General features: G+C 40.9%; 1 protein-coding gene across 5 annotated transcripts; it reads left to right on the top strand.

Annotated features, from left to right (window-relative positions):
• Nucleotides 1–29166: 29166 nt before the first annotated feature.
• LOC147445075 (vacuolar ATP synthase subunit D (VATD) / V-ATPase D subunit / vacuolar proton pump D subunit (VATPD)) lies at nt 29167–48366 on the top strand. 5 transcript variants are annotated; one of them, XR_015190080.1, is made up of 4 exons: nt 29167–30198; nt 30301–30354; nt 30867–31040; nt 48020–48366. XR_015190080.1 is itself a non-coding variant. In XM_086527565.1 (2 exons), exon 1 carries the CDS (start codon nt 29407–29409, stop codon nt 30193–30195), a length of 789 nt encoding a protein of 262 aa, XP_086383691.1. In that variant the 5' UTR covers nt 29170–29406; the 3' UTR covers nt 30196–30198; nt 48020–48366. The 5 variants fall into 5 exon arrangements, 1 of the variants encoding a protein (XP_086383691.1); XR_015190079.1 differs by lacking the exon at nt 30867–31040 and having other exon boundaries at nt 30301–30395; XR_015190078.1 differs by lacking the exon at nt 30867–31040.
• The last annotated feature ends 23723 nt before the right edge of the window (nt 48367–72089 follow it).

Below are 72089 nucleotides of genomic sequence, written 5' to 3' on the forward strand. Positions count from 1 at the left end.
CTTGCTGGAAATTGATGCGCAAAGCAACCATAGTGTGGTGGATTACTTCGGTGATAGAACCAGGCCATTGGGAGTTGACGTACTCGTCCATCTTTTCAGGTAATCCCGCACAGAATTGTTGCTTTTGCTCGATGAAGTCTATCTTTTGAAAGACAGTAGCCTTGAGATGTAAATCCCAAAAATTGTCCACATCTTTGTGAATAGACTCATGGGAGAGAAGCTTCAAACTCCACCATTCGGTAAGCACTTTGTCCTTTGCATCGCTTGCAAGGAATTGCTTCATGATGGAAACCCGTAAAGTTTTCCATGTATTTGGGGCTTTGTGGTTGCCATGAAGGCTAGCCCACCATTAACAAGCCAATTTCTGAAAGTGCATAGCTACATGGCGTATCTTAGAGGACTTCGTGAACCCGTAAAGTTTTTCATGTCTTTGGGGCTTTGTGGTTGCCACGAAGGCTAGCCCACCATTGACAAGCCGATTTTTGAAAGTGCATAGCTACATGGCGTATCTTAGAGGACTCCGCGAAGCCGTTGTCTCCAAAGGCCGCATCAAATTGCTTGATGAAGGCCAATACTTTGTCGGTAGAACCAAAAGTGCCATCATAGGTAAGAAAAGAGATACTCTTTCCTCCCTCTTTGAACTTCTTGAGCTTTTGTGACCTTTGCCATGCAGGGTATGATTTGCGATTTCCTCCCCTCTTGTATTCTCTGGGAGAATAGCCATAGATTTTGTCAAAAGAAGAGGAAGGTGAAGAAGAAGGAGAAGAGTGTGACCTCTTTCTTGCCCTTTTCTTCCTTTGTTTCCTCTCTTCCCTTTCAGAGTGACAAGGAGAAGAACTGTGGGTTGACAGTTTCATCTTGGGAGGAGTTGGCGATCGTCTAGACCGCCATCTTCTTTGAGCCACATCTTAAGAGGAACTTAGGGATTCATTACTTTCTTGCTCTTTGGATTCCTCCTCTCGTATGGGAGAGAGTCTTCTTTTGGGGTTCTCATCAAGAGGCCTCCTAAGCTCTCTTTCCGCTTGGAGAGGAAGGGAAATCCCATTAGCACGAAGTTTTTGAGTAACTGCGGCTTGCAAAGCAAGGTTGCCCATAGCTTGCTCCAACCTAGTAACAAGATAATTGACAAACATGGGGGCATCATCATTAGCACCTTCATGTGAAAAATCAAAGTTATCAATGTTCATTCTACTCTCTTGGTTATTGTCAGCCATGCTAATTAAACTTATGTATAGGATTACTTTGTGCTTTGGTACCCTCAAAAACCTTAGTCGCTTTACTCTTCTTTACCTTTGAAAATCGATTCTCAAGCATCCACACCCGTGGTTTAGACACTATTGATTGCAAAGACTAGTGGAGAGGGTCTAACATTGCTCGGTTCATTATGGTTCTTGTTGAGCTTGCTCATAGCTCAATAATGGTAAAGCCAAAGGCAAGCCCCAAGAGGCTCCATTAGTAAGACTATAGTTCCCAACGGTGTACCTCAAACTAAGTCCTTCTTAACCAAGATAATAGATCCCTGTCCCACTTACCCTATTGCAATTAACAGGCCCAACCTTTTCATGGACAACTTAAGGATCTGTCTTCTTAAGCAAGAAAAGAGAAACCAATAGCTCTAATACCAATGAAATGAAAATGGCCAATGAACTTTGAGAATAGCGGAATTTCGAGAATTAAAGAAAGCATTTTTGTGAGACTACTTTGAGATCATAGAGGGTGAACTTAATTGATGGTAGCAACGTAATCATAGTACATAATTGACTTGGCATGAACGATACTTTTGCAAGAGAGAGAGTTTAGAGAACTTGACAACAGTTGAGGACCGGATTTATGTGGAGCCAGTCCCCCCTCCAATAGGCATTTGTATTATAGATTCTCCCATCAAGAGAGACTTGGTACAATATAATCTTTGTGTTCCTTGTGACCTAAGTGATGCGATGAAGATGAAAAGATTCATGCATCACGAGCATAACACAGACTTTGTAAAAGGCATTAACTATCCCCAGCCTTAGTACCAAGGCCTCAAAACACCTTCAAAGGTGGAGAGAGCTCGCGAGGAATGAGGGTAGGGAAGAGGAAGAAGAAACCTTCATAGGAGAAAGAAATAGTTTCTCACTTATCATCACTCTTCTTGCTAGCATACATAATAGCATAGTAAGGAAGATGGAGAAGATGGCAAGTTTAAGCATTGAAGCATGGCTCTTGATTGGATTTGCATTCCATAGCCAAGAGTGTTGGTGTAGGCTCTGAACTTCTCTACTAGCTTGGAGAAGGAGATGGAGCTCTTCTCTAAGGCTTATTTTAGAAAGCCAAAATTTTTCAAAAGGATGATGATGATTTTTATTTTTATTTTACGAAAAAATCATGAGGTGAATTATATTAAGAAAGCAAAGAAGATTACAAAAGACCCAAGGTAAGAGTTAGTGTAAGGTTACATATAGTCCATTGTATAAAATGTTAGTTCTTTACAAAAATTGCAGCCTTGGGGGATTGCACCAGGTATATTCCCACTCATGGAGAGCACAAGTGGGGCATCCAATAGAGGGGCATCTAGTAAGGGGACATCCAATCACTTGGGGAGGATATCAATCTCCACCTAGATGGATTTAAGCAGCTCCTTGGCCCTGGTCAGGTCCTCTTCAACTTCTTCTAGATCAAAGGCAGTCTCATTGATCCAATCCCTCCCGATTTCATCAAGTTCAAGGTTCCATTTTCTAGAGCTTGCATGAATTGGTACCCATTAATTGTAATGTCGAGAGATGCCTTCCAATGTTTTGTCCCTCAATTGATAGATCCTGCATTACTTTTTTGAGATCTTCTTGCCTTGAATATGAACATCATCAAAAAATATTCTAAGAGATTAACTCTAGTAAGCCCCTTCAAACAAATAGCCATTACAGTGCCTCCATATATCAGCCACATAAACTCAGCTCTAACATGATTTCAAGCTAAGGTCTGGAGTTTATTCCTATTGCCTAAAAGGACCCATTTCCAGATTAGGGGGGCTCTTAGGCCTTGAAATCGATGTCCAAATGATGATTTCTATAAGGACTGCTTGTATCCCCTTAATGGTGAAAATCACATTCAAATTTGACTAAAACACGGTTCCCATTGGAATTCACTTTTTCCATCAACTTTGGCTGCTCTACAAAATGCTACTCCAAGGATCATACCTTATGACATTTTCTTCAAGATGTTACTTTTTCCTATCTCCCTCAAAATGGATTGAAGAAGGAGGCTTCTCATATGGTGACATCTTGAGTCTTCAAAATTGAGAGCGGGTGCGGGGGGGCGGGGGGGGGAGAGACGTTGTCAAAATTTCATGAAGGGGTAACCGCATGGCATGGATGACATGGTGCATGCTCCATCAATCACACTTCTCTTTGCCTTTGTGAATCATCTACCTATCTCTCTCCACACCTAAAGAAAAATATTTCCATCATTTCCTTGACAATTTGTCTTTCTAATGGATGCCCCATTGACTTCCAAAACCAATCACCAATTTCCTAAAGTTGAAAACTAAAAAATAACATTGGCTAAGGAAAAAACCCAACGCAATGCCAAAAAGAAATGTCTTTACTCATAACAATGTCGCAGTCACAAGTTGTGCAGAAAGAGTGTGAGAGAGATAAGAGAGGACAGAGACATGCTATGTAGTTGGAGCTCCAAGGTGATCAAAGAGGGAAATTTGTCAAAAACCAAGTGAAGCATGGGTTTAAGTTTCATGTGACTATGGCCATGGGTCTCACTAGACACTAGGAACACATAGATCTAACTTTGTTGTATTCACTAAAGTTTATGAGCCATGCTCCATTGTCCATTCCCTCATGTGCTGCCAAGGAATGAAAGAAAAACAAAGCCTAGAATGATGCATAGTTGCTTGCAATGCACACTTGTTCGGTTGCACTTTCAATCATTAAATTAGGTTGGATTAGGGATTAGAGTTAATCACATTGTGGGAGGCTCTCAAATCCTCCACAAACCATCACTATTGGGATTTTCCCTAGTTGATTATGATTAGGTTAAGGAGGTTTAGTAAAATTTTGATAGTAGATAAGGTTTGGATTAGTTAAGTGCTTAGAAAAGAGTGTACAAAAAGCTATATTTTTACCTTTTGCACAAAGTTTTTGAAGAAGTTGACAAAAAAACTAACTATTGCTTGCCTTTTGTTCCAAATCCAAAAACATGTGGTTACTTATCTTCCTTAGCACTAGGCTCAACCCTAGAGAGGAATTTTTTACGCCAAAACGTAAGATAACAACAACAAAATCAACTTTGTTGCTCATATCATTTGAGTTGTTTTTGAGCCCTCAAATGTTTTGGGACAATAAGTAAACTTTGGGCCTAAAGTGGGCTAGTGTGGAATTTGAACTACTAGGGACACATGGGTATGCTTAACGCCTCTTGGGTTGTTGTTGCTCATATCATTTGGATTGTTTTTTAGCCCTCAAATGTTCTGGACAATGAATGAATTTTGGGCCTAAAGTGGGCTAGTGTGGTTTTAAAAATATGTGCAACCCAAAATGATCCGAGTCGTAACAAGGATACTTGATGTTTGTCCCAGGGACGGGTATTGAAAGAGCTTCTGTAGGAAGATTTTGAGGGAGCTTTTTTCTGTTCCTCTACTTGGGCAATCTTTTATAGCCAAAATCTCTCCACAATGTGGCTGGAGAGAGCTTGTTGGAGGGATCTTTTTTCGTTATTTATCAATCCCTTAGAATATTGAAATTACCATTTTCTTTGATAAAAATTATGTTTGAAACATATTTGAAGGACAATAAGATAGAATCCACACTTTTAGGACATGTGAGTCCCAGCACAAACCACATATTTAACTCAGCACATAACATCCACTAACAAAGATATATGTTATGCAAAAAGTAGATGAACTGTAAAACAATTTCAACCCAGCACATAGCATCTACAAACAAAGAAATACGATATGCTCAAAATAGACACTGCAAAACAATTTTTACTCAGCATATAGCATCCATTAACAAAGAAATATGTTATGCACATAGTCAACGATTTTCAAAACAAAAGACATTACATTATCCCGAAGTATGAATTCTCATTAAAAGAGTTTCAATACCAAATCAGCCCGCAATTAAATACAAAGTCTGAAGCGCTCAAGGGCAATTATGTTGCACATTGACAATTGAACACATGTAGCAGATCTTCAATTGTCAGCTTTCTCTAATGGACAAACATATTGTGGTTCAAATCCAAGCCAGAATAGAGGAGGAATATGTAGTAAATATGCTTGCAGGCCATATATGGTTTACTTTGCGCCACTCGTTCTGAAAAGTCTCCACAGATACACATCGGACTGGCAACATGAAGTTCATACCTCTCCTCAAACTTGAGAAGAAGATGTCTCCACCATGAATTTTTCATGCATGCCTGCCTTTACAACAGTGTGTTGAACAACATGTGCCTCCATGGTTACGACCGATTCAATTCTCTTAGAGGCCTGAATCGATACTCCTGGCCAATAATGCATATTTTTGGTCTCCCTTGCTGCGATCTTATCTACAGTGAAGCCCCCTGTCTCCAAATCCAACAGCTCCAAGGCATTTATGTTTGTTCCCTTCTCCACAGGCCAAGTTCTGGGTACTCTTGCGGGTAATTGAGTGATTGTGTTACATATTTTCGATGTGTGATCCACACTATTATTGCAGAACCACATAAATTGTGCCTTCAAATCTCTACCTTGACCAGTGTTATCCCCTCTTTCCCATGTATGAATTTCCCAGAAGGATGGTGCAACCACACCTGTACTTGTGTTCTTTATGTTTTTCTCACATTTACCAAATCTAGATCCCAACCACCCTTGACATTGAACCCTACTACCCTTTGGTATGCGACGGATTGCCCACATTGTCTTATAAATATCCGTCTCCTCTACCATCATGCCACCCTCGTGTTCTTCGACCTCATGACCTTCCCTTGTAAATGTTGTTTGTGGTCCTTGAAGATTGTGAGGAACGTTCTGTCTAATATATTCAGGTCGATGCAATGCATTCTCTTCATCACAATCTACTGTCCCAACATTTTTGCACCTTCTGGCTACTGTAATATTATCTCCCTCCATTGTCGTTCTTTGATAGAGGGGTGTACCTCCCATCCCATCTTCAATGTCTTTAGCAATAGCTGCTAGACCCGGTGCTCTTCCTTAATGTGTACGTCGACCAAGTTTTTTGGCCGAAGGACCTGCTCCATGATATCTACCCTCGACAAAAGCAAGCATCTTCACACTTTGCAACAATGTGTTTGATAGATCGGAAACGCATGCATCGTACAAGCTCAACATTTCTTTTTCCTTCACCAGTAAGCCAACTTGTGTGCTTTGTTTCTGCAAGGTTTGTAGTTGGAATGTATGACAAATCATCTACTTCTTGCAACATAAAGAAACCTTGTAAATGCATTGAAGCAAATAATTATTCATGCCACTAAGATAGCATCCCACATAGTTTTACCCCAACAAAGTGCCTTCTCTAACGAGGGTAACGCATGTGCCACCAACTGAGCCAACAATCCATATGCGACAAGTTACTATCGGATACTTTTCCAGTTGCCCACCAAGCTCGAATAGTCATGTACAAGCTTGTTGTGAGCTTGTTGCCTCATCCTCGCTCCTTGCACATCGCCAAAGTTCACACAGACACTTGTGCTCATCCTGGAAATGTTTATGCAGGTATTGCATGGTGTGAATGTGAAAGCTTTGCTCCCAATGAAACAAGCAAGAATGTTCTCTTTCCTCCATAACAAAGATGGTGCATAACACATCCTCTACCGCAATGCCCTGGTATCCTTCCAAAGCCATGTTTTCTCGGGCCCTTCATTGAATACAGTCTGAACAGCTCTCCAATTTGCCCTAGCCTCATCTGCCATGAATACTCTAAAATCTGTTGGAAGGTGCCCACTTTCCAAAAGCACAGAATTCCCAAAACATGGTTTGTGCATGTGTGTCCTCTTCCTTCATCTTGCAAATGGCTATTGTCTGCATTTCTTGGATGCTGCAAAGTGCATTGATTATCCATTGACATGAACAAAAGCGAAAGAAGAGAGATGATATGTCAATAGGTCTTACGCAGGGTTGTAGACATGGCTTGCCAGCGTTGTCCATCCTGCTACTCTACAAACGTGATCAAAGAAAACCTAGCTTTTTCAGAGGTCTCCACTACCGTCTTGTCGCATTCTGTTTACAAGCTCGGCACCAGATCCTGAGCCATTGGCTTGCATTTTGAACACATGACGTCTTTTGCTATGATTTTGGATTGTCCCGAATAAAGCAAACCGTGGAAATACTTGCAGCCGCAATTGTTTTTCAACCAAATCAATTGGGACTCTGCACCAACACCAATCCATGGAGTCGTAGCTTCTTGCATCCAATGTTTGAATCTGAGTTACAAACAACAAAGATGCAGGTAAGAACTCATAGAGGGAGCAAAATTGATACATATATTAAACAACAATTCAATGCTTCTGTGTATGAGTCAATGGCTGCATCTCCTCTAGTATAGAGAGGAGGTCATTGTTATTTAGTTGCTTCCCATTTTCTCGTGCCACCGCCCCCATAACCATCTGATTTGCAAGATTTAATTGCAAATGCCTAGGGCCAGTCTACTGGCTTTCAGACAGCATACGTGACACAGGCTCTCTAGTTTGTCTGATTTTGATTGCAAAACTCCCTTCTCCATGGGATGATTATGCCTTTTGAGGTGGATAAACAACCGAGTCCGGTTGTAATTAGCTAGTAAGTAATAGACAGTGCATGGACACTCCTAAAGAAGAATTGGATAACTACCACTATGAAAGCAACGTAGTGTTCCATTTTCTGAGCTAAACATACCAATCAAAGCAATTGATATTAGCAATTTCCCCATCCAAGAAGTCTCGTTTGGCAAATCATTCATTTCATTTATCGAGCACAAGCTATTATTATAAATGAGGTGCCCACCACATTTACTTCTCTTTATCAAAGTTGGATACCTCATTCTAGAATGGATAGGCTTAACCCAACAATGGCCATCATACTTTTGATCCACCCCGAACATTTTGGAATGCCATCCGGGACAACTTGGAGCTCATAAACGCAGTCCCCATTGTATATTTGAGGAACCTCATCAACACGCTTCTTAATTGAACATCTAGAGATCATTCGACTTAACTTGGGGTACTTGTGCTAGTTAATGCAATAAACTCTAATGTACTCTGGGGTTTTTCCACATGGTCAAAACCTGACCATTTTTTTTGTTTTCTGTTTTGTCCTCCCTAATTTTGCATGTCGCTCCTTCATTACAGGCATAAAAGGAATCTTTAGTCTTACTAGAGGAAATTTTGGAAGACCTTTCTCCTTGTTCTTCAAGGGAGCTGTCAGACAACTCTACTATTGCCACCTTCGGTGTTGAAGACATTTTCATATTGTCGTGCGTGACCAACAAAAACTTTGAAGACAAGGTTGAATCTAAGACAAACTGAAAGTGTTGACCTACTTGCACACCATCTTTCACCTCTGTCTGAATGTCATCATCGGGAGTTGAAGTTATGGCAAACATCTTATTGTCATTACAACCCCTGTAGTCCCCAGGATTCACCATCAAATATCTTGTTGGGTGTCCGAATGGGTAGTAACGTTTCTCGGAGTCTAGTGGTGTGATTGGCCTAAGCTTTTTGCACTTCAAATGGTCAAAACGCACTCATATCATTTTGTGCACCGATAACCTCTCTGACAAGTTTTTTGTCCAAGATGGCTTGCTTTGATCTTTAGCATATTGTCGATCTTTTCATATCTCAATTTGAACTTGTATAGCTCAAGTTATGCTATGATCCACATCCTAGCCGCCTTTTTGCTCCAATGGTCTTTTTCTCCATTACCCTAGCTTGTTGATTTTCAATTCCTTCCTCTACTCTTTTTCTCTTGATTTCCATCCATTTGTTGCTCCATTTGATAGCTTTATGTTCCATTTGCTAGCTTTGTCCCCTTGCTTGGAGTAGGCACAGTCTCAACTTTGTTCGTAGATGTATGCAAGTGTTATTGAGAGGCAATGAGAAGGGTCATTGTGCTTTGACAGTGAGAAAACCAACCTACTACCATCTGCTACTTCATTTTTTAGAGTCTTATGCTCACCTTTCACATGAGCAACCATAGTAGCATTTGCTCATGCAACCAAATGGTTAAATCACCACAAAGGAAAAAAATAGATCAATTAGCACACATGCCTACCATTGACGAGTAGTAGATATGCAAATACCATTGGGAATTTAAGCCTTGCCCACATTTGGAGTAAGTTACCCAAGTTTTGACTCTTATGTTGCTCCATGTTTTGGAGAGCTGCTTGACTATGTTGCTTGGTAGTATGAGTTCCAAATAATAAGATTTGTAAATAAATTTCCCTTCACAAGGCTATAGATGATGATATCAATCGCCAGCCCCTTCGCTATCTACACGATGATATGCCATTTGTATCAAATCAATCTCAATTTTTGTTGCCGGAATCTCTGTAATCATTCCAATCGCTTGGTATGCAATTCTTGTCATCATTGATCCGGTATTGAAGTATTCTTGGTACTTGTCCAATTACTTGAGGTTGTCGTTGATGAGTTGCTCTAGCACAAATTTCCCCTGCAAAATCACATTTGACAATTCCTTCTCAAGGAATGGCCATGGTCATCACCATCAATCACCAAATACCTTAGGATTTTTGGATATCATGTTGTTGGCTTGGCCACCAGGAAGTATTGGGATAGAGGCAAATCAATCTACTAGTAGACTAGGTCCTTGAATGTGAAAATTTGGGTTGCTACCTTCAAGAAAGCTTTTCATTATCCCCATGCATCGTTCAAATATACAAGTCATATTAGCATTTTGGCTTTTTGAGAGCTTTCATAAATAGCTCTTTGATTATATTCACTTAAAATGGCTTCCCATCCTTGTTGGTATTTGTGGACGCACCATCATACTATATACTAGACGTAAGCTCATGAACCTGCATGTAGTCGATGCCCCATGGTAGTAGCCAAAAATTCCACTCTAGGTGTTGTAGGTGCTTCATCACTTCCTTTAATTGAAGCTACAATCTCCATAGCTCTTGTGGAAAGATTGGTATCTTCACTATTCTACCATCTAATGCCATGACATCAAAGATGTTGCGTGGTACTCCTCTTCAATGAGGAAGTAATATTCATTTGAACTACATTCTATCACTTCATATGGAAGTGACTACCACTCTGTATTTGGATTTTGCTTCCCTAGAGCCTCGTTGGAGCTATAATCTCTGTCATAATAACTAATATCTAATTCTCCTAAATGATTTTCTCTTGTTAAACTGATCATTTAATATGGGGAAGTACCAGGGGAGAAAAAGCTAGAATATTGGTTAAGCTGACAGACCGGTCATAGCAGGGATCCAAAGGGGGGTCCATCTGCAAAAGAGAAATGTGCACCAATGGGCTTCAAAGACCCTAAGGTTCAGCCCATTAAGACTTCCAAAATGCTAAGGTTCCAAAATTCAAAGGTTATGTTCAATGGTCAAACTCTTGGTAAATTGGATGCTTGTGGGAAGACTCAAAAGTCTTCCCAGATCCCTATCCTTGAGGGGACAAGCCCTTTTAGTAGGGGATGTGAGAGAAACACACACACACACTCTTGCAAGCTCTCGTTACACAAAGGGCATAATGGACACATGTCAGCTCCCTAGGCCAGTTGCCCCCTAGAGGTGCATTCAAATCCTATTGGATGGCCATAGAGGTGGACCAATGAGAATTAGGTTAGAGTACATTTAGTTTAATTCATTTTAAAAAACTTGATAAAAGAACCAATAGAAATTAAGCTCTCTAGAAGACTATTGGATAGTCTCCCAAGGGGTCCAATGAGCATTCAGCAGCCCAATGTCTTGCTTGATTCCTATTGGCCAGAAGACTAAGGGGTCCAATAAGAGATTAATTGAATTATTTGAATACCTAAATCTCTCACAAAAGGGGAAAGGGGAACACATGTCACAAGGCTATCACTTATGCTTCTTAATTATCATTGGCTAAGATTTGCAGGGTCCAATAGGATGCCAGCAGGTGCAATTAGCAAGAGGGTTCAACCAAGAGAGAGAGGGGGCTGATTTTTGCAAGGCATTATCACTTACACACTCACATAGGCTCATGTGTGGAGTAAAGGAGACTATCTCTCCTTCTCAAGCTTTAATGGAAATCTCATCATCTACTCCAAGCCTATGAGAAGGGAGGCCTACACCAACAACTCTTGGCTTTGTGATGCAAATCCAACCAATGAACCAAGCTCCAATGCATGCTCATCTCCTCTACCATGCTAATTACTAAGCTATGCTAAGCTATTATGACTGATTATGTGAGGAGACATACTTCTTTCTTGTAAGAATACTCCTTCTTCCTCTCTATCTACTCTCATATCCTCCTAGCTCTCACAATGTTCAAAGGTGTGTGAGGTCTTGGGTCTGAGATCATGAGGGAATTGATGTTGTGTTTTACAAGTGTAAGCTTGGTGCTTGAAGCTTCCATCTTCATTGCACCAGCAAGTTATTGAAGGAACACAAAGTATTGTATTGTAAAATGTCTCCCTTGAGGAGGGAAACCTATAATACAAAGCCTTTTGGAGGGGGAACCTCGGCTCCATGTAAATCCGGTCCTCAATTGTTGTCAATAGCTTAATTTCTCTCTCTTTTTGAAGTATTGTTCATGCTTATCTAAGTAGGTGTTATGCTTTTGTTGCTCTCTCCATCCAAGCACTCTTGCTATGCTCTTTAGGAATCTATTCTAATAAAATGCTCACTATGTCTATGCTATTCCCACTACACACAAGTTACTAGACCATTAAATGTTACATTGGTATCAAAGCACAAGGTTTCTTTTTTCTTGCTCAAGAAGAGAGGTCCTCAAGCTAACTATAAATGGTTGGTGTTATTAATAGTGGAGTCCTACAGGGCTTGGCTATGGCTTAACCACTATTGAGCTATTAGAAGCTTGACAAGAGCCGGTATTGTTTTGGTGGTGAAATACTCTCTCTTCTATTCCTTGTAATTAATAATATTCGAGCCACGGGTACAGGAGCTCTAAAGGGGTTAAGAGGAGTAGCAACTGGGGCTTGAAGTGCCAAAGTACACCTAAAAAATTTTACACCTAAAAGTTGTTAGAATGGCTGACAATAGTTTAGAGAGTGAAATTAATGTTGATAGCTTTGATTTTGCTAATGAGCAGGCTACTAATGATGCCCCTATGCTTGTTAACTACCTTGCTTCTAGGCTTCATCGAGCCATGGGCAATCCATCCCTCCAAAGTGAAGTGCAACGGCAGCTACATGCTCATGAGATTCTCCAAACTCCCCACCAAGAAGAGAGAGTACCTAGGAAGCCTCCTTGTGAGACTTCCAAAAGATGCCTCTCTCCGATAAGGGACAAAGGAAGAGGATCCGTATGAAGGGCTCAAAAATCTATTACTTGACGACACATCTCCTTCCCAAATGAGAACTCAAGTTTCAATGGTAGAGCCCCCATTGAAAGAACGATGAGTCTCCTGCCACCTCGGCGAAGATAGCTCCATGAAGACTACGGGCAAAACGCTCTCCAACACCCCCCTAAACGGAGAAGACCATTGCACACTTCTCCACACAATAATTCAAAGAGGAATGATAGAAAACAAGAGAATAAAAAGGCGAGAAAGAGGTCACCCTCTTCTCGATCTTCTTCATCCTCTTCCTTATGAAGAAAGTGATGGTGCGGACAAGGAGGAACAAGGGAAGAAAATCTTTGATGATATAATCATCTACTCTAATTCATTAGACTAACACAAGCAACATCTCCAGGTAATATTTCAAGTCTTACGAGAGAATAAACTTTATATTAATCGAAAGAGAAGTGAGTTTTTCTTACAAGAGATTCAGTATTTAGGTCACATTATTTCTCAAGATGGCATCCAAATGGATCCATCAAAGCTGGAGGTATAAAAGGATGGCCTAATCCAAGGAATCTACATGAACTAAGAAGCTTTATAGGTATGTGTGCATACTATAGACACTTCATAGAAAAGTTCTCACAAATCGCGGGACCATTACATGACCTAAAAAAGAAAAACGTTCGGTATACATGGTCTGCCAAGGAGAACAATGCTTTTGAAAATCTGAAAGAAAAGCTTAACTCTCAACCTGTGCTTACACTATCGGATCTCTCAAAGCCATTTGAGGTCCAATGTGACACTTGTGGTGATTGCCTTGGAGCTGTTTTGCACCAAGAAGGGTACACCATAGCCTATGAAAGTCAAAGGCTTGACCCTGTTGAGCAAGCTCTAGGCATATATGAAAAGGAACTCCTCACAGTTCTACATGCCTTAGACTCGTGGAATCACTATTTATTGGGGACTCCTTTCATTCTATGGACGGATCACCAAAGCCTTAAGTACTTCATGACGTAGACCAAGCTCTCCGACAAACAAATGAGGTGGGAAAATTTCCTATCGCAATTTCATTTTAATATTGCTCACGTTGCTGGCAAGCATAATCAAGTAGTCGATGCACTCTCAAGATGGCCGAGAGTGAATGCGGTTTCCATAGCAACTCACAATTATCTATGTTCTATGATAGACGAGTACGCTATTGATCCCGATTTTAGAGACGTGATTTCAGCCCTTGCACTAGGGAAGAAAGAGGAACCATTTACTTTACAAGATGGGTATCTTCTCTATGGCAATAGACTATGCGTTACTAACTCACAACGTGAGAAAGTAATCTATGAATCTCATGCTCCTCCTTATGCGGGACATAGAGGAATTTAGTCTACCCTAAAAGGGATTGAAACATATTTCTATTGGCTGGCCATGAAATAAAACATACAAGAGTATGTTTCTAAATGTGTGGTATGCCAAAAGAGGAAGTTTGATAGAGGGAAGCAACCTGGATTGCTTCAACCTTTGCCAATCCCTAATTCACCATGGGAGAGCATATCCATGGATTTTATCTTTGGATTGCCTAAGTTTATCCATGGGAATACGATAATATGGACGATAGTAGACAGGTTCAACAAACAAGATTATTTTATACCTGTCAAAAAGACTATCAAAGCCCATCAAATGGCAACCTCTTCATATCACAAATCTTCAAGTACCATGGCTTGCCAATGTCCATAGTGTCGGATAGAGATCCTAGAATGATTCGATTAATGCACACGACGGGCAAGAATCCTACGGGACACCAAAAGTACAATGCTAAGTTAGCAAAAAGGTACTATGGTCCCTTCCAGATTCTTAGACCAATCAATGAGATGGCCTATCAACTCAAGTTGTCTAGTCATTGGCTCATACACAATGCTTTTCATGTGAGCCTACTAAAGCCTTACAAAGGAGAGCCAAGTCAAGAACCAACTATTGAAGACCCACCGGAGTCCATTTTCTGACATGAAGACAAGGTATTGAGAGGCGATAAGATTATCCAACGGTATCTTATTAAGTTTAAGAACTATCCTTTTGAAGATGCTATATGGATGCAAGGCATACAATTAAAGGATAACCTAAACCTTGTCAATGCTTACAATGCTTCCCTAGAGCAAGCAAATGTTAAAATGTTTAAAATGAACAAATTTTTTGTCTTATAGGACTCTCTTTCTTTATTGTGCACAAATGTTAAGAAGTATGCATGCTTAGGATCAAGTTTGCGGAGACGACGTCTTCCAAACACCAAGTAGAGCTTGTCACTCTACTATGGAAGATTGATAGGACTAATGCACAGACATGCTTGCGGCAGCTTAGGCTCTCAGGCACCAAATGGATTAGTCATCCATTTTGGAACGATGTCGTAGGGTAAAATAGGGATCCTCTACCCGCTAGGAAAAGGACTAATGACTAGGCTTTATCTTCTCTACCCCATAGTCGAGGACGACTATGATTTCAAGAGAGAGGTAATGTCATAATAACTAATATCTAATTCTCCTAAATGATTTTCTCATGTTAAACTGATCATTTAATATGGGGAAGTACCAGGGGAGAAAAGCTAGAATATTGGTTAAGCTGGCAGACCGGTCACAATAGGGATCCAAAGGAGGGAAAATACGGATCCAAAGGGGGGTCCATCTGCAAAAGAGCAATGTGCACCAATGGGCTTTAAAGAACCTAAGGTTCAGCCCATTAAGCCTTCCAAAATGCTAAGGTTCCAAAATTCAAAGGTTATGTTCAATGGTCAAACTCTAGGTAAATTGGATGCTTGTGGGAAGACCCAAAAGTCTTCCCACATCCCTATCCTTGAGGGGGAAAGCCCTTTTAGTAGGGGATGAGAGAGAAACACACACACACTCTTGCAAGCTCCCTTTACACAAATGGCATAGTGGACATATGTCACCTCCCTAGGCCAGTTGCCCCCAAGGTGCATTCAAATCCTATTGGATGGCCATAGAGTGGACCAATGAAAATTAGGCTAGAGTACATTTAGTTTGATTCATTTAAAAACACTTGATAAAAGAACCAATAGAAATTAAGCTCTCTAGAAGACTATTAGATAGTCTCCCAAGGGGTCCAATGAGCATTCAACAGCCCAATGGCTTGCCGGATTCCTATTGGCCAGAAGACTAAGGGGTCCAATGAGAGATAAATTAAATTATTTAAATACCTAAAGCCTCACAAAAGGAGAAAGGGAGTCACATGTCACAAGGCGATCACTTATGCTTCTTAATTGTCATTGGCTAAGCTTTGCAGGGTCCAATAGGATGCCAGCAGGTGCAATTAGCAAGAGGGATCGACCAAGAGAGAGAGGGGGCTGATTTTTTCAAGGCATTATCACTTACACCCTCACATAGGCTCATGTGTAAAGTAAAGGACTATCTCTCCTTCTCAAGCTTTAATGGAAAGCTCATCATCTACTCCAAGCTTGTGAGAAGGGAGGTCTACACCAACAACTCTTGGCTTTGTGATGCAAATCCAACCAAGAGCCAAGCTCCAACGCATGCTCATCTCCTCTACCATGCTAATTACTAAGCTATGCTAAGCTATTATGAGTGATTATGTGAGGAGACATACTTCTTTCTTGTAAGAATACTCCTTCTTTCTCTCGATCTACTCTCATACCCCGCTAGCTCTCACCATCTTCAAAGGTGTGTGAGGTCTTGGGTCTGAGACCGTGAGGGAATTGATGTTGTGTTTTACAAGTGTGAGCTTGGTTGTTGAAGCTTCCATCTTCATTGCACCAGCAAGTTATTGAAGGAACACAAAGTATTGTATTGTAAAATGTCTCCCTTGATGGGGGAAACCTATAATACACTGGCTCCATGTAAATCAGGTCCTCAAATGTTATCAATAGCTTAATTTCTCTCTCTTTTTGAAGTATTGCTCATGCCTATCTAACTAGGTGTTATGCTTTTGTTGTTGCTCTCTCCAGCCAAGCACTCTTGCTATGCTCATTAGGAATCTATTCTAATGAAATGCTCACTATGTCTATGTTATTTTCCACTACACACAAGTTACTAGACCATTAAATGTTACAATCTCCAACACCCATCTTCAAAAACATGTGTCTCTCTCATGTTTGGGTTGTTGTCACCTCCTCTCATCTCTCATCTCTCATCTCTTCTTACGCACTCTGTTTCACATCGACTACTCAAGATAGCATTGAACTTGGGAAGGTGGATATCATTTCATCAAATTTCCCCTCCTTTAAAGAGAATAATGAATGAGGATTTACATCTTAAAGAGACTGTACCTATTGAACCAACTGTGGAGCAAGTTGGGAGGGGAGAAAGAATTTGACGACTTTCCCTAGAGAATCCCCACCTAAGACTATAGGTCTATAATGATCAAGTGTCCAATCATATGCCAACAAAACAAGTTCCTAATGCCGCTTACATCTAGCTCCAGAATGGTTTCAAATATTAAATGTCATGCTTGTAGAATAATAGTTATCGAGGCCCATAGATGTAGTGATAAGGATGTTTTCTTGTACTGAGATGGGAAGGGGAGGTAGTTTAAGCTTCTTGCTAGATCCAAAGAGGATGAAGCACCAAAATGCACCATTGTGTTCAAGTATTTATAAATGATCAGGTTCACGTACAAATATAAGGATGCATATGGCAACATATGAACCTTACCATCACTTAAAAATACAAGGATGCACATGGAAACACATATGAACCTAGCCATCACTTACAAACACAAGGATGCACATGGCAGCATATATGAACCTTATAATCCACCTAGTGCTTATAATGTGGAGTTTGGTTGAACTAGTAAAAGAGGGTGGAATCATTTCTTTCTTGGCACAGATCCAATACAAGCACATGTCTCAAAAGACTAACAGTAACTTTGAACAAGTCGACTTAGGGCCAATCAATGAGAAAATGCTAAAGCATAATACCTCTCCTAGGTCATCTCCTAAGTCACCACCCAAGGGAAAGTCTTTCCTCAAAAGACTATCAATCTATTAAGATTTTAGGTCAAGTAGCACAAGGATCCTAATGCAAACTTGGATCAATATTATAGGGTGGATACACCTACTATCATTATTTCTGAAGTTTCATTTAAATCTAAACGTAAAACCAAAACAATGGAGCACAATGATTGGTCTCTAAACTCTCAACCTACATCTATTGAAGAACATGCTAAACCTTTTGTGAAAAGCGAATAAGTGTTGATGATGTAAAGGGAGGGAATTTGGATGGTTAAATAGTGGATTACAACGGTCCAATAGGAAGAGGCTAAAGACATGTGGCACCAATGAAAACAAACTTGATTATATGAGGAAGTCTACTTAAAGAGGCTAGTCTAATGCAAAATAATGTTTTTTGTGTTCATGGTACGTACTTGAGTTCTCTTGTTATTTCATCTCGTGTAATGATTTCTAGCACTTAGTATTTAAAAAGGGTATTAAAGATAGGTTTCTAGAGACCTTAGATTAGCAAGTTAGATTAAGAGAGCTAGTCATGTATAACTCCGATGGCACATTATCATAACAAATAGGGATCCTTAACCTTTATCTTAGTCTTCAAAAAAAGATTTTATGAGAAGAGCTAAGTCATAATTAGAGAGAATATTTTTCTAGTATCAACTTTATTGAATACAATGTCCTTTGGATGAGTGGAAAGGAGAGAGAGTTGGATAGTTTTTAGCTTTTTGGATGTATTTAGTCTCACAATCTATCTATTGAATAAGCCTCTTTATTGTTTCAGTGAATTCCCTAGCTCAAAAATGATGCCTATTTGTGCATATTGTCTTTAATTCTTGAGCACATAGCAGCATACACACTCCCTTTGTCAACATGTTTCTTAAAACGCACTTGCTTGCACCATCATCGTCACCTTGTTAGTGCAATCACTTGCATAATGGTAATTGCACCTTTCAATGTCAAGCTCTCAAACATGTAATGAAATCTTCCATTGTGCAACTCTTGACAATAGCACTAGGTGCCACCATTGGGGTGCTGTCAATGTCATTGCTGAGCCTATCAACACTGAAGCCACTCCCCATGTGGTGCCCTCATGGTGCCACACCTGGCAGATTTTGTTGTTTGCAATCCCTTGCAAATAAACCATTGTTTTTTTATTTTTATAAAAAAGGTATTCCCACACATTGGCTAAGTAATGGAAATGGCCTCGTCAAGTGAAGGCTCTCAATCCATCGAACACTCACTCATGACCAATACATCCTCTGGGTCTTGACATTGTAGGTATTAGCAATATCATAAGGGGAATCTAGTGGTGTGATGTCCTCCAAGACACCAAATGAGACTATGGAATCCACCATTTTGAAGGGTCGCTTCAAGATTCCAAATTTGAATGGAGAGAACCATCTCTAAAAAAATCAAAGATCTACCACTAGGGTTTGAGCCAATTGAGGCTAGTGGGGAAAATGATCTGGTAGAGGCTATATTGACTTAAAAATGCAAGATGCTTGATTGGAAGCAAATTCTTGAACTACTTCAAGAAGGTTCTCCAAGAGATGACCAAGTGTCATCCTAGATGTTTTTTCAAAATTTTCTCTTATTTGCATAGCACGAACAAATTCCAAGTTTTTGTCCTTCATGGTTTTAATTAGAGCATGCATATATGAACATAGTATTGTAATGGGACTAGACACTAGCCATGGCATCACTCGTGTGGGTAAGACCTTCCCATTCATGGTGTGTCTAGTATCAACATTGCACATGCACACAAAATGCAAGGTAAGATCACTCGTTGCATGTCATTTATGATGTACACAATAAAGAGGAAATTGTTTAAAAGCATTCCTCTTCAACATCAAGATCATGCCCCATGATTAGGCATCATGGGGAGTGAAGAAGATTCCCAAGGTTAGAGATTGCAACAAAGCTTCTAGTTGAAGCAAGGTGGAGAAGAGGAGACCAGCAAGCATTCTCAATGAAAAAAATTGTACCCCTAGCTTTTTTAGAAGCACATGTGTCAAGGTTTGAACTAGCATGAAGGGATATTGGAGGTTCAAGCCATGACAATAGAAACATGAGGAACCACAAAGAAGGTTAAAAGGTGTGAAGTGCAAGGCACCTATTCATGCTACTTAGAGTGGAGTAAAGGGATGCAAAGATGTAATCTTTGAGGGGGGGTGTTGATGGTATAGAATAAAGTGAGGAAACTTTTATGGTTGAATAGTGGATTGCAAGGGAATATAAGGGTCCAATAGGAAGAGGCTAAAGACATGCGGCACCAATGAAGAGAAGATGGATTGTGTGAGGAAACCTAATTAAAAAGACTAGTCTATTGCAAAGCATTTCTTTTTGTGTTCATGGTACATACTTAAGTTCTCTTGTTATTTCATACTTGCAAATATCATTGACGTAGAGTAATTGAGGAGTTTGATGGTTGAGCAGTGGATTACAAGGGAATACAAGGGTCCAATTGGAAGAGGCTAAAGACATGTGGCACCAATGAAAAAAGGTGGATTATATGAGAAACAGTAGACTAGACACTTAATGAGGCTAGAATAATGCAAAGTAGTGCCTTTTGTGTTCTAGGTACATACTCGAGTTCTCTTGTTTTATCATTTTATATAAGTATAGTTCAAGATTTCTAACTATTAGTATTTTAACAAGAAGGTAATGTGAGGGTAAGGGACTAGCCCCCCTAGATTCACCACCCAACAACCCTTATTAGGCCTTCTATGGATATATAAGGACCATTTCCTAGGCCTTCAAGCTTATAGCCCACTTGCTAGGCTGTTACATATCCCTTGCCCTTGAAGAGTGCAATGATGTGTGTGGAGTAAGATGGAGAAGAAGAGCAGACACAAAGTGTTGGTGGAGCTCTCCACTGAGGATTGGAATGCCTCACTACTCCTTATTGTTTTATATGATCAAAAGAATAGATAAGGTTAGTACGATCAATATGATGGGTGTTTAGCCAGTTGGCATAAACCCTAACAATCGCCCGGTTCAAGGCCAGCGTGGCCCAAGTGGCCTATGTATATACATTTGTACAATCGTGAAGCATCCAAGTGGCTTCACTCTACACCCATCATCTCCATGCAGTGTGCAAACCGCTCTAAGGGTAGGATCTTTGTGAGAGCGTCTGTAGGGTTGTCATTTGTATGAGCCTTGACTAGCTTAATGCGCTTGCTAGCCAATATGTCGCATATCACATGATAACAAACTTCTATGTGTTTTGACTTGGAGTGAAACATAGGGTTTTTTGCTAATGTAATTACACTTTAGCTATCGCAATGCAACACTAGAGTCTGAGTACTGCCAAGAGCTCCCACTAGGAGAGCTAATCACACAGCTTTCTTGCTAGCATCAGAAAGTACCACATACTCTGCCTTTGTGGTGGAAGATGATGAACAATTTTGGAGACATGATTTCCATGAAACAACTGCTCCAGCAAATAGAAAAACATAGCTAGGCATGAATCTTCGACTATGCACACAACGTGCATAGTCCACATCCATGTAATCCACAATGGATGCATCACTATTCCCAAAGCACAAGCATGTGTCTGTTGTACCTTTTAGATATCTCAAGGTATGCTTCACTACTTTCGTGCTTTCTACTAGGATTTTTCATTAATCTACTAACCACTCCCACTGCAAAAGCAAGGCCTGGTCTTGTGGCTACCTTGGCTAACTACTAGGATTTGCTACTAAGATTTTCCGTACATGAGATTGCCAACTACTCAAATATGGCACCTTGGCCATTTTTACTTTCTCATTATTAGACTTGGGATCATCAATCTTGCTAAGTTTTTCATATGCCTACATTGTGGCAATCTATGTAGCCTTTCCCCTCAAGAGACTTATGCGGCATAGGCCCAAATAGATCACTATGAACCAAATCTAGAGGAAAAGTGAATCCAAGGGAAAAGTGATAAGCCTAAGTTGTTTCTCGTATATGCAATGCTCACAAAAACTAAAATCAGAATAGTTTTAGGGATATAGCCAAAACAATGTATTTACTTTATTCCCTTTTAAATCATATGACTGAGTCGGCTATGCCACAAGTCAACAAAAGGCAACCCGACTACATAGATAGAGTAATCTCAGTAAAATCACTGTAATGTCGATGCAAAAGAGTGTTGTAGGCAAACTAAAGGACTTGCGGGGAAAAACCACTAGAGTCTCTTGGGATCAAATAGAGCCAAAAACAATGCATAAACAAACAAAGAGTGATGGCAGGGCATTTGATCGCATAAATTGCTCAAAGAAATTGTTCAACGACTACTAACTTGGCATTGAAGCACCTATAACCATCTATACATGTCCTATGGTGAGGCCACAAATGGGGATCTCTAGCAACCTAATCCACCTCACATTGGGCATGCTAGTCTCTACACAACCATCCTCTATATAGCCTCCATATAGAGTCCCTTGCCCAGGCATGCTTGGCATGTGGTGCGGCTTGCCCTAGGGACCCTTCCCACTCAACCACGGCCTTGCCCACAAGACCCTTGCCCTCACACTACTCCCCCGTTGAAGAATAGTTTTCATCCTGGAAAAAGTCTGGAAACTCATTTTTTATGCACACTGGTGTTCTCCCAATTGGAACCTTCCTCAGGTTTGTTGTCCTTCCACTTGACCAAAAAACTTTGTAAACATCGTGAAAGTATAATCTCCATAAATATCCATGTAGATTGAGGAGATAAGAAAAAAATCAAGCATAAACACTTCATAAGGAAATGTCTTGATGCACTTGTTAAAAAGAATGGTAGGTAAAGATTACCAGAATGTGCATTGTTACCCTGAAACCACTCATAAGGTTTTTGTTCTTTCTTATATGCCACTAATGTAAATAGACAACCTTGGCCACTTAGTTGTTTGAAAAGAGAGTGCCTTAATGATCCTTGTAGAACTAGCGTGATTTGCACCTTAGGAACCGCCATGGCACATATGAAAAAATGGCACTAGTGTCATAGTCCATGAGGACTCATACTCTCCACAACATTGGTACAACCAAAAAGTGTCAGAGCTAGAAGTGGACATAAGCCAAGCCATGGATGTCTATATGTGCATACCAATGTGCAAGCGCAGGTATGAAGATCAAGGGCAGCCAAGGGTATCTAGAAGTGTATGTTTTTTGTGGTTTTTTTGTCCACAAGGTTCTATTTTGGGACCATTCAAGTTGGCTACTCAAAGTGTGTATAAGTGCAAAGATAGTGTTTGTTAAGGTGGTCGCTCTCCAACCTAATCCAGATGACTTGTCAATTGGAGCTATAATGGTTAAGATATTGAAGGAGGAAGGAAAAAGTGGTTCGTAGATCCCCATCGTGTGGAACAAGTGAAACGATGGCTCAAAGCATATGTGAGCTAATAAGAATGAAGTGCTCAATCTATGGTGCATGCTGGTCTTTTTAGATTTGCAATCGGAGTCCGGATGGTCAAGTTATGAGCAAGTGAATATTTGTCTGGGGCCGATTATATAGTATTTTAACCGCCTTGGGGAAAGCATGTCATTGGGGCTTTTCTCAAGCTTGCCTGAGCTTTGAGAGCTAGTATGCAACATGCGAAGCACATTGAAAGATACAACACGCCAATCAGAGCTCTGGGCAATGAGTTGTGCTTGGTTAAAGATGATAGGTTATAGGGGTACAAGGTGATTAGATGGTTTTTGTGGCTTTTTGGAGTGATAGTTTGAGGCCTTGGGAGATGGGGCTAGAAGTCGACAACATGGAATCTTGTTGGGATTTTACAGGGGCCCATCAAGTAGGTGAGTTGAAAGTTATGATGTGTCCAATGCAGTGCCCAAAATGAAGATTTTTTGAAGATTTTTTTTCCAATTCTTGGAGAGTGTGGCATATGGGGCCGCCACATGGCAGTGGACTAAACCCACATTCGGCGGGGGAGGTGAATAGTGTAGGGTATAAAGCCCAAATGGGAATGCCCATTAGCGGCATCAAGGGAGAGACGGAGAGAGAGAGAGAGAGAGAGAGAGAGAGAGAGAGAGAGAGAGAGAGAGAGAGAGAGAGAGAGAGAGAGAGAGAGAGAGAGAGAGATTTGGGGCGCATGGCTATGGTATCTCCTCCTCCCTCCTTGCTTGGCCGGTTATATAGTGATTTAAGCGCCTTGGAAAGCATGTCATTGGGGCTTTTCCCAAGCTTGCCAGAGTTTTCAGAGTTAGTATGCAACATGCGAAGCACATTAGAAGTTACAACACACCAATCGAAGCTTTGGGCAATGAGGTGTGCTTAGTCGAAGACGACATGTTATAGGGGTACAAGGTGATCGAATGGTTTTTGCTGCTTTTTGGATTGATGGTTTGAGGCCTTGGGAGCATCAAACTGCGAAGGTAAAGATGGGGCTAGAAGTTGACAATATGGAATCTTGTTGGGATTTTACAAGGATCCCATCAAGTAGGTGAGTTGAAAGTTATGAGGTGTCCAATGCAATGCCCAAAATGAAGATTTTTTGAAGTTTTCTTCCAATCCTTGGAGAGTGTGGCTTATGGGGCTTCCATGTGGCAGTGGACTAAACCCACATGCGGTCGGGGAGGTGAATAGTGCATGATATAAAGCCCAAACGAGAATGCCCATTAGCGGAATCAAGGGGAGAGAGAGAGAGAGAGAGAGAGAGAGAGAGAGAGAGAGAGAGAGAGAGAGAGAGAGAGAGAGAGAGAGAGAGAGAGAGAGAGAGAGATTTGGGGCGCCCAGCTATGGCATCCGGTGTTGCTTGAGCGCTGCAATGACTTTTGTTGGTAGCACCGTTGCATGGTGGTGGTCATTGGCCATTGGCCAACAGTTGATGTTGATGTTGGCTCACAAACCATTGTGGTTGTTTCACACGGGGGGCCAAAGGGAACCCTTTTTTGGTGTAGGCAAAAGGGCGATTTGAGAGAGAGAGAGAGAGAGAGAGAGAGAGATTTGGGGTGCCCAGCTATGGCGTCCCTCCTCCCTCCTCGCGTGGGTGTTGCTTGAGCGCTGCAATGACTTTTGTTGGTAGCACAGTTGCATGGTGGTGGACATTGGCCATTTGCCAACACTTGATGTTGATGTTGGCTCGCAAACCATTGTGGTTGTTTCACACGGGGGGCCAAAGGGAACCCTCTTTTGGTGTAGGCAAAAGGGCGATTCACAAGTGGTTGAGAGAAGTCATATACAAGTGGCAGTGCACATGTAGTGGTTACTAAAAAAAGTCAGATCCATGTGTGGTTGTGAGCAAAATGCTAAAAATGTAAAAACCCCCCCTTTATGAATAGCATTTGGGAGGTCTTGAGGATGACTTTTTTGGTTGTGCTTGGAGAAAGAGAAGCTGAAAACTAGTTTTTTGGAGAAAGAAGATTGTACCAAGAAGATCAAGCCATTATTTCTAATTCTTGGTGTCCTTTTTTCCCATCCCGTCTTCTTTTTTGCCACCCTCTTGTGGCGGCGGTTGAGTGTGTATGTGTGTGTGTGCACGCACCTCCTTGCCGTTGATGTGTGTGCAAGGAGAGAGAGAGAGAGAGAGAGAGAGAGAGAGAGGTGTTGTGTGCACTGAAAAATCAAAGGAAGAATTGCAACGATGTGCGTATGATGTAAGCGGTAGTCTTCAGGAGCACGTTTGTGTTGGGGTTGTGTTTGGATGAAAGTTTTGTAGTCAAAAGTGATTCTTTGAAGGTGTTTTTGAGAGGATAGGGGTACTGTGAATACCCTGGCTATATAGGGGGATCTGTGTGTGTTTTGGACGTGTTCTCCATTCCCCCTCTCCACCGTAGAATATGTCTTTGTATAATGATGTCGATGCATTGATCATCCATGTTGGCGTCCTTTGCAAAAAAGAGAGTTTTGTGTATGTGTGGCTACATTAAACTCCATGAGCTCTTAGACATATTATATACTGTTCTGATGGATTACAAGTGCCATAGAAAAGATCTCTACTACTGTAGTCATGGGATCTTCAATCCAATCTTGTAGTCATCGTATCTTCTTAATCCAATTTTACTTTCAAAATTTTTGGGAGGTATAAAACTGTCAACTATTCTTTTGGTGGCTACCTTTCTACTATGCATGTTATAGTTATACATCACATAAAGAAGTCATCAATTGGCGAGACTAAGATGAGGGTACTTGCACTCCTTGTCGTGTAGTTCTTGAGACACATGCCCTACATGTAACAAAGAGCATAGCAACGGAATAAAGCATTGGAAAAACAAATGCCATGTGAATTATGATACCAACAGAGACCATGCTGAGATTCTTCGTTCCAAAAGATGGCTTTTCATACATGTGAGTGTGCAATCATCTTAGTGATAAGACATTGTCTGTTGCATGGATAAAAATCAAAAGACTCAATAAAAAACGAGTCATACATCCAAAATAAATGCTCAAAAGGAGACATCTTAATATGTTTCCATGGCAGAATAAATGTCGAAAAGAAAATTGTGTCGTTATGAAGGCAAGATAAATGCCAAACATATAGTGAAGTAATACATCATAGTCATATATAAATTGTCGACAAAATAAACGCCGATCGAAAATCTTGTGTGCACCCTTGTGCATAATTCCATAAGCATCTTCATGGAGAAAGCCATAGCTTAAAACATGTGTACACATGTTAATTAGAATCGATCTTGTCGAAACGATCATCAATCAAACAATTGACCTTTTCAAAAAAGATATTATCCAACTCAAATCTATCCAATCTACGTAGTCTTGTGCATAGATTAAAAAACCATATCATAAGCTTATCAATGATGTCCTTGGCAAAATTTTGTGTGTGTAGCAGAAGCATAAAAAAGCCTTGCTATGTGGAATCAAGTCCACTGTAGTTGCATGCCTTGCATGTGCCTTTAGTGGATCGAGTAGTAGCCGATTGTAGTCTTTAACAAAATCCATATGATTGATAACAGCTACTAAACTTGCAAGCACTGCATGCATCGCGCATGTGACTTTCGTAGAATGGAAATTGTGTTCCCTGCCTTGCTTCATATGTCTTGTAAACCTCAATTTGGATTTTGAAAATTGGAGCCCATAAAAACCCATTAGCCCTTTCTTGAGCCATACCAACTCACGTTTAAGAAATATCCTCTTACACTTATCCTTCCTTGAAATTGTGCAAAAGTTTACTTGTTTCTTGAATATTTAAGCTCGAGCCCAACTTTGGAAGAAAACAAAATTATTGTTCTTGGTTACATTTCGGGCCCAGTTCAAGAGGCAACCTCTTGCCTCATTTTGTAAGCAACAGCTTGGAGCCATTTATGCTCATCTTGACCTTTCGACGTCTTTCAAAACTTGTTGGAGCTGTACCCACTCGGTTTTGTATTTGAGGACATTATATTTCAAAAAAAAAAAACCCAATTTGCCTTAAATTGTCAAGCTCGAGTCCTACTGGCCACGTTCTCCAACCACTGTTGACCCAAGTTTTGCTCCTTGGCTTGGGGGTGCGAACAACCCCTAAATGTGACCTTTGGGTCACTTTATGGTGCCCAAAGACTCAGTAAGTATGAAAAACAAAACAAATATCCATGGAGCTATGCGCGCGCGCGCGCACACACACACACACACACACACACACACACAGAGAGAGAGAGAGAGAGAGAGAGAGAGAGAGAGAGAGAGAGAGAGAGAGAGAGAGAGAGAAAGAGATCCTCCGACAGACTCATTGTGGTCACCCTTGTTTGCCTTCTTTCTCCTCCCTCAATGCCCTCATGGCATCCTTGCTTTGCACCCCTGGCGACAGTCCCTCACAACGATCCCTCCTCTGGTCATCCTTGTGGTCTCCTTCTTTTCGGGGAGAGAGAGAGAGAGAGAGAGAGAGAGAGAGAGAGAGAGAGAGAGAGAGAGAGAGAGAGGTGCTACCTCCACTCTCCCATCAGCATTGGTTGCTCCCATGTAGAGGTCCTTGTCAACCTGTGGCTTCCATACAGAGGTCGTTCCTCCTTTTTTTCAATGCACGATAAATTTTGTGCAGCCTTAGGATAGTGGCTCCTAGTCACATGCCCCTCTCAATCTCTCACTTTCTCACCTTGAGAAAATAGATAGATAGAGAGAGAAAGAGTCCTCAGCTCTGTTACCAATCTAGGGGCTTGTGAACTGGCATGCTAGTCTCCTCTCAACCATCCTCTATATAGCCTACATATAGAGCCCCTTGCCTACACATGCTTGACATGTGGCAGGGCTTGTCCTAGAGACCCTTTCCACTTAGTCATGGCGTTGTCCACAAGACCCTTTCCCTCACACATATCATTGTGGTTATGTACATAGCTTGCCTATTTCCTTTTCTTCTTCTCTTTGTAGGCACTCCCATCTCTTACTACGTTTTCCAAGCATGGGACCTTGATGTTTGCCGATCTACTTGATTCTGAAGATCTTTGTGATGCATCCTAGAAATTTTGAACATGTTCTCCATTCAATCAACATTAGATTTTAGTGGAATTTTCACCCTAAAAGTTCAAAAAGTTATGAAATCACCCATGCTCCTTTTTCAAAAATTGATTTTTATTCGTCGATGAAAAGAATCTCTTTTTACTAGTTTCATAGTTGGAAATCTCACCCATGGGCTCATAAACAGTGGCTTTTGTGTTTATGACTTACAGTATTGTGAAGAATCTTAGTTATTTAATGGTTATCAAGGGAGCATGAGTTTCTATTGCCCGTGATATTGTCAAAAATCTTAGTTATATGATGGTGTATCAAGGGAGCATCAATTTTGTATGAAAAATTGCAAAATAATGTCGTGAGAGATCTTTGTGAGGTTGATTAGGGCTATGCTAAGAATTTGGCAAGCAAAACTCACCAAGAATGAGGGGCATTCTAGGATTCCAAGAAGCTTCATAAGCATTTTGGTATTTTTTAAATTTCTAGGTCTAATATGTCATTAGTTTGTAGAAGCTTGGATTTCAATCGAAAAGTTAGTGTCATCAAAGAAAAGGTCATGTACTAGGCTAAAGTATGTCGAGCGTGTTTTTGAATGAGTGGTCACTTGACTAAACAAACTTGTGTGCATATATGAGTGAAAATTCTTTGTGTTAGTGGTGTTCCTCAAGGTACCAACACACCTAACCCTTTTACATTTTTTTTGGCTTGGAGAGGCTATAGTGGAGTGGAGAAGCAAAGGGTGTAATTTTTCAACCATTGATGCGGAGCTTGCCGATGGTAGACACATGTTCTCTTTGGTTGAAAAGGAAGATTTTTTAAAAATTATATCTTTCCTTTATATTGTAAATGGATCTTTCCATCATTGTAACTTAGTCCCGTCATTTAAGGATAACTTGTTTTTTTTTTTTTTGGTTTTATTTGTAAATGGGTCCCTTTATGTAAGGACTTAATGATTTCTTTTCAACGTTTTGGTTTAAAATGTACTTCTTTAATTGGAAATTATTCTTTCATTTAAGGACTTCAAGAAATTATTTTCAACATTTGGTTTTAATATGCAAATGTTAACATTCACCTTATTACTTTAGTCCAACATATATCATCATTAGGAATTACCTAATAAAGTTTAGACCTTCCCAATACTGATAAAATTGTGAGGTAACTTGATCAGAAGAATGTTGCTAAAAAGAAAACGCCACTAATCAAGCATGATTAACATTCAGACCTACTAATCACCTTTTGCCATATATCTATTACTCACTGGACCATAAATCCTCTCTGCAACTTTTCAAAATTCTTGCTGTAAATGAAAACCTAATAACTTCTACAAACACAACTCTTTTCTACTTTTGCATTGCACTTCCGTAGTACCTTGTCTCACAAAGTGATTCTGTGAACTATCTAAGCACCAACACTGCTCTATGAAGCCCACCCAGGACCAACAATCATCTATGCAACATTAAGTCCATGTCATTGCTCTATTAATATACACATACTCTGCTTCTTGTGATCGATTATAATTTATGCACAAGAAAAGTTGTCCCAACAGAAGTGGACCGAGCTGTCAACTGCATCAAGACGATTGCTCAAGGATTGGCAGAGGCGACTCCGCTGAATCGCATCACCATCGCTGCGGTTTACAGATCTGCGGGTCTTTTGTTTGTTTGACGCGTTTTATATCATGTCAGGACAAGGGCAGCGCCTCAACGTAGTACCCACTGTTACAGTTCTCGGGGTCGTGAAAGCCCGCCTCATCGGTGCCACGAAGGGCCACCAATTGCTTAAAAAGAAGAGCGATGCTCTCACAGTGCAATTTCGCCAGATCCTGAAGCGCATTGTGCAAGCTAAAGAGACCATGGGCGACTCCCTCAAGGCCTCCTCTTTCTCTCTTACAGAGGCCAAATACACAGCTGGTGACAGCATCAAATATGTCGTTCTCGAGAATGTTGGCTCTGCTACAGTTAAGGTGCGTGCAAAGCAGGACAATGTGGCGGGTGTCAAGCTTCCAAAGTTTGAGTACTTCACAGAAGCAGGAGAGACTAAAAACGACCTTACTGGGCTTGCCAGGGGAGGGCAGCAGATTCAGCTATGCCGTTCTTCTTTTATCAAGGCTGTTGAAGTGCTTGTGGAGCTTGCGTCTTTGCAAACGTCTTTCCTCACCCTTGATGAGGCTATCAAGACCACAAATCGCAGAGTAAATGCTTTGGAGAATGTTGTCAAACCCAAACTCGAGAACACCATCAGCTACATCAAAGGAGAGCTCGACGAGCTTGAGCGTGAAGAGTTCTTTAGGCTCAAAAAAATACAAGGGTTTAAAAGGAGGGAGGTTGAGAAGCAGATGCTTTTAAATAAGAAACATGCAGAAGTGGCAGCTCTCAAGCAAACTGCATCACTAAATGGAGGAAGAGGCCAATCAGATAATAATTTGCTCCAGCTAGAGGCTGATGCAGATGAGGACATTATCTTTTGAGAGGTCTTGCTTTCTCTGACTCTTCTATTTTACAATGTATTTTGTCTTAATAGGCAAATATAGTATAAGAAAAAACTCTTAGCTGTGGTTTATTTTGTTTGATAGAATTGGTAGATTGGGGTGGAGCTTTTGTGTCACAGTTTAAGAGTTTTTTCAATGGTAAGCCTCATGGGGGATCATGGCTTCTAAATTCAACAAAGGTCTGTGTCAATTTTCATACATAACGGGATCTTGAAAAAATGCCTTTTTTTTGTCTTTTAGCAGTTGTTTAAACTTTGACCCTTTTTTCGAAGGTTTTTGTGTTGATTATTTTTGATTTGGTCTTATTACTTTTTTGATGTCCTTATTGTAATTGGCAAGTCTGGAAAATTTTGTTTGGCCAAGTGGGCATATGGAAGCAGGTAACTGTGGTCATTTGTTTCTTTTGAAGACCCCTGGATCTCATTGTTTATTTGGCTTTTTGACTCTATGCGTATAGCTGTGTAATTTGCGTCACGTATTGTGCCGGAACTTCCATTGCATGCACTGCCACATCATTAGGTCTTCATGTTCGCTCTGTGTGTGTGTGTGTGTGAGAAAAAAAGAAAAGTGTGTGATGGTTCCACGGCATGCCATGTCATCACTTTTTGGCATACCCGCTCTTAAAGGAGAGTGATCGTTCTCAATGACAGGTAACAAACTAAAAAAAAAGATGTCAATAATACCAACTTCATGCAATCATGCTCACACACCAATCACTACACAGATGGCATACATAAGACAAACCTTGATTCGACTAGTCATCACATCCTGGTCTGACATTTCACATCAAATTTATCCAGGTTACCTGTGTATTATTTCAACAGGTATGGTGCTTTAGACTTTACACTTTTGAAGTTTACGACTAGTTGATATTGTGCTAATTCTTTCCATCTTCTGTGGTGTGTATGCCCTATCAACTACCTTAGTTTTGTGCTAATCTTTCCTATTTGATGCTTGTGCTAGTGCTAGGCTTCATTATGGCTGAGTCTGCCCTGCATCTCTACAGTCATGACAGAAACTCAATACGCAGGTCTTTGTATTGATGTATGCTTGTGTGTGGTGTGGTGTGTGGGAGCATATAATAGACTATAGTACCTAGTTCTACACCCACTATTGGGCATTGACGACATCGGTGGGGATGTACTATTTAGTCAATACTAGGCATGATGGAGCTGATGGTTATATCTGTCTTGTGGATGACTACCATGCTTCTATACCTTGGACTTCTCTTAAAGGTGAATTTGGGCCGTTCTACTTGCTGCGTTTTCCTTCAGCGTCCAAGGTGTGGATTTTGATCTTGCCGGATTACCTCTCCCATCCAGCTTGGCATCTGGTGCCTTGCCGGTCTTGTTCCTCTTCATATCATCAGTTTTCGGCCAGCATTCACTGCTGTTTTCTCTGTTTTCAGCCCTCCGACGGCTGTGCACACAAAGATAAACCCTCCCAACACCCTTTGCACCGCTCCGGACCCTACCGGGAGTGTACGAGCAGGCTGAAAATCGCTGGCCATCAGCGTTTTCATCACCTTGCAGTTGCGTTTGTGGGTGGACAACAGCCACATGGCTTGTGTTTTTCACAGAGGATGAAGTTACCTCTTGCCAAGACACTAGGGGAAATGGCGGTGGCAAAGGCGGTTGCACTGGATCAACGTCAGATAGTTGCACCATATTCCCAAAGACTCCCCTCATCGGAACAGACAGTTGAGAAGGTTGCCGGTTGGAAGCTCTCGTACTTTATGGTGCCGCAGGAGGTACCACCTGGGGCATTAGAGGGGGTAACATGTAATTCAAAAATCGTTGAAAACTTTGCAGCAGCGGAAGATTCTGCTGAGGATGGAGCGAAAGAGTGTTGTGAAGCTCGTTGAGAAGAAACTGCTAATATTCTGCTGAATCCATGAACGCCGTGTCTTGGGTTCTTTATGGCTTATGCCTTGTAAGACAGAGCAATGAAGACGGGAGCACGCTTGATGCGTGATGAAGTAAGGGTGGGAGTGCCTAATAAGTCCGGGGTACGGACTTGAAGATACTCCATATAAAATTCCGAAAATACTTCTAGTTTGCTCTGTCTGCTCTTTTGTAGGACCGATATGCGTTCAGAAAAGCACACGCCTGATGCTCTGATACCATTGTCACAAGACGGGGCACCACGTGCCAATAGAAAAGAACTGACTAAACAGACTTTTAGTACTTCAATAACAACTGAACTGAAAGAGAGATACGATACACGACACGGAGTGGTGGAATTCCACCCCAGAGAGTATTGGCCCCAAACCTTGGCGCCCCTTTCGGTATTCTTTAGATTGCATCAACACAATACAAGCCAATACTCCACGCTCTGCATCTTCTCCCAGAAGTGTGTTAGAGAATGCATAGCCTTATATTTAAAGGCCCTAGGCCCAAAAGCACTTTACATGAAAAGTCTTAAACTCAAAAGCATCTGGTGCAAAAGCATCTTGTCCAAAAGCTACCTGCGCAAATTACAAAACTTCGTACAGTGCCACGTCAACACTAGTCAGCGCAAATCACGGAAATTCGTACAATGTGCCATGTCCGCAGTCAGCGTGCAACGCGAGATTTTGTACAATTTGCCAAGTAAGCAGTCAACGTGCCAGGTCAGCAAGCCAACGTGAAATCCGGGATTCCGTACAACTTTGCCACGTCATCAGTTCCCCACGCAATTCTTCTTCTGCTTCTTCTAGGGTTTAGGTCCCTCGGTCAAGATCTGCAAGTCGGCTCCATTCTTCAGTGGCTTGACATGTCAGCAATTTGTGACATTTCATGGCTCTGGCTTTGACTTGTGGAAGGATAGAATGCAAGGAATCTTATTCTTGAAAGACTTTGATGATGCACTTTTGGAAGTGAAACCTGCAGCTTTGTGTCACAAACGGGAGCGCATAGCAATATAAAATACATTCGGATAAATAGGATTATCACTTATTACTGAAGCCAGAGGATATATATAGAGAGAGAGAGAGAGAGAGATAGAGAGCGAGAAGAGCGACACAGTACTGGGGACCAGAAGATGGGCTGGTCCCCCCCCCATAATAGTATCTTTATTAATGAGGAGAAGTCTATACAAGCACTTGAACCGAACGTATTACCATGCTCGTTCTAGAATAAGACTTGATGGTTCTTGGAAGCCTCAGTTTCCGATTCCTAGGGCAAAACCCTATTCCAAGGAACTTCCGTTCCTTATTCCAAATCCTCGAGAACCAAGGTTCTCACCTTTGGATCTCACCTTCCAGACTTAGGGCATGGCAGCCCTGCAACTCTTTTTTTTACTCTGTTTCTAGAGTCCTCTTCCTGAAGAGTAACTCTGCTTTCTTGGACACGGAGTCCTTACTTGGGAATCTCAACTTTCGGATCACAACTCGAGAGACTACCTCTCTCCGATCCGTGGATCTACTTCTCAAACTCGGGTACAAAACCCTTGGGCTCATCTGGTTCTAGTTCCTCATAGCGCTTTATCCTGCAGAGGCTCATGCCTTCCTTTGCTCCTACTCCCTCACTAAGAGGAAGTACACCTGCAAACAAATACTTAGAGATCATAACATGAAAATCGTTGCCACAAGATGGGGACCACGTGCTAATAGAAAAGAACAGACTGAACAGACTTTTAGCACTTCAATAACAACTGAACTGAGAGAGAGAGAGAGAGAGAGAGAGAGAGAGAGAGAGAGAGTGGCGGAATTCCATCCCAGAGAGTATTGGCCCCAAACCTTGGCGCCCCTTTCGGTATTTCTTTATATTGCATTAACCTCTACAGAGAAAATCCTCTCTTCCAATTCTACACACAAAAGAGGTGTGTTCTTGGGTTCCTTCTCGTAAATCAACCCCGTCTACGACGTTTATGGGCTGAAAACAGAGAAAAACAGCAGCTTGTCGCGATGGAAACACGCTCCGTAGGCACTTCTTTGCGGGGGAACTCGCGCACTGGGTCCTGCCGACATCAGGTACACTTCGAGCAGCCATGGGCATCACCGCAACATCTACTTTGTGGCTGAAATCTGCAGTAGCATCTTCTTCTTGCAAAAACTGATCTTCTTTGAGTGAGGGCATGTGATGCTTTTATAGTTCCCTCGCCACGGCAAAGATAGCAGAGCATTGGCTGCTCGCGTAGAGATCGCGGCCGTTTTTCGTTTTTTTTTTTTTTTTTTTTTGGTGCTTTCTTGCCAGAAAAAGAGAGAAAAATCGTTGGCTGGTTTTTACTGTTTTATTTAATCATAGGTTGCCCACTTATTAAGTGGGCGGCCGGTCACCTTTAAAAATGGTCTGAGTTTGCCCAAAAACTCAATAAAACCTTATAAGTTAGAAACAATGCTTTCATAGCACTTCCCAGACGTCCCTGGATGCAATCACATGCACAGTTGCAATGCAGACATAGACTTCCTCGCGAGAAAGCATCTGCTTTTCCGAAAAGCAATTCTGCTTCCTTAGAAAGCATCTGTTTTTCCTCAAAGTTTCCTCCGAACCTATCTTCATTGAAGTGCTTGCTTTTCCTTGTGCACAATTCTAACACAGTTCAGAATTTCCTCCTGACTATGGATATCCCCTTTCCGATGCACCCATCCCGCACCTTGTGACGCATCAGGAATACCCATCACCTAGTCCTTCCTACCGAATTTACGGTACAATCTCCTTCACGATGTTCTCTGTCACCCATTTTATGACGCATCAGAGATGTCCGTTCCCGGATGGTCGAATACTTCTTACCGATGCTCCCTGTCACCCGTCCGATGTGACGCATCACAAGTACCCGTTCCTGGTGGCCTTACAGATATTCCCTTTCACAGTGCTCCTGTCATTACTCTGAGTGATGCACTAGGAATACTCTGTACTCGGATGTCTCCAGTGAGAAAAACCCTCTCACTTAAAATTTTAATAACTCATTTAGAATTATTTTTCCTCGTGTTCCAAGCGAGAAAACCTTCTCACTTATAAATCCAATAATTCATTTAGAATTATTTTTATGTCAGATAAAACCAATTTAGCATCCCTCTCACTTATAAACAGTTGTCCTCAACTGTAGAGGTCCAACTGAACTGCCTAAGGAGAAATCTCAGAGCGAAGACGCTCAAAAGAGAACTAAAAAATTAAATTAAACAAAAATTCAAAAATTCAATGCTTACCTTACCGGTTCATGTCCTTTCTCTAGTACCTCGAGGATATCCTTTACCAATCATCAAACTTATGAGCCATGTAAGAACTCGTCATTCGCGTCTTTCCAACAGATCGGAAGTTTCCTCATCCGAGAATCTGTTCACTTTCACCTTCTCAGCCTCGAGAAGAATAATCCTCCTTAGAAATCAATTTAGGTATTTGTCCTTGTGCATAATCCTGCGTTGTTAGTCCTGAGGGTATTAAGCCTTTTGTGTCCTTCCACATAGGGAATGCCCAAGTCAGAGCATTAATCTCGATGTCGTTCTTTCACAAATAGAGTTTGCGATCACCTTAAAGAAGGTTCTTGTTCTGGGCCGTTGCTTTGGGTAGGCCAATTGTTCTGATCCGAAGATCCCTTGTGCATTGCCGCACGTCTTTCCACGTTTTTCCTCCATCGGGTTGTTATCACAAAATCTTAGGCAAATACTAGCCATACCATTCTATGAACATAAGTTCAAACTCGTCCCACTTAAAGGCGAACCCGGTTTAGCTCTCTAGGATGTTCTCCCATATGTGGTTAAGGTAATTCTTACCATTTCAAAACGGTTGGTGAATTATACTCTTATGAACATAATAGTTCGAATTTATTCCAGCAACGTGTAAATTCTACTTAACCTGCTCATGGAGAAACATATACCGCAACCAAAAGTTGCTACTGCAATGGTAAAAGCACATAGCGTACTCAATGATCAACGACCAGTAGAAAACCTCTTCTCCGTAGAGACTCTCAAATTCCTTCTACCGAACATATCTCAAATAGAGATTCTTGTGTTGGAATATCCTTGCGCGCAAAAAGGCGCTCAAGAGAGTATATCAAACTCCCGTCCAGTTCCTGAAAAGGCTATTTGTTCATCTCATTCCGTTCAACAGAAAAAAAATTCGACTGGTAGATGACCGACCCTGGCATAGGTCTGTATCTTCGTGTGTTATCTATGTACCCAAAGGTGTACATAATTCTTAAGCTGTATTAGAATTTGGTGAACCTGGGAAATTACCTTCCCTTTGTAAGATCCTCAGAGCGAAGACGCTCACTTCATGATCCCTTGGCTCGATCTTAGAGCAAAACCCGATCATCAAATAAACTAGGATTTCAATCCTTGGGGTCCTGGAGCTCAGGCCGTAGTTGTCACTTGTTCCTTCCCTCGTAAAGAGAGTGTTCATTCACTTGTGCGAAAAGCACTACCATGTCTTCCCTGACCGGGTAGGGGTGTTGGTTCATAAGGTACTCAAGCTTAGTGAAAGCTTTTCTTGGTTGAAATCTCAGAATGGTTCCTTCTTTTCTGCTGTCCTACCCGCAATAGCAGGTAATTTGTTGGTGAACTACCGGATACGAGATCAATAGTCGACCTTCCGGATGGTTGAGCAAACCAATCCATCGCATAAAGCAATGTTTCAACTCAATTCTACTCTCATAAACACTCGAGAGTGATTGTTCTGGTTAGACACATGCATATCTCGTGCATAAAAGCAATACGCAGTTTATGAATTCCTCAAAGATTTAAATTTGATCAAAGACCTGCCCTCTCACTTAAAGTTTGAGGGTCTTCTATTCAAGAACTCAGGAGTTGGATTGAATTCCCTTACTCCAAAATTTCTCCGGATAGGCAATGTATCCTTTGAGGAGAAATAACAAAAAATCGTTGTTTCTGTGTTCAATGGTTCCCGTCCCACTGCGGGGATTAGATTCTATGTACAGTAAGGTGTACACTTTCAGCTTTTATTGCCGACTCCACCATCTGCTACAAAGTATTTTGCAGATGCGTCTACAAAATTCGGGCAAAAGTCCTTCGTTGAATTTCTTCATCTTTCTTTCCTCAGAGAGGATCAAGAGTGGAGCTACCTTGGCAAGAGTGAACCACTACTTGCTTTGACTCGCTCATCTTTCTATTGGGCAAACCGATCCCATTCTTCTTGGATGCCTTCCTCAAAGCGTAGAGGAAAAAAATTTTGTCGGAAAATTCAGCCTTGAATTGAATCCAAGTCTTGTTGTAAGTTCCTTGCAAAGCTTTGGTATACCACCAAGTACTTGCAATCCCCTTGAGGTGTTTGGTCACATGCCTCACCTTCAACACTTTTGAGAAATTGCTGTTTGCAAAGGCAACTTCGAACTGTCGAATAAAAGCGGTAGCTTTCGGAACATCTTCCCTTCCGTCAAAAGTATCAAACTTGACTGGAGTGTTCCTAGGTCTAGAGACCTTCTTCATATCCTTCCCGAAATGACGGGATTTCTTGGCTATGGTTTTGGATTGATGTTCGCGGATATCTTCTGGGTTCTGAAGAATCTTGAGCATTCCGCTCCTTGGGTTCTCTAGATTCTTGAGCATCATGCTTTTGTCGCCTTCTCAAAGAATCCCAAGTCTTGTGTGGACTTCTTGCAAAGAGAAAAATTGTCACGATTGTGACTATGTTGTAGAATTACATCTACTCCTAGTTACAAATACGCGAAGTGCCATGCCAAGGAGGATCCCTGCGCTTGGATGGTCACACCCCTTCGCCCAAGAGACGTGCCTCTTCGCCAAAAGCCACACTCCTTCGACGACTGGTCATACTCCTTCGCTCTACGGGTGCGACTCTTCGCCCAATGGTTGCAGCTCTTCGCCGAAAGGATGTGTCTTTACGTCTAAAGTCACGTCTCTTCACCAAGAGACATGTCTTTTCATTTATGTCTATTCGTCTCCTATATAAGGAGCCTACTGTACTTAGTTTTAAAGAGTTCAATCAATCAAACACAGAGTCTTCTGAGTCTTTCTTTGAGTTCATTTCAGTTTCTTAAGTCTTAATCATGAGTTTAAGTACTTAATAAAGGATTAGTACCTAGAATCCTTACAAAAATTTTCCCAACTTTGCGAGCTTTTCCTACAGGGCTTAGGGGTCCGCCTGCTTGCTTCTCTCTTGGCTTGTCATGGCTTCTTCCCGTATCTTCCCAGAGTCATCCTCCTTTACAGAGAAAGAGAGGAGACCATGCTCTGATACCACTGTCACAAACGGGAGCGCATAGCAATATAAAATTCATTCAGATAAATAGGATTTATCACAAGTTATTCCATAAAAGCCCTCAATCGTTTGAGGCGTTTAAGGAAAAAACATCTTGCAGTAGATCGTCCTCCAAGTCTGGTGCATACCTCTCAATTTATTTATGTTACTTATAATATTCACGATAGTTCTATGATGTATGTTGCCCAAACCTTTCGAACAGCTTTTGTCCATTTTCAGGAACATGTAATAGAAGCGAGAAAAGTTCAAAGTAAGAGCACCGTACGTGAAAGTGTGAAACCCTTGTATGCGGCAATAGCAAAACATGGGTTTGAGTCTTTCCGTTGTTTTCCCATTGAACACATAGAAAGTAATTTTAGAAACTCTAAAGAGTTCTATAAATCAGCATGGCCTCGAGAGTTGTTCTGGATGAGAACTTTGCATACTTTTTTCCCTAAAGGTTTCAACTTGGAAGGAAAGTCTTCTTTACGTAAAAATAAGACAATTTACCATCAGAAACCTATGCTTTGGCGAAGGCATCCCAAACCCGAGTTAGTTCTCCCTTCAAGTCAGTTTAAAAGAACTTGGATTCCTAAAGGTTCTCGTTCAGATCCGCCTTCTATCCGTGAAATCAATCCAATTGTCTAGCACAACACTATTTCTAGTAGAGTACAAGGTCTCCCTAGGGCTTCAATCTTTAGAATTGAGAGTGATGACCCTTCTAACCATAGAATTTTTGCTTATAGAGATTTCAAACGGAGATTGATTTACCTATCTAGAGCCATGGAATTGGGTTCTTTTTCTTATAAATTATTTGAAAGGTATAATATAAGAATCCTATTTAAGCTCTTGTATACCCTTGAGAACCACTCTTATGAAGATTTGGAGCTAAGAGAGTCTCATAGTACTCAACTTCGAGTACTGTTAGGCAAATTTCTGAAGTCCAAATGTCCTAGTCTGAAAAATCCCTTGGTTGGAAAGAAAGATTTGTTGATAACTATCTTTACCTCCCCTGACTTAGACAAGATTGGATTAAGCTCTATTTTGAGATCTCAAGAAGCTTTGGATGCTCTCCCTCCTTGTGTGAGAAAGGTATGGAACCATCCTGTCGTAGCTTTCAAATATGTGAAAACTTTAGGACAAAAAGCTTTCAACTATAGTGACATAGGACGTAATCTTAAAAAGCAAGAGAGGCTAGCAATCTCAAGTATTGATTGCTCTTGTAGTAAAGCTGTCTTTTCTTCTTAGGTAAATGGAGCTTTGGGTCATGTAGTTACTGCCGATTGTTCTATCCTTCCTTCGGATACCTTGAAAGACCTTTTCTCAGGAGGTACTAAATATAGGCTCCCTTCCTCAAACGACTCTTGCCTTCTCAAAGCCATAGAAAAAGGAATTTCTAGTTTTGTAGTAAAGTTTGAGGAGTCTTTAGGAGTTCAAGGTATTTTTACCCATTGGAAGTCTATAATCCTCAAGAAAGCTTTTTTGAAATTAGCATCTTGCTCTCGGAACGTTTCTTCGGGAAGGAATAGCTTATCTTCTTTTGATCGCGATGCTCTTAGGAAATTTCATCGTGATTTTGTAATCTCTTATGTAGATAAGTGCTCTAATAACTTTGTTGTTACGTGCAAAAAGTTCTATTTAGAATGCGTGTAGGTGAAGTAAACTCTCAGACTTACAATGATTGTGATCTTTCAATGCAAGAGGTTATCTTGAAACATCAAGACTTTTGTAAGTCTTTTGGTTTCAAGTGCCAGCCTAAATTACCTTTTTTATATACCGTTTGGAAGTTCCACAAGAACCCTACAAAGCCTAGATTTATAGCTGCTTCTTGTAACACCTCTTTGACCGAGGTTTCCAAATGGCTTAGTTATTGTTTCAAAGCCATTTTACCTAGCGTAAATGAATTGTGGAAAAATATGCTAAAGAAAGCAGACGTACCTACCGATTCAAGTTGGATTTTAAATGATTCAGTAGGTGTGATTCTTGTTTTAAAGTTTTTGAACTCTTCAAGAAGCCTTAAGGAGAAATCTTCTCCTTTATGTCTCCAAACTTTTGACTTTACAATGTTATACACGAAGCTAAATTTGGAGGACCTTAAATTTAGAGTCAAGTCTCTTATTTCAAAAGTTTTTGCGTACAAGCTTGAGAAGGATAGGTACGAGGCATTGCTAGTAGAAAAGTCAGCCTTGAACTTTGACTTCTTATGGCTGAAAAATAAGAATGTAGATGTAGACAAAGGAAGAAAGAGATTCACCAGGATTGTAGATGACATTGACATCATATCTTGGTTAGATTTTCTTTTGGACAATTTATATATAACCATCGGCGACTCTCTTTTCAAGCAAACAATCGGTATCCCTATGGGCACCAATTATGTTGTTTTTCTTGCTAATTTCTATCTTTTTACTTATGAGTTTGATTTTATGGAGCGTCTTGTCCTTGCTAACACTTGCCCAATATTTTTGCACAAGCTATGCAATGTAAGATGCTTTGTAGATGATCTTTTTGTCCCCGACGTTCCTTCTTTTCAAGATTTTATGTACTTGAATTCGAGTTCTGTTTAGGCGGAGGAATTTATCCCAAGGAGTTTTGTGAACTTAACTGTACCACAAATAGTGATTGTTGTGCCTTTTTAGACCTTAAGATTTTTCATACACCATTGGGATTAGAAGTAGATATCTATGATAAGCGCCTTGAACCAGAATATGCCAATCTAAAAATCATCCGTATGCCTCACATTTCTCTTTTAGCTAAGTACGGTGTCATTTGCTCTCAACTATTTAGATTTTCTCGTCTTTGTTCTAGTAAATCTACTTTTGTTGTTCAATCTTGCCATCTTATTTCTTTACTAGTTGAAAAAGGATACTCATTCAAAAGAATCATGAAAAACGTTCGTTCATTTTTGCATCGTAGTAAGTTTATTTTTAATGTTTCTTCCTTTGGAATGTTCAAGATAATCAGTAGTAAATTCAATAGAAGTGGGGAGCTAAAAAGCCCACTTATTGTTTGACTTAATAACACCTTATGTTGTTGTTTTGATCTTTAGCGCTTGTAGTATTTTTACTATAGCTTGACAAATGTACTTATTGTTTGACTTAATAACACCTTATGTTGTTGTTTTGATCTTTAGCGCTTCTAGTATTTTTACTATAGCTTGACAAATGCTAGCCTTTATCATGGCTGAGTATGCTCATCACCTCCGGAGGGTGATAGAAACTCAGCTCGTTGGTTTTGTAGAGTGGTTCAAAGCATGAATGATCTCTATATAAACCTGCACCTGCTCTTGGGCACTGACGACGTGAGTAGGGATGTCATAGCTGTTATCCAAGCTATGCATGATAAAGGTGATAATCTTATTCTTCCTGTTTGGACAAGCAGCGAAGTTGAGATCACATATTGTCAAGTTTTGTTTCTTTGCTCTTCGTAGGTTTGTAGTAGTATTTATTTTTCGATTTCGTATTTAGGTTACCTGAGGACTTAAGAATATGTTCCGTTAGAAGTTGTTGTGTGAAGTTTGATTTCTAGGATTAAGTTTTTAAGATGTCTTATCCTTTTTTTGCTTAAAGTTGAGTACTTGTGTTAAGCCAAGTAAGTTGCGTCAATTTATTTTACACATGCTTTTTCTAAAAACAATTTTAAGTTAATAATGTTTTGTTTTATCTAGTTTTGTTTCATAGCAAACAAAGTGATTTAGTTTGTTTGTTTGTTTGTTTTTGTTTTTCTTTTCTTTTCTTGTGTCCCTTGCTTTTATAGTTTTATGAGTGCTTTATTCCCTCTTATAATTCGTGAGTTCAGACTATTCTGAACTTATGAAGGTATATTTATCACTTATCACTGAAGCCAGAGGATATAGAGAGAAATAAATAGAGAGAGAGATAGAGAGTGAGAAGATCGACACAGTACTGGGAACCAGAAGATGGGCCGGCCCCCCCCGTTAATAGTATCTTTATTATTGAGGAGAAGTCTATACAAGCACTTGAATCGAATGTATTACCACTGTTCGTTCTAGAATAAGACTTGATGGTTCCTGGAAGCCTTAGCTTCCGATTCCTAGGGCAAAACCCTATTCCAAGGAACTTACGTTCCTTATTCCAAATCCTCGAGAACTAAGGTTCTTACCTCTGGATCTCACCTTCCAGACTCAAGGCATGGTATCCCTGCAACTCTTTTTTCGACTCTTTTCTAGAGTCCTCTTCCGGCAGAATAACTCTGCTTTCCTGGACACGGAGTCCTTACTTGGAAATCTCAACTTTCGGATCACAACTTGAGAGATTACCTCTCTCCGATCAGTGGATCTACTTCTCAAACTCGGGTACGAAACCCATTGGGTTGATCTGGCTCTAGTTCCTCAGAGCGCTTTCTCTTGCAGAGGCTCATGCCTTCCTCTGCTCCTATTCCCTGACTAAGAGGAAGTACACCTGCAAACAAATACTTAGAGATCATAACATGAAAATCGTTACCTTCAAAGTCTCGACGCTCGAAACGCAACTCAGTTCTCGAAAAGCAATTCCCCAGAAGAGATCTCTACAGAGAAAATCCTCTCTTCCAATCCTACGCACAAAAGAGGTGTGTTCTCGGGTTCCTTCTCGTAAATCAACCTCGTCTACGACGGTTATGGGCTGAAAACAGAGAAAAGCAACAGCTTGTCGCGATGGAAATTGGCTCCGTATGCACTTCTTCGCGGGGGGGACTCGCGCACTCGGTCTTGGCGACATCTGGTACACTTGGGGCAGCCATGGGCATCACCGGCAACGTCTTCTTTGCGGCTGAAATCTGCAGCAGCATCTTCTTCTTGCAAAAACTGGTCTTCTCTGAGTGAGGGCATGTGATGCTTTTATAGTTACCTGGCCACGGCAAAGATAGCAGAGCATTGGCTGCTCGCGTAGAGATCGCGGCCGTTTTTCGTTTTTTTTTTTTTTGGGTTTTTTTGTGGCGCAGTTTTGCCAGAAAAAGAGAGAAAAATCGTTGGCTGGCTTTTACTGCTTTATATAATCATAGGCTGCCCACTTATTAAGTGAGCGGTCGGTTCTTTTTTAAAAATGGTATGAATCTGCCCAAAAACTCAATAAAACCTTATATGTTAAAAACAATGCTTTCACAGCACTTCCCAGGCGTCCTTGGATGCAATCACATGCACAATTGCAATGCAGACATAGACTTCCTCGCGGGAAAGCATCTGCTTTCCCGAAAAGCAATTCCGCTTCCTTCGAAAGCATCTCTTTTTCCTCAAAGTTTCCTCCGAACCTATCTTCATTCAAGTGCTTGCTTTTCCTTGTGCACAATTCTAACACAGTTCAGAATTTCCTCTTGACTTGGATATCCCCTTTCCGATGCACCCGTCACGCACCTTGTGACGCATCAGGAATAGCCATCACCTAGTCCTTTCCTACCGAACTTACGGTACAATCTCCTTCACGATGCTCTGTGTCACCCATTTTATGATGCATCAGAGATGTCCGTTCTCGGATGGTCGAATACTTCTTACCGATGCTTCCTGTCACCCATCCGATGTGATGCATCAGAAATACTCGTTCCTGGTGGCCTTACAGATATTCCCTTTCACAGTGCTCCTGTCATTACTCTAAATGACGCAATAGGAATACTCTGTACTCGGATGTCTCTAGTGAGAAAAACCCTCTCACTTAAAATTTTAATTATTCATTTAGAATTATTTTTCCTAGTGTTCCAAGCGAGAAACCCCTCTTACTTATAAATCCAATAATTCATTTAGAATTATTTTTATGTCAGATAAAACCAATTTAGCAGCACTTTGTCAGATGATGATTGGCTAGGCTTAACAAGAAGCTATTGCTTACATCAAGATGGCTGTGTCTGATATGGTGCTCATGGACATTAAGCGTCTTGACACTGCTGATGCTATCTGCAAGAAATTGAGAGATACGTATGAGAATACAACTCCTGTGAACCAAGTGCATCTTATGCATAAGATTGTAAACATGGAGTTGGATGAGTCTAAGTCTGCATTTGAACACTTGAGTGCTTTCAGGTATCTTAAGTCAGTTGCAAGACTTTGGTTTGCAGCCGTTTGGTGATAAGCTAAAGGCCATCTTCTTATTGATGACTTTGCCTGACAGCTGGGAAACTTTAGTTGTCTCTTTGAGCAACAATGCTGCTTTGATATTTGATGGTGTACGAGGTTCTATTCTCAATGAAGAGATTAGAAGAAAGACCAACGGTGAAAGCAGCGGGTCAACGTATAATGTTAGAGGCAGATCTGAAAAGAAGAATATTGCAAACAATAGAGGCAAGAATAGGAGTAAGAGTAGGGATAAGTCCCAAGATGTTAGATGCTATCAAGGTGGACGCAAAGGGCGTAAAAAGCCCGATTGCAGGTACTACAAGCAAGAACTTGAAAGAAAGAAACAACAGGGTAAGAAGAGGAAGGATTCTAATGATGCTGAAAGTGATGAGCATGACTCTTCTTCCAAGGAAGTTGCTAAGGCAAATGTTGCTTCAAGTGTTGTCATTGAAGAAATTGTTAACACGGATGATGCACTTGTGGTTGACTCATGCCTATATGATGGTTGTTAAAAATGGCAAGTGACATGTATATCACAAAACCAGAGGTAATAGATACATTACTTTCAGCACAGGATGGTTTGTCACAATCATGGATAGTAGAAGTGGTGCCTCATTTCATGTTACTCCATCTTTGGAGTCCTTTGCTTCAGACATTGCAGGTAGTTTGGGTAAAGTTTGCTTGGGCAACAACCATGCATGTGAGATTGAGGGTGTTGGCACTATACACTTTGCGTTTGAAAATGATCAAGAGCTGATTTGCATGATGTTAGGTATGCACCTGGCATCAAGAAAAGTCTACTTTCAGTTGGGCAGCTAGATGTCAAGGGTTATCACACTGTTTAGTGGTGGCTCTTGAAAAGTGCTAAAAGGCACAACGCTGATTGTAAAGGGCAGCAAGAAGGGAACTCTTTATTACTTACATTGTAAGGCATTACGTGACAAGTTTTTGGTTGTAGCTAAAGTTCACTCTCGCAAGGAGCTTTGGCACAAACAACTTGGTCATATAAGTAAAAAAGGGCTTGATGTTCTCTCCTCTTTGGGAAAATTTGGTGTAAAAGGCCTTGGCCTTGATTTTTGTAATGATTGTATCTATGGAAAGTAAGTGAAGTTCTCTTATTCCTTTGGTGTCGCTCGCAAATTGCATGTTCTTGATTTAGTACATTCTAATGTTTGCACTATGCTTGTGAATTCACATGGAGGTGCACGGTACTTTGTGTCTTTCATTGATGATCATGGTAGAAAGACATGGGTGTATGTACTAAAGAGTACAAAGTGATGTGCTTGACTCATTCAAGAAATTTCATGCATTTGTGACCACACAAAAAGGACTTAAGTTAAAAGCTATCAAGACAGATAATGGGGGAGAGTATGTATCACGTAAGTTTAACAGCTTTTGTGAGATGCATGGCATTAAGCAGGAATTGACAACCCCTTATAATCCATCAACTAATGGTGTGGCTGAAACATATAATCGCACAATATGTAAGAGAGTGAGATGCATATTGTCCACAGCTAAGCTCCCTCAAGAGTTTTGGAGGGAGGCTCTTAAAACTACAGTTCATGTGCACAATCGCTCTCCGAATCGTGCGTTAGATAATGGCGTCCCTGAAGAGGTTTGGTCTGGCAACTGACAAACCGGCTTCATATGACCATTTACGAGTTTTTGGTTGCGATGCATTTGTGCATGTACCTGTTGATCAGAGAACCAAACTTGACATGAAATCTATCAAGGGCATCTTCATGGGATATGGAGAGGGAGAGATGGGTTACCGAGTTTGGATACCTTAATATAAGAAGATAATACACAGCCAAGATGTAGTTTTTAATGAGGTTAAGTTGCTGAAAGATGCTACACATGTAGACATTGACAAGAAGAAGGTTAAAATCAGCATAATCAGCTAGCCATAAAGCCACCTTTGGCTGAAAATTTGATCCCTTCTAATGCCGAAAATGAGAAGCAACCCATTGTGCAACACAGCGAGAAGAGAATGGACAACAAATAGATGCACAAAATGGGATTATACCACATGACCAACATGTTGAAAATGAATTACAGCAGCGAGGTAATACTGAAAATCAGTCGCCAATTGATGGTGTGCACATTCCGGATGATGTAGACGCATTGCTAGTCAATGCAGATCATTGGGTGATATGTGGTAAAAGGCAACCAGAGAGGTTCCAATGATCTATGGATTGCATTTTGTTGAGAGATGAGGGGGAGCCTCTTACATTCAAAGAGGCCTAGACTTGGGAAGACAAAAGTAAGTGGGAGCTTGGTATGAAATTTGAGATGCAATCACTATATGCAAATAATACATGGAAGCTTGTGCCTTTGCCCAAAGGTAAGAAAGCTATTCCTAATAAGTGGGTTTATAAGGTCAAATGTGTAGCTGACAAACCCAAGTACAAAGCACGCTTGGTTACTAAGGGTTATGCACATAAGGAAGGCATAGACTTCCAAGAGATTTTTTCACCTGTGGTGAAGATGACTACGCTCTGTGTTTTGTTTGCTTTATGTGCTCTCTTGGATTTGGAGTTGGATCAAATGGATGTAATCACTGCTTTCTTACATGGTGACTTGGATGAGGAGCTGTACATGCAGCAGCCTGAGGGCTTTGTCATTCTAGGGAAAGAGCATTTGGTATGCAAATTGAAACGCACCTTGTATGGGTTGAAACAAGCCCCTAGACAATGGTACAAGAAGTTTGATACTTTTATGCTTAACCATGGGTTCAAACGCAGTCATGCAGATCACTGCCTTTACACTAAAAAGGCTCCTGATGGTAGTCTTATTGTGCTAGTCCTATATGTGGATGATATGCTGATTGCAGGCAAGCATAAGGAAACTTTGAATGCTTTGAAAAAGGAGCTAAATTCAGCTTTCTCTATGAAAGATTTGGGTGCAGCTGAACATATTTTGGGTATGCACATTGCAAGGGATAGAAAGAAGCGTCTTTATATTGGAAGGCAGTGAAGAGCATTTTCAGGTACTTGAAAGGTACACATGACACTTGCATATGTTATGGAAAGGGTACATTGTCAATGCAGGGATGCTGTGATTCAGACATGGCAGGAGATCTTGACACTCGGAAGTCTACCAATGGTTATGTCTTTACGTTAGCTGGTGGAGCTATTTCTTGGTGTTCAAGATTGTAGAAGTTTGTTGCACTGAGCACTACAGAGGTTGAATATATTTCAGCCACAGAAGCTTCGAAAGAAGCCATTTGGCTTGGCCGTCTTGTGAGGACTTTTGGTCTTCCAACTCATGCTCCAGCGCTTGGTTGTGATAGTTAAGAGTGCTGTATGCCTTGCTAAAAATGCCATGTTCCATGCTCGTACCAAACACATAAATGTTCGGTACCATTTTATAGGATAGGTATTGGATGATGATATGACTGTTACCCTGGAAGATCGATTTGCCGAGGGTAGGACATATGGCTGGAGGACTCTAGACAAGGGGACTAACGAGGGTCTTGGGTTGGTATTTTCTAATCTAAAGGTTTTGAGGAACATATTTGGCTAGAAATGTCTCTTATCATTCTTTTCAATAGTTTAAAGACGCCTTTCTGTTTACAAAGGTGTATTTGGAGTGCAGGGAGGTGATATTAATTACAATGTTTGGCTTGCAGGGGAAATTTTGGGACTGCCAGAATAATTTTAGAACATTACAGTAAGTAGAAAATTTCTGTTTTAATTGCAACAAGTAAATAAAGGACACCGTTGTAATAACAGTCATTTGAGTACCGATAGTAAAATGGTGGCATTTTTTATCACTCGCATCTATTCTGGTGGTTTACCGGAATTCTGGACTTGATTCCTCTCAAAGTATCCAGGCCTTAGTTGGGAATTGACTATGAATGTGGAATTTGTCAACATACCTGTGTGCAGCATACGATGTGTTGATATGTGGCCCTTGGCCTTTGAATGTAGAGCACACTGTACATATCATTGGAAAAGAGAAGTTTTGAAAAGTTCATGGGTGGAAGGAATGGGCACTCCGGCCCTAAAATATACTCAGTTCGTATCAAACTTTGAAGTGTTTCTTGCTTGCGTTGAGGCGAAAGGGTGCATAAGTATATATGTCATAACATGTGCATGCTAATACATACTCACTGCTTATCGGATTTATAAATGGTGACCTTCTCCTTGATTTCTCTTGCTCACCTTAGTTTCTATCTTGCAGTTTATTCCACTTATAAATGGTTGCCTAACCCATGAATTTGGAGATGATTGTGGCGTGATGGTTTGAATGGTTTGGAGCTTATTGTGAAAGCCTTGGTTAATTGATTTGATGTGCTGGAAAGCAAGGAAAAGGGCTTGAAGCTTAAAAGACATCCTCCCAAATTTTCAAGCACAACAAATACAAGTAGCTCCACGTCACGAGTAGGAGTCATGCAAAATTTGGCCCTAAGACACGGAGTTGCTTCAAAGTCCTTTTAAGATAACGTTCAAAGTGCATTTAGGTTGTATGAGCTTGAAGTAGGAATAGTTGCTTGACTTGAAGTTTTCTAGGATGTAGTTTATTCAATCTTTAGAAGTTAAGGATTCCTTGACCTAGAATCAATAATTGGGACCATTGAAGACATCACTATGGGACTTGATGCTAGAGTCATGGCCTTGTTGGGTCAATCTCTTCTCACATTTGGGGGCCATTATATATAGAAATTTTTGAGAGAAAAATATATAATTTCTTTCCCCTACAAAGCAAATGTGTTGCATGTTATGCTTGAGTTTTAGGGTGCATCAAACATCTAGGTTGCATTACATCCATCCCTTATAGGGTACATGTGTGTATGCAAGGGGGGTTTTGCTTCATTCAGAGAAATGCATGAGCAGATGGATAAATGAATGTGGCATGGAAGCAAACAACCAAACACTCAGTGGACCATACAAGCGAGAATCACACCCACACATTGTGCAAAAAAGAAAAAAACTCCCACAGTGTTCTGTTTGTTTAAAGAAAATGTGGATGTAATCTTAGTCCCATATGTTAAATACAACATGCTCAAGTAAACATACATCAAGATGCACACATGCTAGCTTCCTAATGCATCCATTATTCCTAACGAAAACTAGGACAAAGTGACATATTAGATGACAAAGGGAGTTTGGTTCATTAGGAATAATCCACTCATTATAAGGTTATCAACTCTTATTAGGGTCTTTGTATCATATTATTGCATATATGGTCTTAGTTAGTTTCAGCCTTAACTAGACAATTATGTATTGGACCTTGATTATGGATCAGTATAATACTAATACATGCATTGTTATAGTTTTAATTAATGCATGATTCAAATGGAGACATTCTCTCCCTTAATTTAGGTGAATCACACCTTCAACTAACTTTTAGAAGCCTTAAGAGTGGTTTTTAGTAGCCTTGGATAGCCAAAATAATGAATGGTTTTCTTTGTCTCGCAGAAATATCAGTCTTTGACTCAGTATTCACCTCTTCTAAAACATAATCACACCACGATTTTTTTGATGATGGTTGCAAGCAATTAGTTAATTGTGTAAACAAATTGAATTTAGTATGTATTATCAAAAGTCGCATGACCATAGATGATTGTATTTCCTGAGGTCGACCCCTCTTGAAAAGTACTCTTCATCATAACTTTGCCCATGAACACATGCAATAAAAAAATGATTCCGTAGAGCTTTGTTTTAATTGCCATGAGCCGTAAAGGCTTAGAACTTTACGAATTGCACAAGTAATAGCTGAATATGCTAAAATTGCTCTTGCTGTTCTAGCTTTACTCTCAAAGGCATCCTATTATGCAAATTGGTTACCCTTGTTGAGAGTGAGAGAGGTTAGGTTTGGAAGCTAAGTACCTAATTACAATTATACAACTTATACAAAAAAGGGTTGGACTGCTATAATTCTCTTCATAGTAGATAAGTAGGTAGATTTGACTGAGCACATATGAGAGTGAAATAGAGCTCGAAAAGATGTTTGAGAAGAGCATAAGCTCACTTTTACTACCCTAAGATGCTCTTTGTACTTGTAAACACACTCATGTAGGCGCCATTTTTTAGCCTAGACTAGCTTGGGAGATGCTACATTTAGCAAATACACAAGCACATTCAGCTTGTGGCCCAAGTGAAACCCACTTTCTCAGTTTTAGGGTTGACCCTCCTCCTTCAGATGTATAGATCATATGCAGCCTATGTAGTTATCATTTGATTCATATGCACACATTCTCGTGATGTTTCCAAATTGTTTTGTGACACAAAATTCTTGGTGTGGGAGTTGTTTACAACTCCTTTTGATTCAAGAAAATTGAGTAAGTATCTCCAAATGACTTTCTATATGATAGTGAAGATTCCACGAGCTTTTTAGACCTTGCCCATTCCTTCTTTTTACGAGATCTTCCTGGTAGTCAAAATGTGAACTTGACACCATTTTGAAGGGCATTCTTTTTTCAAGATAATCCTCTCATCATGTTTGTACTTGACTATGAGAGCTTCTTAAGAGAGAGAGAGAGAGAGAGAATATATTACATTGGATCCCCTCATCGCACCACTAAACACCATTTTGAGGTAATTGGCTAGATTATTTAGTGTTTGAGAGAATAATTTTACTACAAGTGTTTATTAAACTTGTAGCCTTACACGCGTCCACAATAGCATGCTTGAGAAGTATGAACTTGTTGTAAATATGTAAACATTGTATTGCATACAGAAACCACTGTACATAGTGAGACAATAAACATTTTATTAAATGTTTTTAATAATTAATGTTTCATTCATTACCCAACCCATGTGTGTGGTTATAGTCTTTAACGAGAGAGAGAGAGAGAGATTGAGAGAGAGAGAGAGAGAGAGAGAGAGAGAGAGAGAGAGAGAGAGAGAGAGAGAGAGAGAGAGAGATATTTTAAGTTCAGGTTCCATCATTCATATTCCATCATCAAAAGAGTAGTTCTTAGATTTAACTACATACTTATGTAAAATGTTACTGCAAAAGAGGAGATTATCCTTGTGTCAAATGACCTCTTGTTAATGTATCCTTATGAAATTCAAGAGGGTCTTGGTGAATGGTCTTGATAAGATAACATGAAAATAATTATGTATCTTTGAGTGAGAGGGAAGCTTGAGTTTATATGCCATAATATTAATCTTCGTTTGCATTTGGAATGGCCCATCATAATGGCTAGTTAGCTTCTTATAGAGCTTTTGACATTGTCCATTTTTCTCACCTTGCAAGTTCTTGCCCATTGTATGTTGCATTCAAGCTTTTGGAGACTTCAACAAAACCTATCATCAAATGTGAGAGCACGACCATGCTTACTACCTAGCTTTTGTATATGATGAGAGTAATCTGTTGTATCTTTAACCTTTTGGAAGGTACTTTGTAAATGATGCCATTACTCATCATCAACAAATGTGTTCTCATTATGGAAAAAAGATCTTCCTTCAACAAACTCAAATGGAGACTTCTCAGTATAAGTAAGAATGTGAAGTTATATGCATACTTTATCGTGATTGGATACTTCTAGCAATAATACATACTTCCACCCACTGATTTCTTTGATCTACTTCAGTCACATAAATTTTTAGTAGATCCAAAATAGTGGAGTTAACACTTCACTCTACCCATCCATCTAACATTGATAACAAGAGGGTAAATTGAAATTTCAAACAATCCCTTCTAAAAGAGACTTGTCATACGTAGATATCTGTCAAAGAAAAACACTTTGGCAAGCCATCACACTTGAAGATGTGGGAAACAAAAATAGTCACCTATGGTGAGGTTTCATAGTCTTCTTGAAGTTATAAAATGTGCTTGCTTGCTAAACATATCCACTTTTGTCCAAATACTCTATCACCATGGAGGGAATTGGGTAAATCGAAGATAAAATCTATGGGTATACTCTTCCATGAGGCCTCAAATATTGCTAGTGGTCTCAATAAATCTGATTCTTTGCCTCTTATATTTTACTTTTTGGCAAATCATGCAATGAGAAACAATATCATATATATCCTCTTTTATGATAGCCTATAAACATATGTTTTTATAGAATGAGAGGTAGCTGCAATTCCATGATGCCCTGCATAAGGAGGAGCATGTGACTCTTGCATTACTTTCTCACGTAAACCTTGAGTGACAAATAGTTTATTGTCATAGAAACAAAATCCATCTTTTAATTGATCGTGTATCAATACGGCTTGCTTGTTAGTGAAATTTAAATTTGTCTTCAAATTGCAACAACTTTATCAAATTCTAACTATAATTACATATGTTAATGAAATTTCAATAAAACATGGGATGTTTGTATCACTAAAAAAAAACTTGATTGTAAACTCTATCAAAGGGAGAATTTGAATTTTAGTTCCTTGCACACCCAAATCGCAATTGTAGCATCACCTTTCTTTTGCACAGGAATCTTATGTTGTAATATTGTCGTGGATGTGCAAGTAATTTTACTTTCTTTTTTTCTATAGTAGAGAATATTACTTTCTTTTACACAAGAATCTTATGTAAGATTGTCCTCATATGATTGCTATAGGATAGTGATCTTTACATGTTGATAGGGTTTTTATTCCCTATTCATTCTTTTTCTCTAGAAATTATCTACTTGTTTTTTCTTCTCTTTCCTCTCTTCCCTTGAAAAATCCTATATATTTTACCAACTTTTTAGACTTTGATCTATATTCTAGGATCCTCTCTTAAGTTTTTATCTAATTGCAAGAAATATTCTTTAAAGTTCTTCTTAGTTTCTAGCTATTTCATTCAATATATTCTTGAGAGCAACTAAGATAGAATTAGGGATGATAGACCTGCCAAGGAGTGTCTGAATCACAAAGTAGGACTGGAAATGGACATAACACACCAAGGAGAGTCTAAATTTTAAGTCTGGGGTAATTTTGAGCACTTAGATATCATACACATATGAAGTCTGAAGGCTCATTTTAGGGCTCAAGTAGTGATTTTGACTGTCCACAAGCTTTCCTCGTGACTCTAGGATTCCATCCGTCTCTTTAGATCAGTTCTTAGAGCTCAGACATAAGGAACCAAGTCCTTATATAGAGTTGCTTGTTTGGGATTAAGCCTCTCGTTATATCGACCAACACGGTAGAGCGAGAATCAATATTTTGACAAAGAATTGCAGAGTCGAAAGTTTTGTACAGATAGCCAGAACCAAGGATCCTTCAAGTCGGTGATCATTGGGGAATGCAAAATACTTCACAAGTTGAAAAAGCGGTTGAAAGCAAATCAGGGAAGGAGTAGCTGCAAGCAAATTGCTAAGGTAAGAGATTTGGGGTGATGGTTGTTTTTGTGAAAGATTTGATGAATTTGAGATCGATAGATATCTTCAAAGAGACTAGAGAGTGGTAGGAGACCAAATTAGCTTAGTGTCAACATAAGAGAGTGTAAATCAAGCAAGGATAGATCCGCTAGCACCAATCATAGAAGAGGACATTGATACTGACAACTCTTTCGATGAGTCATATCAGTGGATGGCTAACTAAAGACTTGGAGGTTTTCAACAGCAAGGGACTATGGTGGGAAGCATCTCCCAAAAACCCTTAAACATACAAGAATACACAAAAATCTTTTTGAAGGGAACAAAGGTCCATGGAACTCTAGTGTATGCGGATGTTCAAGGATGTCAATGCATCTGTATTAAATAACGACCAGCTAGAGGATTGACAATAATCATGATAAACAACGATGGTGATAGGTTCCGCAATGAGGAGGGAAACCACTACCTCATTGTCAAAGAACCTGAAAATTACAATCAATATGGAGACAACATAGCAAAAGGGAAGATGGTTATGGAGACTCAAGAATTGCCTCCTAAACTCACTCTTCATGGAGCCTTCTACATTCACGACAAGAGAGTAGTGAGAGTGGCTACAATTCATGAAAATGTTGGGATCTACAAGCACGAGCAGGGGAGCGTCACCTCTTACTACCGGTGCATGGAATCCCATGTGAATGAATCGAGCAAAGACAAAGTCATGTACTTGTTTTTGTATGATTCTGTAACCAAAACCCGTATCATTTTTATTGATAAGCACGGACAAGAATACGAGACAATTCACCCAAAAGATTTAGGAAAAGTGATAACGCAAGAACTATTGGCATAGGCTTCCGAAGAGAAGCAAAATCCCAATATAAACCCCTAGCAAATCCACAAATCCATTCTCAGATGATTACGACACCACATTACAACAATCAAATAGACAACTATTGCCCAACCATTAGAATTCTCAAACATCACCGTTTTCATTTCAAGCATGGCTCGAGCAGTTTGCCACACCAGACCTAAACATGAAAGGGGGTGGATATCACACCATGTCAGGGCTACAAGCACCACTAAAGCCATCACTCCATCAGCAATACCAAGATGAGAGTAGAATGAGATTGCCAAATCCGACTAGGATTGAAGAACGACATAGAGAACGAGAAGAAAGGGGCCAACTAGAGGAACGATCGCTTGCTAGACCAATCAAGAATTACGGATTAGGAGCACCCTTAGGTGTGGAACACATTTTATATCCAAAACCAAAAAGAGCTCATAGAGGAGTAATGAGAGACCCTATGTTTAGGTTGATGGATCACCGTAGAATCAGACCATCTCAAGTCCAAAAATGGGTTAACAAGAAATATTCAGGAAATAGGGATCCGAGGGATCATGTGGCAGCATTTTTGTGCTTCATTAGAGTTGAGGAAGTCCTAGAATTTTCCACGCAATTTGCAAAAGTTGGGTTAACTCTACAGGAGGATGTCGTCATTTGGTTTGATTTTGTTGAACGTAGAGACTTCGAGTTTATGGAGGAGGTGTTTGACGAGTTTATCAATGAAGAATTCTCTCAAAGAGGGATAGCTCACAATACAGTCTTCCAAATCCATAAGTTCAAGGAAAAAGAATGAGACTCAGTTAGAAAAGCAGCTTTAAGATAGAAACACTACGTAAAATTTTGCTCTATGGAAAAGTTACCAACGCAGTCCAGACTCATGTTGATATTCATCCAAGGACTAAGGAATACGAACCTTCAAAAGGATCAAGATATGAAGAGGAGCAGAAATCTAAAGGAGTTGACTAAAGAAGCTCTATAACTAGTAGACAATTGTGTTGTATACAAGGAAGGTGACTATAAGCATTTAGATGATGATTTGTCATCACATCATAGTGGATCAAAGTCCGTAAAATCAGCACAAAAGAGTGAGGCAATTATAAGTCAAGAGAAAATTATTGAAGAAGTGCTCAAAAGGATTGGCCCATTTGCTTAGCCACAGGCTAAGCAACCCAAGTTGTGTGCCATCGATAAAAAATGGACAAATCATTTGACGGAAGTGTGTTACTACAACAAGGGATATGTGAGAGAATGACAATATGTCCAACGAGCCTAGGTAGCTCCTCCTCAAGGACCACCAATGCCTAGGTATATAGCAAGAAAGCTGCTAAGGCCAGTAGGTGTTGAACGGCCACAACCAGTTTTGTTGCACCACCTCTCCCAAGAGCAAGACCCATAGGCATTAGGTATGCATCCACTAAAGAACTGAAGGAACAAGCCTTAGTGCTGTATCTAAAGGGGATCGGGGAACACCACAGACGGTGAGTGAGAGAGAGAGAGAAGGAGAAACACGACACACAGATATGGGTGGGGAGACTCCAAGAGTGAGCAGCCCCCTTATACACTTATGCTATGTATAAGGTATACAAGTCAGTGGGCGCCCAGACTCTGGGCGGCCGGGCAAGGCACAGGCGCCTATACCCCAACAACCTCCCACTTAAAGGCGACTGTGCCTTTAAGCAAGAGAACCTAGTCTAAAGACTACAAAAGGCGAGAGAAAACCTCTCTCAACCGATGCCCACTGGCTGGCTGTGATCGTGTGCATCCGGCTGTCCTGCTCCCGTGTAAGTCCATACACCACCAGACGTACCGCACACGTACTGCAAGTATGTACGCAATACCTGCATATCTCCCTCGTGCACTATGCCATCATCAGTCAAAAAACGACTGACAACCCCAACTGCAAATGCTCCCACTGCAGCTGCGATATCCGGTCTCAAGATCAACATCTCATACATGAGACCACCGAATGCCGATGCAATGCTAGCGGGCCCTGCTAGCTCTACGGAGCATGCATCAACATATATATCCCTGGAAATAGGCATCTCTGACTGACAAGGCATGTCATCCACATGCATCTCCTGACTGTCCACAAAAGATGCATCAACCTGTCGTGCAACCTCAGAGCAAACCAGCTGCTCTAGGTGTCTGCTGGAAGACATATCCTGCACAACTATATCCCCATGCTCACTTTCGAGCATAGAAAGGAATGATTGCATAATCGCTGACGTCTCAACCTCCTCTGCAATCATCCACTGCAAACATGACCACTCAATCTGTGTGACTCACTAGAGCTCTCATGCTCTAACTCCGTATGCATAGACTCTTGCACAACGTCCTCCTGTCGTGACTCACTAGAGCAAGACCGCTCTACCTGTCTATCCTGCATAGAAGTATCTCGCACAACTGACTCTCTGCTTTGCTTTGTCATTAGCAAAGCATGCATGTCTGACTCTGTCACCTCTCTGTGTGACTGCTCAAGTCGTGCCCCAACTGTGTGCACAACGAGCTCACTACTCTGCACTCCATGCAAAGTACCCTACAACCCATGAGCAAAAGAGACTCGCCTGCTCTCTCACTCTCTACCTGGCTGCATGATCACAGAGACAACACCGTCTCTCCCGTGATCCACATGCAATGGGTAACCTGTACCACTCCTGGTACCTCTCGCAATCACTAGCGAACTCAAATGCATCACAAAATCTCGCTCTCGTAGCGAAATCTGACATCCACTATCCCGTAACTGTCTGACTAAGATCAAATCCTGTCTCAGATCTGGCACATAACGCACATGACACAGGGTAAATCTCATACCAATGGGCAAGGACAAACATACGTCTCCTGCACCCTCAATGTCATACACATCACCATCAGCCATGTGCACACAACCAAGTCTCCCACTAGAAAACGTGCTAAACCACTCACGATGCGATGTGACATGGAAAGTAGCATCTGAATCTAGTAACCAATGTGAAGACAATGTGCAATCCGATATGCAATCCGTAGACATAAGATCGTCTGAAGACAAGCTAGATGTAAATGTGACATCGCCATCACAAGCATACTCAGTAACCACCGTACTGATCTCACTAGCATCTGTCATGCCCAAATCTGCATCACACATCTGTCGCCTCCGTTGTCTCAAACGCGTGAAACATCGACGCCTAATGTGCCCTCTATGTCCACAATGCCAACATGTCAAGTCTCTATGCCGTCGAGACTTGCGTGTGGGAACAATCTCTCCCATGGACATAGAAGTGGGACCAGACTCCCCTGTAGACATGGATGTCGCGTACATAGCATGTAAACTCTGCCATAAAGCATGAGTTGTAGTCTCCCTCGAGACCTTCCAGTCAACAGACTCAACCAGATGCAAATGAATCGTAGACATGGCTAACTCATCAAGATCCTGCCAATCATCATCACTCATAGACTTGGGCTTTGCTGATAAACCACGCAAGGGTTTATCCTGCCCCAAATCTGTCAATGCAACAAGCATATGTTCCTTCCAAGCAACAAAATCTACACCATCAAACTGTGTCAGACCATAACGCTGGAAGTCAAATGAAAAATCAGCCATAATGCTCGCAAAAGAGCAACCAACAATGAGTAGCAAATGTCAACCAAATCAGCCCTAAACTGGCTCGAATCGCATCAACAAAAGTCTGCAAATATGGCTGCAAATCAGCCCCAAAATTCAGCCCTTAAACAACTGCATAAACAAGTCACAAACGTGTCCCAGATCAGCCTACAACTGAGCCATACATGGACACCTGCAAAGAGGAAACAATGGCTGAAAATTCAGCACCCAAATAAGCCCTCAAACCTGCCTGTAAACTTGTAAACCTGTAGCTGAAACCTGCTGAAAAACCTCAAGCCATTAGTGCTCGAATCCGGCTACCTAGCTCGTAGCCACACAAGCATACATCACAATACTCACTCCTGTGAGTGTGCCAAGATAACTGTACGCCTGTCAAACCCGTGAGCTAATCACCAAGCCCACAATGTGCGGTATCGATGCATACACACGCACAAATCTCCCACCTGCAGAGAACACCGCACGCAAATGCTGAGTGCAACCCGCAATCTCTACCTAGATCGCATAAATGATGCGCATAAAACTCCTGGGAAAATTTCGCCAGAGTTTCGTCAGTAAAACGGCCACAAAACCATTAACCAAACTGACTGCACGCTCAAAAACATGAGCAACCAAAGCGCATCAAACTGTACTCCAAATGAATGCTCCAAATCTCCACACTTTGCATACATCATTGCAAACACCTGCAAATCTAGTACACAAATATCTGCTCTTCCTGTGACTGCCAAAAAACATGCTCGAGGCATACATTGCCGAGCTCAAAATGCAATCACATTAGTCTCCCTGAGCATCAAACCACATAAGGCATACATCGTATCCTCCCACATGTGAGGAAACTTGCAGCAAATATCACTCTCACATCTGAGAGCAAACCATGTGTGGAATCCTCGACACACAATAAACAACTGCTGTAGCAAAAAATTCGGCGTTCAGAATTTTAAAATTCTGATATGACGAGCGTGTCCGGAGCGTACCAAAACCCCAAGGTAGACTCCTGGATCACATGTATCCGAGTCCGGGTGTGAAAGGCATGCCAAAAACCTCCGTTTCGACCCAAAAACGCAGCATAAACTGCCAAAAGAGGGCTGAAAAATGCAGCTCCTCAACCGTAGCTCGAATGAAGTTTTTGATGGCTCGAATGGCTTCGAAAAGGGGGTAAAACGACAGAACACCTGCTGGAAACGCTCTCGGAAAGCTGAATTTGCCGATGCCGAAGTCGAAACCCTGTTTGCACTCTTGAAAGTGCGCGCGCGCGGACGCGATTTCGGGAATGAAACTGGCTCTCCGCTGTCGTCGTGACTGTGCACATACGCGCTCCCTCCGCACCTACGCTCTGATACCAATTGAAGGGGATCGGGGAGCACCACAGACGGAGAGTGAGAGAGAGAGAAGGAGACACACACGATGTGGGTGGGGAGACTCCAAGAGTGAGCAACCCCCTATACACTTATGCTATGTATAAGGTATACAAGTCAGTGGGCGCCCAGACTCTGGACGGCCGGGCAAGGCACATGCGTCTATACCCCAACAGTATCCACATGTTACAAAGAGCTGAGTGGATACATGGCTAGTTTAGTATAGTATCCACCCGAAGAGCCGAAAGTGTCAGAACCTTGGAGCATGATTGGGAATGATGGACCACCAAAAACAACTCATGTTGTAGGAGAAGGCAGAAACAACTTAGATGAGAGAACATTATTGTTCATAGCCAATGGTGGATTAGTAGAATAAAGGCCGGCCTATCAGCAAAATGGTGCTCCAGGAGCGCCTCGACAACCATTAGGACTGTGCTACAAGTGTGACATCGACCACCTTGTCCTCACACAACGATCATTATCATTATAGTGAATGTATATTGTCCAGATTGTGGCATCACTCATTTGATTAGTGATTGTCCAAAAAATCCAAATAAATGGTGAAAACAACGTTGAACATGTTAGAGGCAATCCCATCAATTAGTGGTTCTGAAAATGAAACGGTGATACCCATACAGGTTGACATAAGAGCGCAAGCTCAAAACGCAATGGAAGAAGCAATAATTGAGGAACCTAGAAAAGATGCACCTAGTCTTGAACAAAAAATTCAACAAAACACTTGGAAGGCTAGGAGAGCACGCATGAAAGCTAGGAAGGAACAATAACAAACTTCCTTAATAGAAGAGATGAAACAAACAAAGGAAAATTTGAGAAAACTGGAAGGGGAAGTCAACAAGGGAAAAGAGACCCCTGGGGCAGAGCCTGAGAAGAATGAGGAACCAAAGTGTGCAAGTTCTGGAGGATCTGTACTAGTTAAAAAAGTGAATGAACCTCTAGGTGCACTTTTGAAAGCTTATGAAGCATGGATTAAAAATAACCAGACCCAAGAACAAAGATGGATGATGTACACATATGCTGAGTTGGAAAAGCAAAGGCTGACAATGTGCAAGAAGATGATCCAAACTACCCAAGCTTTTCTAGAGCCACCGATAAGGAAACCAAAGGATGGGATAGAGATTCCAGCTCTAACACCAGTGCTCCCACCAAGATACGAGCCTGAAAAGATAGCTGAGGTTTCCACAACTGAATCAAAACCCAAGGAGTTAATCAAAAAGCCAAGAGTAGTGATGAATACCATAGATCAGACATCTGATGGTTTTCATCCTATCATATTTGAGACATACAGAAAGGGATATGGATGAACTTTGGGAAAAAAATACAAGAAGCAAATGAGGCAAATGGGCTAAGTCAGAGAGCTAACCAGACCAGCAATGGGAGGGATCCAGTTCTTCCTCCTATTGAGAAATTTGAGGTAGGATTTCAACTAGATCTAGATATTCGCTCATATTGGGGGATAAAGGATCTGCAAGATCTTTGGATAGCCAAACTCAATCCTTAAGAACCTTACCCTCTTACATGGGAGAGTATGAAGCAAAGTCTGATGTGAAGGCCGTACCGTCATAAAGACTATCCTCAAAAAAAGTGGTGGACTCTAGAGGATTGAAAGACATATTGTCTACACCTATGACGTGCACCATTATGCTATCAGAACTTCTTCCAATACAACCAAACATGTGGGTGATAGTCAAAAAATGCTTAGAAAAGTTGGGGTAAAAGATCCAAATTCACGTATACAAGAAGGGATTAGAGAGCTAGAAAAGCCTCAGATAAACATTTGACCAGTAGCCTTAACAAGGTAGGGGAGCATTGTGAAGGTGAGGATGGCAATACTACGCTTCTCGTTGAGTTTCAAGGTATTACAACCATGGAAATTCTTGACAGTGGAGCTGGTGTGGCCATTGCAACCAAAGACATATGGAGAAAATGGAGAGAACTTGCCTTGAGGGCCACAAGGATGAAATTGCAATTAGCAGATGGCTATATGGAGAAACCCTCAGGGCTTCTAGAGAAGGTAATTGTTACTTCTTGCGGCATTGAGTATGAGCATACTTTTACTTTAGTAGATTTTGGCAAGAAGAACAACTACAACATAATACTTGGACGACCATTCATGCGACAACTGAAGATGGTCCAAGACTAGGGATATGATCATATATGCCTCACGCACATGGAAACCACAATGCACATAAACCTTAAACACTATAGTTACAAAGATGTGAACTGAACCCCAATTGAGGAGTTTGATTTAGCTACATTAGCAGGATCTGAGCTTCTAGCTTGGCTAGGTAAGCCAAAGGAGCTATGGGTGTGTGGAGCCTCTCAATGCGGAAGCTTAAAACAAGAAGAGCGTATTCTAGAAAGAGCAATTGAAGATAAGGAATACATTCCTGAACCCTTTTCTGAAGAAATTTTAGAACCTTTAGAATGGACACGTTTTCTAGCAACCCTAAATGTGTGTGCTATTTTGGACGGTTCCACGACAAAGTTTTGCGACAAAGATATGTGTGGTTCCATACTACATGGTTAGCATGGTAAATGAGAAAGATGAGGAAACAGTCTTTGAACAACCTAGAAAAGACGATCCGGTGGAAGTAGACAAAGAAGAGATGTTTTACAACTCACTACAGCATCTTGAGCAAAGTGAGGACACAGATTATGAATGCTCTGACCATCTGCATGAACCAAAGGAAACAATAGCTGATGTCAGATTCTACGCTTTCCAAACAAAAAACCTAGATGCCAACAACACTAGAAGAGCAAGAGAAATGAGCACAAAGCTAGAGAGAACCGATGCACAGAATAAGAGGCAAAACACAATTTTTGATGTTTGTAAAAGCTAAACATTGTGTTAAAGATAGGTTTTCAGGGATATTTGCTAGAGATCAGGATCCAAAGACATGAGACAACATAAGAAACCAAAGAAAACAAACTCAAAAGGCTGAAACTGAAACAAAACCCAAGAGAATAAAAGAACCAGGACTAGAAAAATTAGGAGAAACTAAATGGACCAAGGTTGAGAGAAAGGAGAAATACAGAGGGCTCAAGAAAAATCTGAGGGAAGTGTGAACAATGGAAATAGAGAGTGGTGAAGAAAAGGGTGAGAAAAATGACGCCAAAATGAGTGTGCCTTCCCACTAGAAGAAATTTACTATCCAAGATAGAAAGGTAGTGATGACACAACCCATACGAGAGCAAAAGGATAAGGAGTCTTATGATGGGCGAAAGGATGCAAAGAAGATAGACTTGGTAGAGCTACAAGAAGAGCCAAGACTGGTCTACAAGGGGTAAATCAGGCTCCATACTTAACAATCTCCCACTTGGAGACCGATCTCCACACCAAATATGTGAATGCTTTCCATCCTGGCTTCTTATCCTTGAATTCCAATTGAAGATGAGAAAAAGCTCAATTTCTCCTTGTTGACTACCTTTGTAAACATGTCTGCAGGATTTTCACTTGTGTGCACCTTTCCTAGCTTTAGTTGTCCCTCTTCCAAAAGAGTACATATGAAGTGATATCTCACCTCAATGTGCTTTTTCCTTGAGTGAAATGTTGAATTGTTTGCAAGATGAATGGCCCTTCGACTGTCATTGTACAAGACACAATTGTTCTGGTTGTATCCAAGCTCCTCCAAGAATATGTGAAGCCAAAGAATCTCTTTGCTTGCCTCTGTCTTGCTAAATATTTTACTTCCGTGGTAGAAAGTGAGACCACTTTCTACAGCTTTGAAGCCCGGCTTACTGTTGTGCCTCCAATTGTGAAGACATAACTAGTAGTTCTCCTTCGAGTATCTTTGTCACCTGCCATATCTGCGTCAGCAACCCTTGCAAGAAAATATCAATGCCTCCAAAACACAAAGCATTTACTGTTGTCCCTTTTAGATACCTAAGTATCCACTTCACAGCTTGCCAGTGCTCTTTACCTGGGTTGTCCATGAACCTACTTACAACTCCCGCTACATGTGCAATGTTTGGCCTTTTCTAGAACATAAAATACATAAGAGAACCTACGGATGCAGTATATGGAGCTTTAGACATATATGCTATCTCCTCTTGTGTCTTTGGGCACATATCCTTGGTTAGTTTAAAGTGACCAGCCAAAGGTGTAGAAACTGTTTTTGCATTTTACATTGCAAACCTTTCTAGTACCTTCTTGATATAATGCTCTTGAAATAACTTTATTTTCTTCTTCGTTCTGTCCCTTGATATCTTCATACCGAGTATCCCTTTTGCAGCACCTAAATCTTTCATTGAAAAAGATTTAGATAGCTCCTCTTTTATGTCTTTGATGTCTTGCATGTTAGCACTTGCAATCAACATGTCATCAACATACAACATCGGGATAACGAACTTCCATCTCAAAAATTCTTTGTATATACGAAGTGATGTGAGTTGCATCTTGTGAATCCATGATCCAACATCCATTGATCGGACTTCAAGTACCACTATCTTGATGCTTGCTTTAAACCATACAAGCTCTTCTTTAATCTACAAACCATTTTCTCCTTACCTTTTACTTCATATCCCTTTGGTTGAAGCATGTAAATTTCCTCCTCTAAGTCACCGTGAGGGAATGCCATATTTACATCCATCTGCTCAAGATTTAAATCATGAGCAACCACAAGGCTTAAGACAAGTTGAATTGAGTTCATTTTTCTAACAAGAGAAAATATTTCATTGAAGTCAATACCTTTCTTTTGAGAAAACCCTGTTACCACAAGCCTGTACTTGTACCTTTTCTTCCCATCTTCTTCTTCCTTCAACTTATACATCCATTTATTCTGCAGTGTCCGCTTACCTTTAGGCAACTCAACCAACTCCCATGTTTGGTTGCGATGTAATGAGTCCATCTCCGCTTGTATGCTCTTCATCCATTCTTCTGATGCATAACTTCTTTGTATGATTCCGGCTCTCCAGAATCTGAGATCAAGAGATGGTTGAAGAAATGAGTGAACCTTTCTAGAGGTCTACTTGATCTTGTAGATCTTTGGAGAATAGGTTGATGCTCCTCATTTAGTTGACGTTGTTGCACATTGTCCCCGCTTGCACTCCTTGAGTCTTCACCGTCCTCAAGCTCCATGTACTCATCACCTGTTTCTTTTGTTTGTTTTCTTTCCAAGTAATCTTTGTACATTTTTTGTTCGTTGAAAATTACATCCCTACTTCTAAAGATCTTACCATCTTCAGGATTCCATAGGCGATACCCAAAGTCATCTTCTTCTTAGTCAATGAAGAAACACTTTTTGGACTTTGCATCTAGATTTGAACTTAGGCTTCTATCTATGTGCACGAAAGCCTCACACCCAAACACTTTGAGAAATGCATGATTCTCCGGTTTACCTGTCCATGCCTCTTCTGGAACACCCCCATCCAATGTCGTTGATGATGACCAGTTGATTAAGTACACATACATACTTACTGCTTCCGCCCAAAGCTCAAGCGGTAGGCATGCATGTAGCCGCATGCTTCGTGCTCGCTCCATGATTGTTTTGTTCATCCTTTTGGAAATGCCATCTTGTTGAGGTGTCCTTGGGGTTGTCCTTTGCCTCCGAATGCCATTGCTAGCACAAAAGCTTTCAAAAGCTTGGCTGTAATATTTGCCTCCATTGTCGGATATGAGGCATTTAACCTTGGTACCTGCTTCGTTCTCCACAAAGGATTTCTACCTTTGAAATACGGGAAACACATCGGATTTATTCTTCATTACATAAACCAATGTTTTTCTAGTCACATCGCCTATGAATGTTACATAGTATAATGAGCCACCAAGTTATGGTGTACTTGCAGGACCCCAAACATTAGAATGAACCAACTCAAGTTTTTTATGTTTTCTTTCATTTCCTAATTTTTGAAATTTTACCCTCTATTGTTTATTGTAAACACAATCTTCACAGAACTCTAAGTCCACTTCTTTCATACCTAGTAGAAGCTTCTTTGTATGAAGGATTTGCATTCCTTTGGCACTTATATGCCCAAGCGGTAGTGCCACACCACACTGTCAACTTATGTAGCTATTGCACAAGTTGAAGATTGTGTGTTAACAATACACAAGTAAAGTGTACCAACCTTTTCTCCTTTGGTAGCCACCAAATATCCCTTTGAGATCTTCCACCGTTTGTTTCCCAATGCAATGTTGTGACGTTCATCGTCCAATTGTCCTGTAGAGATCAACTTTTTGCGAAGAGAAGTAACATGCCAACATCTTTAAGCTTCCATTCATTTCCATTGGCAGTTTTGACACAAACTGTACCTTTGCTGCTGACAATTTCACAAGCTTCATCATCTCCCAAGTATATATACCTAAAATTATCTTTGGTGTAATCTTGGAAATGCTGCTTGTGCGGTGTCGCATGGAATGAAGCCCCAAAATCTACTATCCAGAAATTAGACACATTGTCTAATGAGAGAATTAGAGCATCTTGCTCTACTTTACCTGCCACATTGGCCTTGTTGTCTTGAGACTCTGACTCCTTCTTCTTCTTAGACTAGCAATCCTTCTTGATGTGGCCCTTCTTGCCGTAGTTCCAATACTCAAGAATTGACTTTGTGCGTGTCTTGCTCCACCTTGAGCGATCACGATCCTTTTGGTTTTTGAACCTCTCCTTAGGCCTCTTGTTTCAACTGACAGTGCAACACTTGATGATTCACCTGTGCTTCTCCTTTGCATTTCCTCGCTTAGGAGAACACCCACAACATCATCAAACTTAAGAGTATTTGTGCCAGAAATAGAATTACTTACAACCATCACAAGGCTGTTCCAACTATTCAGTACAGATGATAGTATAAGGAAAGCTTGCACTTCGTTGGTCAAAATTGACCTTCACCAATCGAAGCTGACTTATGTTGGTGTTAAAGTCATTTAGGTGTTCTGCAACTGAACCATTCTCTCCCATCTTTAGATTGAACAAGTGCTTCATGAGAAATACCTTATTGGATGCCGATGGTTTCTCGTAGAGGCTGTCAAGTGACTTGATCAATACCTCCGTGGTCTCATCTCCAAAACATTGAAGGCCACTGCTGACGCCATGCTTAGCATGATTATTTCTAATATCTTTCGGTCAAGGACAATCCATGCTTTATCTGCCATTGTTGTGGCTTCTTTGCAAGACCGCCTAGTGGAAAATAAAGGTCCTTCTGGTGGAGGTAGTGTTCAATCTGCATCTTCCAATGTTGGTAGTTCTTTCCATTGAACTTCTCGATCTTGAGCTTCCCTTTCTCCGCCATTACCCCAACTCAATTTAAGGAATCCTTTCCTTGAGATACTTTATCTACCAGCAAATCTTGCTCTGATACCAGTCGTTAGGATATAAGGCTAGCTAAATAGATAGTAGAGTAGTTTACTTAATGGAGAGAGATAAATTTTCACACATGAGAGATTATAGAAGGGGGGGGGGGAGAGAGAGAGAGAGAGAGAGAGAGAGAGAGAGAGAGAGAGAGAGCACATGATATACATGGTTCACCCAATGTGGGCTACGTCTAGGGGAAAGCAGCTACTCAATGACTTTAATACTTCAAAAGAAGAAGTATATTACAAAGGAATTATACCCTTTTGGAGCTCCCACCTTGCTTCACTCTCACCACCTCTCGTCCACCTTATTGCATCAACTTCACAATGCTTCACCTCTTCAATCCGTATTTGTGTGTAGAAAAGGCCTCCTTTTATAGGGAAAAAGGGTTGCCCTCTCTCATGAGAGGCAGCCATGTGTAGCCGCCCTTGTGTAGACAAGTCCGAGTTGCATTCTCCCATGCACCCATGTGTGGCCACCCTTGAGAAGACAAGTTCAATTTGAAATTGGCCACTAGCCATTCACTTTTGCCCACCAACCACCGGCCAACCGGCCAACCGACCGATCGTTTTTCGACCACTTTTCGGCTGCCATCTGGCCATAATATTCTGACCGTGGAAATTTTGGTTTTCCGACGAGTGACTTTCTTCATGCACGATGGCTTCTCCTCATAATGGGGACCTTAAAAAATGCATTTTTAATACATAAAATTACAAGGTATAAATCAGGCTCCATACTTAACATTATGCCCAATATATACATGAGCAGGTAGTGGGCCTGGGGACTGATAAGCCCAAATACATTGGTGGAGTAGAGATCTTAACAAAGATTGCATATGAAGCTATTAGAACAAGAGGAAAGTGGCCATACCCACCTACCCAGAACAAGCGGCTTAGAGTAAAAGAAGATATAGAAGACGAACCGTCTGCAACAGTAGTACCGCCTATCTTGACATTGCTTAGAAGAAAGCTAGAGATAGTGCAAGAAGAAAAGACAAAGGAGCCACCAAAGAAGAAGGGCAAGATGGTAATGACCAAGGAGGATAGATCAAGAGAAACCAGCATTCAAAAGGTGGCCCACATTGAAAGATTAATTGAGAAATTCAAGGCCGAGTGAGCGCTAAAAGAGGATTTTAAAGAATATTGGGTGCCATACCCAAAGAAAATGGGTGGCAGTTCCTCTAGACCCTTGGAGGACCAATTTGATCACTGCATTTGGGCATGTGAAGAGTCTGAGAGGGTGATTGAACAACAAGATCTAGAACCCTTCATCATTGAGGAAGTGCAGGATATCAAGAGGAAGCTGCAAGAGTAGCCGGAAGCACAAGGAAAAAAAGAAAAAGAGTCCAAGAAGGAAGGAGATAGTACAACACCACCAATATCTCCCTTGGAATACACATAACAACGTCCAAGCCCGAAACCCTACCAGCAAAAGGATTTGCCAAAGATGAAATCAGAAGCTAAGCCAACGTCGGAGGAAAAATAAAAGACCAGAAGATGCACTTATGAGGATCTCCTCAAAGCACGATATATGATAGTGGATACTTCTGAGGTAGCGTATGACACTTCTATTTTGCCATGGGCTATAAAGAAAGAAGATAAAGCTAAGGAGAAGCCACAAGACCAAGGTAGCCAAGGAAGAGCACATGGATTACATTTATCATTCATCACCTGTAGTACCAGGGATAACACCAATCTCAGTAGTGCACAGTTGGAGGCCTCTAGAGAATCCTTGGCATCCTCCTCCAATGGGGTGCTATTAAGCATGGGCCTCCTAGTCCCCCTAGCTAGACCACTGCCTGAGCCAGCAACAAGGAGTGTGGTAGTAGAAAACGAAGAAGATGTGAGAGCTACCCACCAGATTTTGGACAGAATCAAAACGAGATCTCTCACTATGGTAGAATAAAACAACATGCTCAGAATGAGAGAAGAGAATTTGATAAAAGACCATGACAACCTCAACAAAGAACTACCAAGATATATTCAGAGGGCAGAAAGCAGAGAGAGAGAGAGAGAGAGAGAGAGAGAGAGAGAGAGAGAGAGAGAGAGAGAGAGAGAGAGAGAGAGAGAGAGAGAGAGAGAGAGAGAGAGAGAGAGAGAGAGAGCAAAAAGTGCAAGGCAAAATCCTAAAGGAAGTTGAAGCTGAGAGGGATACCCTCACAATACAGATGGCTGAAATATCTAAGGAGATTGCCAACCTACAAGAGGAAAAAGAGAAGACCAAAGATAAGCTAGAGTTAGCTCGTGATGAAATAGTGGAGCTGAAGGACAAATTAGAGTTCCAAGCATCAACCATACAAAGACTGAGAGGAACTCCAAGGGATGCAAGTGCAAATGCAGTAGTGGAAAGTCAGGCTGTACAAGCCTTGGAAGCTCAGATTACGGCTCTACAAAAGGAATTGTAGTTGGAGCAAAGGCAAAGAGTGCACATTATAGAGGGTTCACTAGCGACTGAAGAAAGACTAAAAGAACAGTAGCAAGAGCTACAGAAAGAGAACGACCAACTGAAAAAACAGTTGGAAATGTTGCAAGAGCTGCTAATCAACAATGTAGAAGAGGCTACAAAAAAAGACGAGATGGTGCAACAGCAACTAGCAGACATGAGACAAGAAGTAGAGCGAGCACGTGGCCAAGCCATAGATCCTGGTCCAAGAGACTTAGGAGTCAATGCCCAACAAGAGCCTTTGAAGAGAGTGCAAGAGAAGCAATAGAATGGGATCAAAGGATGCTGCATCCTACGGGTGTTCTAAAGCTAGACACAAATGTAATGAGGGAAGAGTGGATGCGGCCATCACTCACTTAACCTTTACTCAAATATGAAGTGCTCACAATAAAGAAAGAATTCAAGAAGAAGCACGACACCACTATTTGAGGGAGACATAAAACATCAAGCAATCTCCAAGAGAATAGTAGACTCACAACCAAAGTGGAGAAAGAGTTGGCTCACAAAGTACCAAGCATACCTAGTATGTCTAGTAGATGCTTCAAAATCTGTCAGAGATGATGTTTCTTTTTGCCCAGTACTGAGGATGAGGAGCTGGAAGGACCATTCAAGGATTTTAGAAGAGCAATTGACCTGGATTAACTACCCTAAGCTCCCACCACCCAAAGAAGGAGAGAGAATAAGTGGGACTTATATTGTGAAAACCCTATCGGGCACCATTAAGCTCTTCACTGGCTCTCCTGACTTGATGTTCGTACTACTCTAAAAGATTTGCAAAACATTGCTGGCATGCATCGAGGTGCTCGCACCGCACAAAGCTACAGACTCAAGTGAGAGGGAGTTGTTCACAATACAATCTTTGATCTCTTCAAATCCCTATTGATGCCATGAAGATGGACACCTTCATGCACCAATAATTACATTTGGTGTGGCCTCAATCCCAAGACCTTAAACACCCTCAAAGGTGGAGAGAGAGCTAGCAGGGAGTGAGAAGGAGAAGAAGAAGAAGAAGAAGAAGTATTCTTACTAGAATGAATTACTCTTCTCACATTAGTTCACTCATAAAGCATAGCATATCTTAGTAATGGAAATGAGAAGAAGATGAGCATGCTTGGTGCTTGGCTTCTCCACTTTGATTACTCTTGAGAAGGAGACTTTGCATTGTGTGAATAAGCTTCCTTGAGGTGCAAGAGAGAGTAACCCCCAACAATTTTCTCTTGCATGGCATGCTTGAAGGCTATTGGTCCATGCTAGGGGCTAGCCAATGAATGGATTTCTTCATATCAAGCAAGAGGGTTAGAATTGTGACAAGTGTCCATCATTCCCTCTTTGAGAAGAGAGCTTAATTCTACATTTAAATGAAGCTAAATTCTTATTGGATCTCAAGGTAGCTATCCAATGAGATTTAAGCTAACTCATGGGATGCTCAATTCTCATTGGTTCCCCTAGTAGGCTATCCAATAGGATCAAGGCTAGCTCATGTGAGGTTCAATTCTTATTGGTTCTCTTTCTGGGCTATCCGATGGGATTTAATATTGATTTAATAAAGCTTAATTTTCATTGGTTCTTCAAGTTGGCTATCCAACGAGATTCAAGCTTGATTGTGGGAAACATATCTAGGAACGTAACATGTGTCCTTTATGCACTATATGAAAGAGGTGAGCTCCTAGTGTGTGTGTGTGTTCTCTCTCTTCTCCCTACTACAAGAGGGGATCGCCCAATGCAAGTGGACATGCCACTTGGCCCACTTGGGGTCTTTGATGACCTTAGTGCCAACATTGAATAATCTAAACTACCGAATGTTGGCAATAAACTTTCCCATTAATCGTAGGCCCAATGAACTTTAGCACTATCCTTTGGAGGCTTAATGAATCTTATCCTAAGGTCATTTTAAGATTCATTCGGTTCACATTGCTCTTTAGTAGTCTCTCTCTCTCTCTCTCTCTCTCTCTCTCTCTCTCTCTCTCTCTCTCTCTCTCTCTCTCTCTCTCCCCCCCCCCTCTTCTTGGTCCCCTACTACTGAGATGAGTCTAGCAACACATTCTAATAGTCTAACTCTTGTTCCCTTTATCTCCCCATTTTAAAGGGACAATTTAAGATGAGAAATCATTTGGGAAAGTTAGATATTAGATTTTATGAAATTACCTCTCCCTTGAAATCATTGTCATCCTTGACTATGAGGTAGGAAAGATAAAGCATAGTCATTAGTCCATGGTCTCCTAGTGGGTAGAGGATCCTTCTTTACTTGACGACATCGTTCTAGAAAGGATGACTATTTGGTGCTTGAGAGACTTAGTTACCGCAAGCATGTCTACCCTTTAGGCCATATCAATACTTCAAAGTAGATTGACTAGTTCTACTTGGTGCTTGGGAGATGTAGCCGCCACAAGAATGATCATAGGCATGCATAATTTGAGATATGTGCACAATAAGAGAAAGTATTATAAGACAAAACCTTTTTTAGAGAGTGGATTTGAGATGTAAATCCCAAAACTTATCTATATACTTGTGGATAGACTCATAGGGTGCCATCTTCATGAAGTCTTTGGAGCTTCTCCATTACCATTTCCTGGCAGACTTTTGGAAGTGGATAGCAACATGTTGTAGCTTAGAGGACTCCGTAAGGCCCTCATCTCCAAAGGCTACATTGAATTCTTGTATAAAGGCCAACACCTTGTTGGTGGTACCAAAAGTACCACCATAAGTGAGGAAAGTGATGTTCTTTTCTCCCTCTTTGAACTTTCTTAAATTTTTTGGACCTTTTTCATGCGGCATAGGATTTTTGATGTCCTCTCCTCTTAGGCTCCTTGGAGGAGTAGCCGCTACTTTCATTGGAAGAGGAAGGTGATGAAGATGGAGAAGAGGGTGACCTCTTTCTTTGTTTCTTCTTCCTTGGAGTTCTTTCTTCTCTCTTGAG

The sequence above is a fragment of the Adiantum capillus-veneris genome, chromosome 13, assembly GCF_014529385.1.
Source record: "Adiantum capillus-veneris isolate H3 chromosome 13, ASM1452938v2, whole genome shotgun sequence".
Lineage (NCBI taxonomy): Eukaryota > Viridiplantae > Streptophyta > Polypodiopsida > Polypodiales > Pteridaceae > Adiantum > Adiantum capillus-veneris.

Coding starts and splice junctions, on each gene's coding strand:
- LOC147445075 (XM_086527565.1), top strand. CDS start 29,407: ATGTCAGGACAAGGGCAGCGCCTCAACGTAGTACCCACTGTTACAGTT.